Source organism: Chlorocebus sabaeus, chromosome 1 (assembly GCF_047675955.1).
Source record: "Chlorocebus sabaeus isolate Y175 chromosome 1, mChlSab1.0.hap1, whole genome shotgun sequence".
Taxonomy (NCBI): domain Eukaryota; kingdom Metazoa; phylum Chordata; class Mammalia; order Primates; family Cercopithecidae; genus Chlorocebus; species Chlorocebus sabaeus.
The window spans coordinates 126,329,633-126,401,721 of NC_132904.1; the positions used below are offsets into that span (position 1 = coordinate 126,329,633).

At 42.5% G+C, this 72,089-nt stretch overlaps 1 long non-coding RNA gene across 1 annotated transcript; it reads left to right on the forward strand.

Annotated features, from left to right (window-relative positions):
• The first annotated feature begins 15,941 nt into the window (after nt 1-15,941).
• On the forward strand, nt 15,942-55,624 carry LINC02873 (long intergenic non-protein coding RNA 2873). Its single transcript, XR_005242673.2, has 3 exons — nt 15,942-16,151; nt 54,489-54,594; nt 55,437-55,624. It is a non-coding gene; the product is annotated as a long intergenic non-protein coding RNA 2873 (long non-coding RNA).
• The last annotated feature ends 16,465 nt before the right edge of the window (nt 55,625-72,089 follow it).

A 72,089-nucleotide genomic window follows, 5' to 3' on the forward strand; every position in this document is an offset into this window, starting at 1 on the left:
GGGCTTTCTGGCTTAGTCCCTTGGGAATGATAGGACCTCATGAGTGGGTGAAAGGGCCCCAGGCTGTTTCCTGTTCTGATCAAGCCTGGAAGAATCACACCACAGTAACCTCAGTTTTTAATGGTTATTCTATTTATAATTTGGGAAATAATTACAGTTCTGATTATATTATGTTGTTTTTAGTCTCCTTCAAATGGGAGGAGGAAGACTCTGAAAATTTGTCTCACTTCAACAATTTGTACAAATTGCTTAATTACCATTGTTATAATTAACCCAAAGGAAAAATACAGAGTTCCGTGATGTGCACAGCTGGGGACATCAGACATGATCTGGCAAGAAAGGGAGAAAGTTCCTTAACGGGTTGAGATATAAAAAGTAACTAAGCATCTTCCACTTCCAGTCAAGATGGGGTAAGGGGGATTGGATTTACCCTCACACTTGGCACAACTACAGCACTGGAAAAAAGGTATGAAACAATGACACTCAGGACATTGACCATCAAATGACAAAGGAAAAGTAGGAGGGGAGCCCTGTGATTACTACAGCTTGCAACCTGGAAAAAATTTTCAGGTCACAGTGTAGGTAAGAATCAGATGTTTCCTTGAGTTGAGAAGACAAAATGAGGAGTCCAGGGAAGCCAAAGCAGCTAGAATTCCACAGAATAATCACCGTAAATGAGAGATCCATGCAGAGAGAATTCCAGAGACATTCGGGAGATTCCTGTCAAGTACTCAGTTGAGTGTGAATCAGGCCATGCATGTGAGGAATTATCCAAGGCTGGGGAAAGAATCACCTTGAGAGGATTAGAGGAAATAGTATTTGAATGTCATAGACAGCCTGTTTCCAAAAGCCACAGTTGAAAACCTGATTTAAGGGACATCAGTTACAATTCTAAGAAGTGTCTTACCTCAATAGTGGGAAAAATTATCCTTAGACTAAATGCAACTCTGGTCCCAACTAACAAAGTTTAAAGCAAGTCCTGAAAAGACCAACTGTTTTTGAGCAACCTAGCCACATTCTAGAATCAAACTTAAAAATTGCTCAGTTTTTCCCCAAATCTGATTAAAACCGTAAAGCCACAGACCTAAGAAGTTCCACAAACCCTAACCACAAGTAACACAAAGACAACCACATAAAAATGTTTAAATGTTGAAGTGTTTAAATTGTTTAAAACCAATTATGAAGAGAAAAATCTTAAAAGTAACCAGTGGAGAAAGACATATTACATACAGAGGAACAGGGTAAGGAGGACAGATTTCTCTCTGGAAACAATGCAAGTCAGAAGACAGTTGAACAGCATCTTTAAAGTACTGAAAGGAAAAAAAAAAGCCCACCTAGAATTCTTTACTCAGCAAAAATAACTTTTAGCAGTTATGGAAAAATACAAACTTTTCAAATATGTAAAAGCTGAAGTAAATCATTGCCAACAGAACAGAATTATAAGAAATGTTAAAGGAAGGCCTTCAAGCAGAGGAAAAGTGTAACTAGATTAAAAACCTCAATCTTCACAAAAGAATGAGGAAATGGTAAATATATAGTAAATATAAAGACTATGTAAAAAAGTTTAGTTATATTCAAACACAGTAAACCATTTAAGTGAAAAACAAGAACACTGTACTTTGAGGTTAATAACATGTAGGACATATATAATATGTAGAAAATGTGTAACAACCATAGCACAAACATGAGGGGGGAGAAACAGAAGAATAATGTTGTGAAGTTTTCACACTACACTTGAAGTTGTCTAATATACTTGAAGGTAGACTATGATAAGATAAAATGTGTATTATAAACTCCAAACAATTTTCAACTCAGATGACATGGATAAATCCCTTGAAAAACAGAAATGACCAAAACCCACTCAAGAAAAATAACTCCAATAGCCCTGTATCTATTTTAAAAAAGGAATTACTAGCTAAAAGTCTCACGAAGAACACTGCAGAAGCCAGGTGTGTTGGCTCACACCTGTAATCCTAGCCCTTTGGGATGCTAAGGTGGGAAGATCTCTTGAGGCCAGGAGTTTGAGACCAGCCTGGTCAACATAGTGAGACCCTGTCTCTACAAAAGTGAAAAATAAATTAGCTGGGGTTGGTGGTAGTACGTGGCTGCAGGCCCAGCTACTCATAAGTCTGAGGCAGGAGGATTACTTAAGCAGAGGGGTTCAAGGCTACGGTGAGTTATGATCTCACCACTGGACTCTAGATCGGGTGACAGAGCAAGACCTTGTCTCCCTTAAAAAACAAACAAACAAACAAACAAAACACTACAGGTCCAGATGACTTCTCAGGTGAATTCCACTAAACATTTAAAGAAGAACTAATACCAATCTACATAAACTTCTTTAGCAAATTGAAGGGAGGGAACCTTTACAGTTATCTTCACAAGGTCAGCATTAGTCTGATATCAAAACTAATCAAAGACAGAGGAAAATATTAAGGACCAATATCCTCATAAAAATAGAGGCAAAAATGCTTAACACAATTTTTAGCAAAGTCATTCTAACAACATATAAAGGAAGAATACCTTGTGACCAAGTGGTTAATCCTAGGAATAAAGGTGATTTAATATTTAAAAATCCATTCTATGAACAGATTAAAAAAGAAAATGATACGAGTTTTTCCAAAGGTGCAGAAAAAAATTACAAAATTTACCATTTATCTATGATAAAAATTCTCAGCAAATTGGGAATAGAAGGAAACCTTCCTCTATCTGATAAAGGGAATCTACAAACGAACGAACAAACAAACAAAAACCCAAAACAACAATGAAAAAAAACCCCCAAAAACCAACAATGGTTAATATTATACTTAATGATGAAACAGGGAGTGCTTTCCTTGAAGATCAGCATCAAGGCAAGGATGTCCATTCTCACCACTTTTGCTCAACATTGTTCTATAGGTTCTAGCCAGTACAATTAGGCAAGAAAAAAAAGGAGTCGTCATGATTGGAAAGAAATGAGTAAACTGCCATTATTTGCAGAAGACATGATTGTCTATGTAGGAAATTCATGAAACTTACAAAAACGCTGGTAGTAAGAATAAAGCTATTCTTATTATTTATTAGCCTTATATCCTGTAAAGCATAAAATAGCTTTGAAAATAAACTATATTTTTATGTATTACAATAGACAAAATTAAGATAAAAACACCATTTACAGTAAAATCAAAATACAAAATATTTTGGGATAAATACGGCAAACGATGTGCAAGACATGTACTCTGAAAACACAAGGCAATGCTGAGAGAAAATTAAAGAATACTCAAATGAGCAATGTGTCTTGTTTATAGGTTGGGAGAGTCAGCATTGTTAAGATGTTAATTCTCCCCATATTGGTCTATAAATTCAATGCAACCCAATCAAAATTCCAGCAGGCTTTTGTATAGAAAATTTCAAACTGATTTAAAAATTCATCTGGGAATATAAAGGACGTAGAATAGTCAAAAAACTTTGAAGAAGAACAACTTTGAAATAAGCCTTGAAGACACATTAAAGATTATTATAAAGTTAAAATGTAGCATTGAACTCAAGGTGGAGAAATAGGCTAAAGGAATGTAATAGAGTCTAGAAATATATCCACACATATATAGCATATGCAGTCAGTTGATTTCTAAATTTTATTTTATTATTATCATTTTTTGAGATTGAGTCTCACTCTGTTGCCCAGGCTGGAGTAAAATGGTGTGATCCTGGCTCACTGCAACCTTCGCCTCCTAGGTTCAAGTGATTCTCCTGCCTCGGCCTCCCGAGTAGCTGGGATTACAGGTGCATGCCACCTCACCCATCTAATTTTTGTGTTTTTAGTAGAGATAGGGTTTCACCACGTTGGCCAGGCTGGTCTCAAATTCCTGACCGCAGGTGATCTGCCAGCCTCAGCCTCTCAAAGTGCTGGGATTACAGGCGTGAGCCACCGCACCCAGCCTAGATTTTATTCATTAATATATCTTTTTTTTAAAGGGAATTTTTAGGCTTACAGAAACATTGAGCAGTTAGTGCAGAGTTCCCATAAACCTCTGCACTACTTGTCACTCACCACCCTACCAGTTTCCCCTGGTATTAACATCTTGCATCAGTGTGGTTCATTTGCTATCCTTGGTGAACCTACATTGATACATTATTATTAACTGAAGCCCATAGTTTATACTAGGTTTCACTCTTGGTGTTGTATGTTTTATGGATTTTGACAAATACATAATATTATGTATCCACAATTACAATATAATACAGAATACTTTCACTAACCTAAACATCTCTTTTTGTCCCACCTATTCATCTCACTCTCCCTCCCCCTGACAACCTCCCCTCCCCTGGCAATTACTGATATATATATATATATATATTTTTTTTTAACTGCCTTTACAGTTTTGCTTTTCCCAGAATGTTATATAATTGGAGTCATACAACAGATAGCCCTCTCAGAATGTTGCTTTCCCTTAGAAATATACATTTAAGGTTTCATCCATGTCTTTTCCTAGCTTGACAGTTCATTTCTTTTTAGCACGAATAGATGTGCCATGATTTGTTTATCCACCCACCTACTGAAGGGCATGTTCCTGTTTTTGGCAATTAGAAATGAAGCTGTGATAAACATTGGTGTGCAGGAGTGCTATTGATATGGTGGTAATATGTTGGGGGGAAGGGAAACTTTCTGTTATCCCGTGACTAGATGTCAGTCATTTAGAGTCTATGCTGCTTGGGTGTGACATTCACAGGTGCTTCTCAACTTTCCCTTTCCTGTTTGGAGAAACAAGAAGGCTAGAGGAGGCTGGAGCTACTTCCCTTACCCCACATGGACAGCCACAGGGAGCTGGTATTGGGGATATCCCTTCCCACAGACCCGTCAGGATCTGATAAAACTCCTAGTTATGCCCCAGTAGAACAGTTTCCTTTGGGGGCAGGCCTTTGTTAAGGGGAAGAGATCACCCTGGACATACTTCAAAATGATTACTCCTCTCCCACTGCTGGTAGCAAGAGGAGATTTTCTCTAATTTTCACTCTGAGAGCCAGGTGGGGCTCCTGGATGTAAAACTTATGAAAGTGAAGGGGCTCCCCTAAGACTGGGCTGCTAGGACTTTTTATTTCTCAAGCTAGTCCATAGCTTAGTCTCCAGCAACGAGTCAATTATTGTTTAGTTGCTCCTACCACAGCTGGGGCTTCTGCTCCTGTGAACTCTGATTCTCTGCATCTACCTTTCTCTCAGTTTTCGGGGTAGTACTATGGCCTGTGACCTCAATTCTCTGATTGATCAGAGTTGTTGATTTTCAGTTTGTTCAGTATTTTCCTGGTTGTGAGACTGGAAGTGATGGCAAGCTCTTTACAAGTGGAAGTTGGAAGTTGTCAACCGCTTTTGAACGATGATGCAAAGCCAGTCCATCCGGTGAAGAACGAATGGTCTTTTAACAAATGGTGCTGGAACAATGGGACACACATATTAAAAAAAATGAAGAACTTTGATCCATACCTTGTACCACATGCAAAATTAACTCAAAATGGATCAAATGGATCCTAGAACCAAGCATAAAGCCCAATGCCATAAAACATCTAGGAAAAAAGTTAGAAGACAGATCTTTACAAACTTAGGTTAGGCACAGATTTCTTAGATACAACACCAAAAACATGATCCAGGAAATAAAAATCATTAAGTTGGACTTCATCAAAATTAAGAACGTCTGATCTTTAAAAGACACCTGTTAGAGAATGAAAAGACAGGCCACCATCAGGGAAAAAATACTTGCAAATTACACAAAAGATTTGTATTCTAAATATGAAATCTCTATAATAAGGAAACAGATAACTCAATTGAAAAATGGACAAAAGATTTGAACAGATGTTTTACCAAAGAGATACACAGATGGCAAATAAACATATGAAAAGATGTTTGACATCATTTTTATTAGAGAAATGAAAATACAAACTAAAACCATAACGAGATACAACTATACCCCTATTAGAATGTCTGACATTAAAAACTCTGACCCCTATCCAGCGTATCTAAGGATGTGAAGGAACTATCTCCCACACAGTATTGGTGAAAATGTAAAATATGCAGCCCCTTTGGAAACAGTTTGGCAGTTTCTTAAAAAGTGGAACATGGCTGGGCGCTGTGGCTCATGCCTGTAATCCCAGCACTTTGGGAGGCCAAGGCAGGAGGATCACCTGAGATCGGTAGTTTGAGACCTGCCTGGCCAACATGGTGAAACCCTGTTTCTACTAAAAATAGAAAAATTAGCCGGGCATGGTGTCACACACCTATAATCCCAGCTACTTGGGAGGCTGAGGTAGGAGAATCACTTGAACCCAGGAGGCGGAGGTTGCAGTGAGCCAAGATCGCGCCATTGCACTCCAGCCTGGGCAACAAGTGAAATTCTGTCTTAAAAAAAAAAAAAGAAAGAAAGAAAGAAAGGAAAAAAAAGAAAAAAGAAAAAAGTGAATCATACAGGTATCATATGATGCAGTCATAGCTATTTAATGATATCTCATTATAGCTTTAATTTATAGTCGTTTGTGAAGTGAAAAAAAATTCAACTACTGGAAGAAAAAAATAAAAGAAAGGAGTAACAGATATTCAATCACACACCGGAGCCTGTTGGGGGTTGGGGAGCTGGGGGGTGGATAACAGGAGAAATGCCTAATGTAAATGACAAGTTAATGGGTACAGCACACCAACATGGCACATGTATACATATGTAACAAACCTGCACGTTGTGCCCATGTACCTTAGAACTTAAAGTATAATAAAAATAAATTTAAAAAAATCATTTGGCCATCCTCTTCCCCTAAGTTGAGTATGGATCTTGTAAAAGTCCTCCAAGGATAAGTTGAAAGGATGTTCTATGGGATAGAGCCGAAAGAATATTTGCCTGCTAGGTTGTGTTTTAACAACACAATTGCAATGTACACAGAAGTCTAAAAAGTAAACTCTGCTTTTAAAGATCACAGATATGTATATAAATTAGAAATTTTATGCATCATAATCATTTTGTAAAATAAATGGGGACTTGAATTTTTCTACCTTGCAATCTCAGTTCCAAGATGTGGTTAGAACAGCATTGTCCAAAGTGCATTCTCCACAATTCTTCTGCTGATAGGTGTTATAAAAAAAGATGAAATCTAGTAAAACTGGCTTGATGAGAAGTTTGAATGTAAATAATCATGAGAAAACCTAGGGGAAGCATGTATTATGCAAGAAAATATAAATATTCTAACGATGGGCTCTCTCTGTTTTTAGAGGCATTTTCTCAGACTAGTGTTCCATGAAATAATCTTTAGTGATGCCAACCTACATGCAATTTGTATTCTGCAAATGCAATTTAAAACGGAGACCATTAATCAATCAGCTGTCAGGGAATGGTTAAGCAGGGTTCTCTACTCGGGATAATGATGATAAAAATGCTTACCTTTTCATGTTATTTCTTAACTTTATTAATCAGCTTGAAGAGCAGGGGTCTTGGCTGTTTTGTCAGCAGTCAGGGTCAGGATGGAAACATCTCCATGTGATCTGAGAGGGGGTGTCTTGGAGGAAAGCCAAGTGCGAAAGCCAGGCAGGCTGCCCATGAGAAAGCCTCAGGCAGAGAGGAAGGAGCTGAATGTGTGTGCCTGTGGGAGGAAACTGCATTTCTCAACGACATTTTTCAAAGCTGCTATTACCTTTCTACTATTTGATTTAGAAATTGCAATTGTTCTACATCAGTAGGGGCAAAGGTGAGAGGAAAAACTTAGAGGAGCTCCCTCGGTCAACGAGTGCAGAGGTTTGCAGCTCTTTATGGAGATGAGAGCAGAGGCAACTATGAAAGGTGGCCCTATGTGAACATGCCTTTTCCTTCATTTTGGACCCCTTTTCCTGACTGGAGGAGACTGTGCTCTCCCCTGAACTTACCCAGAAGAAGGCCTTGCTTGGCTCTGAGACACTTCTCAAGTAGAAAGCAGAGTCTGTTTTGTTTCTGGCCACTGTTCTCTCAATAAACCACATGCTATGGTTTGATGGGATTTTGTAGGGGTCCAGCATTTCTTTCCCTGTAGATTTTTTTTTTTTTTTGAGACAGAGTCTCACTCTGTCACCCAGGCTGGAGTGCAGTGGCGTGATCTCAGCTCACTGCAACCTCTGTCTCCCGGGTTCAAGCCATTCTTCTGCCTCAGTCTCCCAAGTAGCTGGGATTATAGGTAGGTGCCAAAAGGCACGTGGCAACATACCCAGCTAATTTTTGTGTTTTGAGTAGAGATGGGGTTTTGCCATGTTGGCCAGGCTGGTCTCTAACTCCTGACTCAAGTGATCTGTCCACCTCGGCCTCCCAAAGTGCTGGGATTACAGATGTGAGCCACCTCGCCCAGCCCTTTGCCTGTAGATTCTAATAGCCTATCCTCCAATGCTTAGGCTATCAAATCGACAAGACAAGATGCAAGAACTCTACCTCATGGCTTAAGTAGGAATATTTTTGACTTTGTCCACAGCACATGCTGTGTTTGCTGGTTAAGTCCTTCTCAAAACAGTGTTTTGTTTTTTTTTTCCACCTATGGCATCAGGTAGGGATATCATCCAATTAGATCCCAAGCCCTCAGAATAGGGACTCTTCAAAGCTTCCATTCAGTAAGTTCTGGAAGATAGTTGAGATGTCACACGGGCCAAATGGCTTTCTTGTGCATTCAAAATGAGTTGAGCACATTTAGAAGCCCGTCCTCCACTCATCATTTTTCTAGAGACAAAGTTGTAGGTGCCTCTGTGCATGAATTTCGTAAAGGCTCATCCCACACAGAGCTGGTTCAAGAGATTGTAGGAAGAGGTGGTGGTAAAGAATGATGACTATCTTGAGATCTGAATATGCCTGGAAGAGGCAACTTCTTCTGTCCCTCCAGCTCAAAAAAAATTACGAAGCTCGCTGGGGCTTATACAGTGAGGAGGAGGGTCTGTAGAGGCCCCCGCTCCGGTGTAATTTTAATATATTGCTGTAGGTGCAGAGCCTGTGGAATGCGTCGATCTCACAGCCACACTCCTCATGTGAGGATATATAGTTCCTCCTCCTCTTCCTCTCCCTCCTCGTCTTCCTTTTCCTCCCCCTCCTCCTCCTCTTCCTTTTCCTATTCTTCTTTCTCTTTCTCCTCTTCCTCCTCCTTATTCATCTGAAACTATTTTTATAGGCAATCTGATGGTAAACATCTCATGGGAAACAGTGGACAGAGTTATTAAGGAGACGGATGGGTCATAACCATCTGTGTGATTAGGGATACCATGGCTGGTGAATAATGGCTAATGGAAGCTTCTCCAGCCCTCACCTTGTGACTTGAAGCAGATTCTTCCTCAACAGTGGGTATAAATGCCTAGTTTATTTTCTGGTGCCCCCTTGGACTGGGTGGGTGGGGATCCAGTCAAGCTAGATCAGGACTGGAACTATGACTTCTTTAAATTTTACTACATTGATATAGAGTCAGAAACCAATGATCCTGACCCTCTCTAGGATGCAGAAAACCCTTCCTGTGGCCAAAAAATGGGGTACAATGCAGGCAGGAGCAGCTTCCCTGGCAACTGGATTGTATCTCATTGGATATGGCATCTTTGGATGGAGCACCCTATTATTCTGTGGGACAGGCACAACTGGGCATCTGTGGGTAATGAGGGAGGGTGTCAGCCATAGGAGATCCCTTGTCTCCCTGGTCTGGAGGTCTGCAGGACTATAGAGGGCATGAGCTCAGGAGCTCAGGCCAGCTCATGGTGCAGGGCCTCTGGAAGCCTTCTCAAAATGATATCTGATTTTATTCAAGACTCTGGCTGGGAATGCAGAGCGCCAGGGCTTGGTGGGCCACACATCCTCTCTCGCAGCCTGTGTGTGGCTTTTCAGGCCACCTCCAGGCTGTCAGGGAGTGCTGGTAGACTTTTAGCCGCAGCCTGCCATCTGGAGGAAAGGAATTGCCCACTTTTCTGCATTCCCTGCCATAAATGGGAAAAAGGATGACAGAATTTTGAGGTTTGATTTTCTGCCCTCATGGGGTAGAATATTTTAATTTTGAATATTTGCACCCTGCCTCATTCCATAAAGAATCTGAAGTGGCTTATACAAATGTACACAATACAAATGAGTGGAAATAAATAATTGAATGAGTCAGAGTGATGGGAAAATGCAGTGAAGGAAAGGAAGCCATGGGTAATTTTATCACCCCAAAATGCGTACTCCATCGTCCTCGATGTGTCCTGTGGTTGGGCCGTATATTTGCACCTATGGTGGAGGAAGTTAAAGTCCTAAAACACATTTTGGTGAAAGCAATTTTAACAAGACAGTAAACCCATGCAGTCCTTAAATCCAGAAGTCTGTCTTAAGTAGGATAAAAAATTTGTAACTCTAAGCGATTTTTTCATTTTTTGTATTAATTTTAGTATGCTATTTGATTCATACAAAAGACTATTTATGATACGTATAGGTTTCAAAATATAGTAGTATGAGGAACATTTCTGAACCCAGCAGTCAAGCAAAGGACAAGTCCATTCCCAGTAACTCATATCCACACTCACTTCTGCTCCTAACTTTCTTCTGCGTCCTGCTTTTCTTTTCCCCACAGAGAGAACAACTATCCTGAATTTTAAAATTATTCTTTTGATTTTTTGTTTTGTTTTATCCCAAATGCGTGCATATGTAAATAATATTTTGCCCAGTTTTGCTTATTTTTAGGTTTATTAAAATAATATCTATTAGGTTGGTGCAAACATACTAAGGTTTTTGCAATTACGTTTGCACCAACTGAATAAATCAAAGTCTTCTGGGTTCTTTCCTTTTCCATTCAACATCATGTTTCTAAGATTCCTTAATGTTGTCACATATGTGTGCAATTCATTTTTTTTCTACTGCTTTATTATGATACTTTTCATGGATACGCCGCCCTTTATCCATTCTCTGCTGTTCACTCTTTAAGTTGCTTTTAGTATTGTACTACTATGAACAATGATCCTGAAGTCACTTTTGAATATGTCTCCTGGTGCACATATTCAAGAGTTTCTCTAGGCTGGATACCTAGGAGTAGAATTATGTGGTATGCGTCACAAGATAATGCTGAAACGTTTTCCAAAGCAATTGTACAATCTCACCAGTAAAGTACAAACCTTCTCAAATCCTTATTTGACATTTTCAGATATTAATTTTTGTCGATCTAGTGACATAAAACCCATCTCATTGTGGAAACCCAGTTACATATCCTGGACTAGTAGGGCAGTGAAGAATCTTTTCATGTTTTTTTTAATAGTTTTCTTTTTCTGTGAAGCATTTTAAAAATGTATTTTGTACATTTTATTGGGTTTATTGTCATTTTCTTATTGATTCATGACAATATTTGATATATCTTCTCTTAGGCCAACGTTTCATTCTGTTTCTCAGGCAGGCCATTTTATTTATTCTTATGGCTTGAATTTCTTTCTATGTATTGATTACTCACAAATCTAAGTATTCAGTCCAAGATGTTCTTCTGAGCATCACACCCACGAATCCAACCAGACACTTACTCAACACCTTTACGTGGATGTCTCACAAGATTATGAGACTCAGTATGTCCAAAACTGAGTTCAGCATCTTCCCACCCAGGCTGAGTTCCTCTGTTTTGTCTTCTATCTTAGAGGTATCACAACCAAAAACTCAGGTATCCAAGCTACAAACTTAAGTGTGGTTTTCGACTCTAGCCTCTCCTTTATGTGTGATGTCCAATCAATAACCAGGTTCTATGGATACTGATTTCTAAACGTCCCTTGAGTCTATTCCTGTCTCTGAATCCCCAATGCTATTCCTTTATTCAACAATCACAGGCACCCCAAATTGCTTCAGGGTCCTCCTAGTTGGACTTCTGGTCTGCAGTCAGCATACTGGAGCTGTGGGGATAGCTTTTTAAAACAGGCTACGTGGTCAAGCCACTGCCTTGTTTAAAAAGTTTTAATGGTTCTCCGGGAAGTGGAGATTGCAGTGACTTGAGATCGCACCACTGCACTCCAGCCTGGGCAACAGAGCAAGACTCCATCTCAAAAAAAAAAAAAAAAAAAAAGTTTTAGTGGTTCCCATTACTTACCAAGGCCCAGACACATCATGGCTTAAAAGACCCTTCATAGTCTGACTCTAGGTCGTCTCTCATTCCTCATCCACTGTCACGTCCTCCGCATGCTTTGTGCACCAGTCGGACCCAGATATGGCAGAAGCTGTCCTACCTGAGAAGATTAATAAAGAAATGTCGAGTAAAAAAACCACATACCACCTGTTCTCACTTATAAGACAGCGCTAAACATTAGGTACAGTGGAAATCAAGATGGGAACAATAGACACCAGGGGAGTCCAAAAGAAGGGAGGAAGAGGGGCAGGAGTTGGAAAACGACCTGCTGTGCACTGTGCTCCCAAACCTCAGCCTCACACAATCTATCCACATAACACACCTGGAAAGTGCACCCCCAAAACTAAAATTAAAAAAGAAATTTGGTTGGGTGCGATGCTCACAACTATAATCTCAGCACTTTGGGGGGCCAAGGTGGGTGGATCATCTGAGGTCAGGAGCTCGAGACCAGCCTGACCAACACGGAGAAATCCCGCCTCTACTAAAAATGCCAAAATTAGCCAGGCGTGATGGTGCATGTCTGTAATCTTAGCTACTCAGGAGACTGAGGCAGGAGAATTACTTGAACCGAGGAGGCTGAGGTTGAAGTGAACCGAGATTGCACCACTGCATTCCAGCCTGGGTGACAGAGCCAGACTCTGTCTCAAGAAATAAATAAAATAAAATAAAATAAAATAAAATAAAATAAAATAAAGAATTGTTAAAATGGTAAAAGTCATGTTGTGTATACTTTGCCACAATAAAATAAAAATGGATAAAAAAAAAAAACTTGGGTAAAACAGGGAATCATACAAAAATGACATATACATATGATATGTATTTTATTTCAACTCAAAGCACAGAAATGTGTATTTATTCAGCAATGTCTTGAAATAGGGCCAAGACCTTTTCTTAGAGTGTAACTCGATTGGTGTTTGGAATCATCTTTTTTGCACAAACCACACCAATAATTGATTATTTATGATTTCTAATTACAAATGGATCAAGACTTAAGAACACTTATGAAGCGATGTAAGTGCGTAATTATTCTACATTTGAAAAACTTTTCTCCCCAAAACTATTACAGTTGTTTTTCCCATATCTAGTTTGATAGCATTTTCTTTTTAGGACTTAGACTCATGAAGTCTCTTCAAAACATTCTACCTAGGATAAAAATAGTAACTTTCTTTTGTAATCATGTTTCATGAGTTTATATAATACCTATTTAAGTCCTATAATTAAAATAACATTAAGCCTGGCATAAACAGTTTTGGGAACAAATACAGCTGACCCTTGCTAAGCATATAACTCATCCGGTGGAGTGGAAGTACGCAGGCTCCCCGGCCTCGCACGCTCCTGTGCTGTGTGTGCGCACTCGTCAGTATTTTTTTTTTTTTTTTTTTTTTAAGACAGAGTCTTGTTCTGTTGCCCAGGCTGGAGTGCAATGGAGAGATCTCGGCTCACTGCAACCTCTGCCTCCCAGGTACAAGCGATTCTCCTGCCTCAGCCGCCAGAGTAGCTGGGATTACAGGCGCCCACCACCATGCCCAGCTACTTTTTTGTAATTTTAGTAGCGATGGGGTTCACCATGTTAGCCAGGCTGGTCTCAAACTGCTGACCTCAAGTAATCCACCCGCCTCAGCCTCCCAAGTGCTGGGATTACATGTGTGAGCCACTGCACCTGACCTTTTTTGGAAATGAGTTAACATAAGGGAAGGGTGGTTAAGAGAATGTCTGCTCTATTTGCAGTTCTTTAAATGTTCATCTCCAGGTTTGGCTTATGTAGGTCCTTCCGCTTGAGAACCTCTTTCCTAATTATGTTTCCTACTCATTCTTCTTCATGTCTCAGTGCACTCATCACTCCATCTGCTAAGCCTTCCCTGAGGCCCCGGCACTTAGATGCCTCACTTTGTGCTGCTGTGTGTTTGTGTTGCTCTCTAGGTTTTCCCAACATTTTGGGGCAGATGATGCCTTTTGGTTGGGTCTGTTCTGTGCCTTATAAGTTGTTTAGCAGCTGATCTCCCCAAGATGCCACTAGCATCCTTCCCCCAGTTGCAACACTCAAACATGTCTTCAGATATTATCAACATCTCCTTAGGGAACAAGATTGCTCTGGTTGAGAATGATTGCTATAGATTACAGATGTTCATTGAATGACTGAATGACCTTAGTTCTTGGATTGCTGCAGAACTGATCAGCAATAAAGCAGCATATAAATTCAGGAAAGTGCTCACGTTCTTTTTAGAACAGTATCTCCATCCTGTAAAATACATTTCAGTGCATTTTTAATTTGGCTCAGTGCTGCTAACCTAGGAAGCTGTTTTTACTACCTCCAGAAGAAGAGTGTTAGTGGTGTTTTATATAACTTACTCTGTCTCCCCTTCACCCCAATTTGCCACCTGCCAAAATCTTTGGCCCTCAGAGTGGGAAAAATACACCCTACCAGCCAACTGAAATCTACCAAGTGGATCATGGCCAAGTAAATGTTGAACTCTCTGCTCCTGAAGTTTTTGTGAGAATCAGTTTATGTAAGGGGGTGGGGCTGTGGAGTGAGGAGGCATGGGTTTGAAGTACAGTTAGCTTAACATCCCATCCTATTTAACAGTCTTTCTACATCCCTTGAAAGTAAACTCACCAAACTTCTAGGTGGGAACCCCTTTCCATGTCTCTGCTATCTATGGGACCTTTACTTATTTGTTTAATAAATATTTTTGGGCACCTAATATGTGGCAGACACTGGTTTAAATGCTGGTCATTATGCCTATGTTCATGTGATTTGCCAAAAAATCAGTTTCATTTATAGGGTTCTTGGCCCCACCTTGGGCTCTATGCTGGGCTGAATCCTCCCTGTCATCTGGTTTGTGGCTCCCACAATTTGAGAAAAGGTTGGGAAGTGATTCAGAGACAAATGAGTGTTTAAGAGGCTGGCTGTGTCTGTTGAAGAATTGCTAAGAACACCCACTGCGGCTGTCTCCTGAGGGAGAATCAGCATGAGGTGCAGGTCTATCTAGAAAAGGGGTCTCATACAGATTTTCAGAGCTTTGTTCTCCAAGTCCATGTGGCATAGAGAAGTGTCAGGCATGAGGGAAACAGGTGAGACGTGGCAAAGCACTTCCTGACATACCTGCTCTCTCCCACCAAGTGATGGGTGGTTCCCCGGACCCACCCTGCGACCGGGCACTGGCTGCCTTGCCATGCCTGTGTGCTGGCACCTTGGACTTCAGAGCCTGGGGAATTCTCATGGCAAATCCCTACCTGATAAAACTCTGCTGGGGGAAAACAGGTTTTGATGCACATTCCCAGGAGTCACTGTTGAGGGTTGTGTTTTTTTTCCTGTGAGCCGTTGGCAGAAGCAGGCTCTAAGACTAACCTCAGAAGGGCAAGGGAGCTTTCTGTTAACTGATCGCCTGCAGAGGATCAGGGAGGAATTTCTGCTGGACTGCCTGCTCTGGTCCACCCTGGCCTCGTTTTCCGTCTCTGGATCCTTCCAGCCATGCAAACATACACAGCGTTGCCATGGCGACTCTGAGACAGACACATGCATGGGAGAAAAGCGTGAGGCAAAATCTCTCCTCTGATGATGTGCTGGGAGGGAAGGAGGCCTTGAACAGGTTTCAAAAGCACCTTGTTTCACCCCCTGATTTTCACACGAGAGCAGCTACCCCAGCCATAAACGCAGTGGCCTCTTTTCTTCTGCTTTGTTTGCTGAGGTGATTGTAGCTCTGGGAGACCGGAAGAGGCTCCAGGATGAAAGAGCCTCACACCCTTAAACCCACCCTTAGAATGTGTTGCCAGTCATCAGCTGGGGACACCACTGGATGATCAGGGCTGTCCCTGGTGATTAAACTCATTACGCTCCCACCAGGACCCCTCACTTGTCCTTGTGAGTTTCTGACATGGTCCTCCTCTGTCTCTTCCTCACCAGCTTGGCTGCCACCCCTCAGGCTGGGGTCACTGGGGCATGGCCCACCAGCGGCCTCTCCATTCTGGCCCAGCTCCAGCCGTCCTGTGAGCTCAAGTGGACTCAGCTTTCCAGGTCGTCCTGGAGAGATCTGGTCATGACCACATCACTCTGGATTCTGGTGCATTTCCAGCATTTTTCCCAGGTGAAATCAGGCTTAAATGAATATTACGCAGTGACAGGAAAAACAGCTGCTGCCTAAAGAAAGAACACACACAGCAGAAGAGAAATGATGGTGGCGATGGAGGTGGGGTAGATGTTCAGTGGGGGGCCCTGGAGGCGGGGGTGGGGTTGGGGGAACAGCGGCAGGGTTTATTTGTCAGCCCCCACCATGCTGGGTGTGTCGCGAATGCCCGTTCTGATTCCTTGGTAATGTTTTTTGGGTGCTGTGCTGAGAAAGTGTGCGAGGCTGCACGAGGTTCTGCAGTAGAGAGCCCTGGTGCTCCATGACCAGTACCTGTGACTGGTGCAGCAAGAGGGACGTTCCTCCCCTGAAATGAGTGACTGCATCTTCCCTGAAGGTGGGTGTGGAGAAAGTCCATCACCAGGGTCCTGTTTGGAGGAGAAGCAGCAGATCTGAATGAACCAACTTTCATCAAGTTACACCATGGCTCTAGGAGAGCCAGCCCACTTTGTCATCAAGCCCCAAATTCCCTGGCTGGCTGACTTTCAGCCTCCAAGTTGACCTGGCTCAGAGCAATTTCAACTCCTGTTCTCAGCACACCCCTCCTGCTGTGGTCGGGCATGTGGCCTTCTTAGTCCTTGAAGGTAGCCCCCAACACCTGTTTCCATGCTCTAGTCCAAGGCCCGCTCTCCTTCCTCTGGCTTCCTAAAATCCCTCATGTTGAAGGCCAAGTTCAGGACCTTGTCCTCCACATACCTTGTAGACAGCTCCACCCATGGTGGTCTCTCCTCTTCTGCCCTTTTCTCTGTAGTCTGTGCATTCCAGATCGGCACATGAGCTTTTGTGTGTGTGTGTGCACACAGTGACTCCTGGGAATGTCCAAGGTGCCAGCACGCAGGCATGGCAAGGCAGCCAGTGCCCGGTCTCTCTCCTGGCTTCCTTTGTGTTAGGCACAGATGGGAATCCAAGGCAGAGATGATATTCTGCCTTTACTACATTGCTGGAGATAGGATCAGACTTGTGGGACCTGCTTGGTTACCACCTGCTGAGATTCTATTTTCTTTTATAATTTTACATGGTAGATGTAGCACACTCTTGGTTGCTTACCCAGTGTGCATTCCCCTTCTCTGCCTTGGTCACAGAACCCAATTTTATTTCAGTTAGTGCGATGCCCAGTTAAAAGGCATCCTTTCCATTTTATTATAAAGCTAAGAGTTAACATTGAAATGTGAGCAAACGTGGACAGAGATGGATGTGTCACAGATATTTTCTCCCAATGTGTGGCTTGTCTTATTTTCTTAACAATGTTTTCCAAAGACTAAAAGTCTTTCATTTTGATGACTTCCAGTTTATCGCTTTTCTCTCTTCTAGGTCATGTTCTCTGTGTCATATCTAAGAAGACTCTTCCTGACCCATAGTAACGAAGATTTTCTTCTAGGGTTTTTGTAGTTTTAGCACTTAGTCATAGGCCTGTGATCCATTTTGAGTTCATGTTTAGATATGGTGTATGGTAAGCATCAAGGTTCAATTTTTTTCTTAATGTATTGTTGTTGTTATTATTTTTGAGACAGAGTATCGCTTTGTTGCCCAGGCTGGAGGGCAGTGGTGCAATCACAGCTCACTGCAGACTCAACCTCCCATTTTATTTTTGTTTTTGCAGTGATTCCAGCACCATGTATTAAAATCACCCAGAGTTTAACCTAGCATTAGAGACCTCTGTGGATTTGCTTAGGGAGTTTCAGAACACTTCAAGTTGCTTGGAACTTTTTGTGTGTATGTGCTCGTGTGATTTGGGGATGGAAGGGTGGTGGAAGTGGAGATGACTAACAGCTTTCACCAGATTCTGGAAGATGCCTATCTCCCAGAAGCTTAAACATCTCCACTGTAATGTAACAAGCAAGGCCTTTTTCTTCACCTCACTGAACAAAGGGAGCTACAGAAGAGAGAAAGGGATGTCAAAGACTGCGTGTGAGCTGCTTTCGAGTTCCTGGGAAGAAAATAATATGAACTTTGGGGAGTAAGCCTGTAAAAACATACACAAATTATTCTTAATAATAGCATTAAAGCCAAGGCAGTAAAACTTGGTTAAATCTGATACTAGGCATCTTTAACATAGCACATAATTCAAAGCAACTGCATGGTTGTTTTAAGTTCATTCTTCTGGGCCGCTGTGTTTTAAATAGATGAACCTTACTGAGCAAGAGAGTTTAAAATCTAAGTTGAAAATGAAATTTTAATTAAGGGGATTTTGTGAATATGGCTAGAATGAGTATTCTGCATTCAGGATCTTATGGTCCCCAAATGTCAACTAGGTCTAATCACCAGAGATCATTGGCCCCCTCAGTCTACTGGATTGGCCACAAGGCTCTGAAAACATGAGCTGCCTAACTCCCGGAGCTGCGAAATGTCCGTTTCCCTGGGCTAGAGCAGCAGCAGCCACTTCCCCATGAGGGTGAGGAAATTCAATATCTTCCTGATGGGAGGCAGAGCCAGACTCCCACCGGCTGTTCTTTCACTCTAGCAGCTGCTTGCCCTACATTTTCCACGTTTCTGGTCAGGCCGCCCATCAGCCGACCCTTCCAAGTCACCGCTTCCTGAGAGCCCTCCAGTGTGACTCAGACTAATCCCATGGGGCTCCCTTGAGCCATGGAAGGCGCAGAACCAGAGAGCTGGACGGAATCTTGGACATGAGCTGCTCTGAGCCCTTTCATTTTCAAAGAAGAAAATTGAAGCCCAGAGAAATAAGGCCGGTTGCCCAAGGTCACACAGTTAGAGGTAGAACTGAAACTAGATGCTGGGTTATCCTGACGTGAGGCCAACATTCTTTCTATGATAGATGGAGTAGAAAAATGGAAAAAAGCACAAACTTAGGGCTCAGACAGATCTAGGTTTGGATTCTGACTTTTTGTTCACAATCTGTGTTACTTTGCGAAAGGCACTTTAGCTTTCTAAGCTTTAGTGTCCTCATTGGAAAACAGAGATAAATATGTGGCAGGCATTAAGTTCCTTTTCTGGACTGGCACATGCTATTTTTGGTTCTGAGTACATAGCTGGAAATGAAAAGAACCAAGTCCCTTGGCCCAAGGCATAGAACTTACATCCCAGTGTGTGAAGGATAATACCAGTGCTTCTGAGGTTATTGTAAGGATTCAAAGAGACAAAAAATGTGAATGTAAGCCCAGTTCCTGGCAGAGTAGGTGTCTAGTAAATGATAACAGCAATTATAATTATTACTTTATGTTCCAAATGTCAGTCTCCACAAAGAAGGCCAACTCCTGGGATATAAGGGTTCTGTCTCAGTTTCCTCACCAGCACCCCAGTATATAGGACCCCCAGGAAGCCCTGGCAATCTTTGGTGCTCAGAATCCTGCCCTAACCTACCATCAAACCCTTAGCTCTTGCTTCTGAATTCATCTGACATCCTATTGACTGACCTGTATGCTACCTTTGCTTCTCAGCTGGGACTCCTTTGGAGAGCCTGAAAGGTGGTCTTGCTGGGACTGGAGACCACCTGTCAGCCCACTGTGTCCTGCAGCTTGGATCATCCCAATGGCCTGCTTAGCTCCCTTGTGCTTCCCTGGCCTCTGAGCCACAGCCATTAGATCCTGGCTCTGGCCTGCCATTTGGCTCCTGACCCCTCATGTGGGGTTGGCTTTCTCTCTCCTGTCCAGCCCCAGCCCTGCCTGGCACCTCTTGAGCTGCCAATGATGCAATTCCTATTGGTAGTCCAGCAAAAGGCCTTAGAGCTGGAAGCAGTTATACCCTGCCTTGGTCTCAACCATGTCGAAGTCCATGGTCCATTCTGAAGTAACAAGACTCACATGTAGGGAGAGAAGCCCTTGACTTCAAGGAACCACCCACTCTGTACTCTTTCCACCCTCCCCTCATATATGAAGCAGGGTGAGCCATGACTTGGGTTGATGGGTGTTGTGGCAACTTTCAGAAAGGAGAGGAAATGGAAATTTGAATGACCCATGTACACATAGCGGAGTGCTGCAATCACATGCCTTTCCTCTCACTGCCAAATCTCAACAGTGTTCTTATGAATTTTTCCTAATATATTGGAGTCTCCAATCCCCATTCAATCCCCAGGCTCTCCAAAGCAGAAGATATTGGGACTGGAAAATGAGCAATACATATTTAAGGGAGTATGTTTCTAGACAAGAAGCCAATTTCTGAATAGTTCATCCCTCCTCGCTTTCTCTTTAGTAAAGATAACTGAGACTCAGGTAATGATGGCCAACAATTATGAAGCACTCAGAGATCCTGTTCTAAGTAGTTTACATATATTAATCTATGTAAGCCTCAAAACAACCTTGTGAGGTAGGCACTATCAAAATTCACTTTATTTCGGATGAAGAAACCAAAGCACCAAGAGTTTAAGTAATTGGTCCTAGGACACAGAGCAAGGATAACAATGCTGGCAACCTGGCTCCTGAGCCATCATGCAATACCACCTATGATCCACTTTCTGTTCAGTAGCCCACACAAGAGAAATGTCTTTTATCTTATCTCAGGCAAAAGCAGTAATTTAATACGAGTGTGCATTCCAGCCACGTTTTGTTGTCAGAAACCGTTACCAGGGGCAGCAATGGAATGTGAGGCATGATGGTATGTGCCAGGCTGTGGTTTCTTTCCCTGTTGCATCAGGGCACCTCCTTTCTCTCTTCACTTGGAAAGTTAGGCTGCAGCCTGCTGTCTCTCCTCAGTGGCAGCACTGAGGAGGACAGAGTGGGGAGGCCCTCTCTTTGCTCAGATTGTCTCTTTTCAAAAGAACTTGGTTCCCAGAAGATTTGTAAATTGAGGTGTGCTTGAAGGGGAAGTGATAATTCTGATTGGTAAATCGGGGATTCGAAACTGGGCAAGTGCAGCTCAGACCCTCCCCTCTCCTTATGCTCCTTGTATCTACCCAAGGCACTAACGGTCTCCTCTGCTTCTGCAGCAGAGATTTTAGAGCGTAGGTTCTGCTTTTGCTGATGGGATAGAACTGCTATGGCTGAGAGGTTAAGTACGTTGGATTTCAGAGTTCAGTGTTAGGAAGCCTGTTATTGCTGCAAATTTAGGTTGTATTTTCCAAATTTAGGTTGTACTGTAATTAAGTTGATACTTGGATCTTCCAGCCTCAGTTGGTTCTAAATACAGACAAAGAAAAGAGCAGATAATTATTGTTCACCCCTCATTCCTAACCATTTCCTTTCCTATCACTGGAGTTGGCTGAATTGGTCATGAGATATAGTTCAAAAATACATAGGTACATTTGCACAAATATATGTAGAGAGCTAAAAACCAATAATCGCAAGCATTTCAAGGAAGGTTGTATGTGGTGGTTTCATTACTTCTAACAGTTGAGTCTACTGTGTTTGCAAGCTAAAATCTGAGAAGACTGAGTGTTCCAAAGTAAATTATCTATTGTCTGTGGGTCTAAGTTGTCTTTTAAAGCTGTCTTTTCAAGTAGGCAGAATAGATTGCAGAAATAGGAAAAGAGCAGTGGTAGTGCCAAAACAATGCTGGGCTTGGGTCAAAAACAAATACGAGCTTTGGTTAGCCTAGATTTGGTCACCCCATACCTTGGCACACAGGAAATCATTAATTAGAAAGATAAATAGGTATGTGTCATTTAAAAGAATGTGTTCACTGCCACAATTTATATAAAATAAATACCATGTTCCTGGGTTTCTATTTGTAGCAGACATTTTCACATTCACCACCTCAGTTATTATCATGACCAACATTTTGAGGAAGCTGAGAAACAGAGATTGAGGTTAAGTGACTTGTATAGAATCATATAGCAAGAGATGAGATTTGAACTCATGTTTATTCATAGCAGGGTATATCATCTTTCCACTATATGATGTTATGGACACAGAATTGCATTAAGTGTGGACATAGTCACTATTTTTAGGAAACTTAACACTTGAACTGAAAGGATAAAAATACACCCATGATAAGAAATTAACAACCAAATATGCTCAAAGAGCTAAAGGAAAGCATAAACAGAAAACTAAAGAAAATCTGGAAAACAATGCAAAACTGAAGTGAGAAGAGGGAAATTATATAAAGGAACAAAACAGAAACTCTGGAGGTAAAAATATTGTAACTGAAGTAAAAATTTTAATAGAGGGATTTAACAGCAGATTTGAGCAGGCAGAAGGAAGAATAAGTGGATGTGAAGATAGGACAATTGGAATGATCAAATCTAAGGAACAGAAAGAAAAAGAATTTTAAAAAGTAAAAAGAGCCTAAGGGTCCTGTGCACACCATCAGGTGGAGCAACATATGCACTGCATGAGTCCCAGAAGGAGAAAAGAGAGAAATTAATAGAAAGGTTATTTGATGGCACAATGGCTGAAAATTTCCCCACTTTGATGAAAGATATGAGTCTACAAATCCAAGAATCTCAACAACTTCAAGTACAATAAACTCAAAGAAAATCACACTGGCATGTTATCATCAAGCTCTAGATTCTTGAAATAAGCAAGAGATTGTGATTCATCATTGTATTAGTCCATTTCATTGCTGCTGATAAAGACATAGCTGAGACTGGGTAATTTACAAAAGAAAGGTTTATTGGACTTACATGTCCACATGGCTGGGGAGGCCTCACAATCATGGCAGAAGGCAAGGAGGAGCAAGTCACATCTTACATGGATGGCCACAGGCAAAAAGAGAGCTTGTGTAGAGAAGCTCCTGTTTTGAAACCATCAGATCTCATAAGACCCATTCACTGTCACGAAAACAGCACAGGAAAGACCCGCCCCCCAAGATTCAATCATCTCCCACTGGGTCCCTCCCACAACACATGGAAATTATTGTAGCTACAAGATGAGATTTGGGTGGGTATACAGAACCAAACCTTATCAGTTATGCACATCGAGTCCTCAATAGAATTATTAGCTAATTTTTTATTAGATAATTTGGAGGCCAGATGGCAGTGACCTTAAAATGCTGAAGGAAAAATCCTGAAAACCAAAAATCGTGTACTGGCAAAACTGTCCTTTAAAAATAAAAGGGAAATTAAGCATTCTAGTAAACAAAAGATGAAGGAGCTCATTTAAACTAGCACTGCTCAACAAGAAATGCTAATAGGAGTTCTTCAGAATGAAATGAAGGAATGCTAAATAGTAACTCAAAGCTGTATGAAGAAATAAAGTCCAGTAAAGTTGAAAATATGGGCAAATATAAAAGCTGATATTATTATCATTTTGACTGATATGTTTACTTTTTATTTTCTATAGAATTTAAAAGACAAAGGAATAAAATAATTTCAAATTTCTTAATTAGACAATGCATAAGATGTAATATGTGACATCAGTAACATAAAAGAAGAGGGCAGAGCTACATAAGATTAGTTATGGTATGTGATTAAGGTTACGCTGGTATTAATTCAAAATAAATAGCTGCAAATTTAGGATATTATATATGACCCCCATGGTAACCACAAAAAAAGTATCTGTAGACTATACAAAGAAGGAAATCAGAAAGGAGTCAAAATGTGTCACTACAAAATATCGACTAAACCCATACAAGGCAGTAATGGAAAAAATAAAAGACAGAAAACAAATGCAAAATGGCAAGAGTAAGTTCTTTCTTATCAGTAATTACTTTAAATGTAAATAGATTAAATTTTCCAATAAAAAGGCATAGATTGGCAGAATGGACTACAAAAAAAGATTCAACTATATGCTATGTGCAAGAGATTCACTTTAGATCTGAGGCGACAAATAGATTGGAAGTGAAAGAATGGAAAAAGATATTCTATACCAATAGTCACCAAAAGAGAGCTGGGTGGTTGTATTAATTCCAGGCAAAACAGACATTAAATCAAAAATTGTTCCAAGAGACAAAGAAGTATGTTGTATATTGAGAAAAGAGTCAATTGTCAGAAAAACGTAACAATTGTAAATATACACACATCAAGCATCAGTGTTCCAAAGTACATGAAGCAAACACTGGCAAAATTGAAGGGAGAGTTCAATATTCTACTTTTAATAATGGGTAGAACAATCAGATAATCAGTAAGGACATAAAAGACTTGAACAACACTGTAAACCAGGTAGATTTAACAGACTTACATACAAACAATACCACCCAACAACAGCAAAATACACATTTTTCTCAAGTATACCTGGAACGTTCTCCAGGATAGATCATATGTTAGGCCCCAAAATAAGTCTTAATATATTGAGAAAGATTCAAATCATACAAAGCATCTTTTCTGATCACAATGGAAACTAGAAAGAGAAGGAAAACTGGAAAACAGAAGGAAATAGATGTGGAAATTAAACAACACACCTTTTTTTTTCTAACCCAAGAGTTCATCACAGCTTTATTCACAGTAGCCAAAAACAGGTAAAAATCCAAATAAATTTTCATCAACAGGTGAATTGCAGTCCATCCATACGATGGACTTGTTTGGACAATAAAAAGGAACAAATACAGACAGAAAACAACGTTGATGAATATGAAGAAAATGGCATGCTGAGTGAAAAAAGCCGGACACACAAGGCTACCTCCTGGGTAAATCTACTTACACAATGCTCAAGGACAGGTCAAACTAATCTATGGTGGAGAAAAACCAGAACAGTGGGTGCCAGTGGCAGTGAAGGTGGATATAAATGAGATGGAGCATGAAGGATCCTCCCAGGTCAATGATGGACACACTTGTTAGATGTCCATGAGAGGTACAATTATGATTGAAGGATGTTACTGAATGCAAATCATTAAATAGCCATTAATGACTATTCATCAATACTGGCAAACACTAAATACAAGCAAATACCAAATACTAGTAAACTAAGTTCAGGAGCATTTTTTAAACTTTTATTTTAAACATGTACACCAAACCCCCCAGTGACATGCAATTTATGTGTATAACAAACTTGCACATGTACCACTGTACCATGCAGGTTCACTATATAGGTAAATTGCGTGTCACAGGGGTTTGGTGTACAGATTGTTTTGTCATCCAGGTAATAAATGTAGTACCCAATAGAAGTTTTTCAATCCTCACCCTTCTACCACCCTCTACTCTAAAGTAGGACCTGGTATCTGTTGTTTCCTTCTTTGTGCCCATGTGTACTCAATGTTTAGTTTCTACTTACATGTGAGAACGTGCAGTATTTGGTTTTCTGTTTCTATGTTAGTTCACTTAGCATCATGGCCTCCAGCTTCATCCATGCTGCTGCAAAGGGCATAATCTTGTTCTTTTTTATGGCTACATAGTATTCTGTGATATATACGTACCACATTTTCTTTATCCAGTCTACTACTGAGCACTTAGGTCGATTCCATGTCTTTGCTATTGTCAATAGTGCTACAATAAACATACACATGCACGTGTTTTTATGGTAGAGTGATTTATATTTCTTTGGACATATATCCAATAATGGGATTGCTGGATTGAATGATAGTTCTAAGTTCTTTGAGAAATTGCCAAATTGCTTTCCACAGTGGCTGGAGTAATTTACACTCTCACCAGTAGTGTATAAGCCTTCCCTTTTCTTCACAACCTCGCCAGCATCTGTTATTTTTTGGCTTTTTATTAATAACCATTCTGACTGGTGTGAGATGGTATCTCATTGTGGTTTTGATTTGCATTTCCCTAATGATCAGTGATGAGTGTTTTTTCACATGCTGGTTGGTTGCATGTATGTCTTTTTTTGCAAAGTGTCTGTTCATGTCTTTTGTCTACTTTTTAATGAGGTTGTTTGTCTTTTGCTTGTGTTATAAATTTTGTTTAAGTTCCTTATAGATTCTGGATATTAGACCTCTGATGGATATATAATTTGTAAATGTTTTCTCTCATTCTGTAGGTTGTCTGTTTCTTCTGTTGATAGTTACTTTTGCTGTGCAGATGCTCTTTAGTTTAAGTCCCATTTGTCAATTTTTGTTTTTGTTGCAATTGCTTTTGTCATCTTCATCATAAAATCTTTGCCAGGGCCTTTGCCCAGAGTGTTACTTCGTAGGTTTTCTTCTAGGATTTTTATAGTTTTAGGTTTTATGTGTAAGTCTTTAATCCATCTTGAGTTGATTTTGTATATGATGTAAGGAAGGTGTCCAGTTTCAATCTTAGCCAGTTATCCCAGCACCATTTATTGAATAGGGAGTTCTTTCTCCATTGCTTGTTTTTGTCAACTTTGTTGAAGATCAGATGGTTGTAGACGTGTGGCTTTATTTCTGGTTCTCTATTGTGTTCCATTGGTCTATGTGTCTATTTTGGTATCAATACTGTGATGCTTTGGTTACTATGGCCTTGTAATATAGTTTGAAGCCAGGTAATATGATGCCTTCAGTTTGTTCTTTTTGTTTAGAATTGCTATTCAGGCTCTTTTTTGGTTCCGTATGAATTTTAAAATAATAGTTTTTAAAATAATTCTGTGAAGAATGTCATTGGTAGTTTGATAGGAATAGCATTGAATCTGTAAATTGCTTTGGGCAGCATGGCAATTATAACAATATTGATTCTTACAATCTATGAGCATAGAATGTTTTTCCATTTGTTTGTGTCATCTCTGATTTCTTTGAGCAATGGTTTGTAATTCTCATTACACAGATTTTTTTTTTTTTTTACCTTCCTCGTTAGCCATATTCCTAGATATTTTAATCTTTTATGGCTACTATGAATGGGATTGTGTTCTTGATTTTGGCTCTCAGCTTGGATATTGTTTGTGCATGGAAATGTTGCTGCTTTTTATACATTGATTTTGTATCCTGAAATTGCTGGAGTTGTTTATAAGATCTAGGAGGTATGGACAGAGACCACTGGGTTTTTTAGTTACAGAATCATATCCGCAAACAGAGGTAGTTTGACTTCCTGTCTTCCTATTTGGATGCCTTTTAATTCATTCTCTTGCCTGATTGCTCTGGTTACAATTTCCAGTACTATGTTGATTAGGAGTGATAGTGATGAGAGTGGGCATCCTTATCTTGTTCCAATTCTCAAGGCTAATGCTTTCAGCTTTTGCCCATTCAGTATAATGTTGACTATGGTTTTGTCATAGATGGCTCTTATTATTTTGAGATACGTTCCTTCAGTGCTTAGTTTTTTGAGGGTTTTAACATGAAGGGATGTTGCATTTTATCTGCATCTATTGAAATGATCATGTGGTTTTTTGTTTTTAGTTCTGTTTGTGTGATAAATCACATTTATTGATTTGCATATGTTAAATCAACCTTGCATTCCAGGGATAAAGCCTACTTGATCATAGTGGATTAGCTTTTTGATGTGTTGCTGGATTCAGTTTGCTGGTAATTTGCTCAGGATTTTTGCATCTATGTTCATTAAGGATGTTGGCCTGAATTTTTCCTTTTTTGTTTTGTCTCTGCCTAGTTTTGGTATCAAAATGATGCTAGCCTCTTAGAATGAGTTAGGGAGGAGCCCTTCATCCTCAATTTTTTGGAAATAGTTTCAGCAGGAATGGTATCAGCTATTCTTTGTATATCTGGTATAATTAAGTTGTGAATCTATCTGGCCCAGGGCTTTTTGTGGTTGATAAGCATTTTATTACTATTCAATTTTGGAACTCATGATTGGTCTGTTCAGGGTTTCAATTTCTTCCTGGATTAATCTTGGGAGGTTGTATGTTTCCAGGAATTTATCCATTGCTTGTAGATTTTCTGGTTTGCGTGCATAGAGGTGTTCATAATAGTCTCTGAGGGATTTTGTGTGTTTCTGTAGGTTCAGTGGTAATGCTCCTTTGTCATTTCTGATTGCACTTATTTGGATTTTCTCTTTTTCTCTTTATTAGTCTAGCTAGTGGTCCATCAATCTTAATTATTCTTTCAAAGGACAAACCCCTGAATTTGTTGATCTTTTGTATGGTTTATTGCATCTCAAGAGCATAGTAAAAGGATTATACTCCTTGATCAAGTGGGTTTTATTCCTACAATGGAAGGATGTTTCAACATCTGAACATCAATAAATGTAATATACCACATAATAGAATGAAAAAAATACACATAATCATCTTATTGTAGAAGAATAATTTGACAAAATTCAGCACCCTCTCATGATAAGAAAAGACTCAAAGACTAGGAATAGAAGGAAACTATTAGTAAAGGCCATATATGAAAAACCCATAAGTAATGTCATACTCAATTGTGAAAGACTGTAAGCTTTTACTTTAAGGTTGTAGGAAGAAGATATGGATGCCTGCTTTTGTTATTTCTATTGAACTTAGTATCAGAAGTTCTAGATAAGCAATTAGGCAAGAAGAAATAAAATGCATTCGAATTGGAAATAAAGAAGTAATATTCTCTCTGTTTGCAGCTGATATAATCTTATATGTAGAAAACCCTAAAAATTCCAAACACAAAACAGAGCTAATAAATGAATTCATTAAATGTGCATGATACAAAACCAATGCATAAAAATCAATTGCATTTTTATTTACTGGCAATGAATAATCCAAAACAAAACTAAGAAAACAATTTCATTTCTAATAGTATCAAAAAGAGTGAAATATTTAGGGATACATTTAAACAAGGAGGCAAAAGACTTGTATGATGAAAACTAGAAAACATTGCTGAAAGAAATTAAAGAAGACGTAAACAAGTGGAAAGACATTTCATATCCATGAATTGGAAGACTTACTATTGTTAAGATGACAATACTACCCAAAGAAATCTGCAGACATAATATAATTCTTATAAAATACCAATGGCAGGTTTCTAAAAAAATAGAAAACCCCATCCTAAAATTCATATGCAATCTCAAGAGACTCTGAATATTATTCAGCCTTAATAAAAAATGAAATTCAGCCAAGAAGAAACGGGTCATACTAACTCATCCAAATTCTTTTTTTCTTTTCTTTTCTTTTCTTTCTTTCTTTCTTTCTTTCTTTCTTTCTTTCTTTCTTTCTTTCTTTCTTTCTTTCTTTCTTTCTCTCTCTCTCTCTCTCTCTCTCTCTCTCTCTCTCTCTCTTTCTTTCTTTCTTTCTTTCTTTCTTTCTTTTTGAGACAGAGTCTTACTCTGTCACCCAGGCTGGAGTGTAGTGGCATGATCTTGGCTCACTGCAAACTCTGCCTCCCAGGTTTAAGCGATTCTTGTGCCTCAGCCTCCTGAGTAGCTGGGATTACAGGCATGTGCTACCACTCCTGGCTAATTGTTATTATTATTTTTTTTAGAGACTGGGTTTTGGCGTGTTGCCCAGGCTGGTCTCAAACTCCTGACCTCAAGTGATCTGCCTGTCTTAGCTTCCCAAAGTATTGGGATTACGGGCATGAGCCACCACTCCCAGCCTCATCCAAAGTCTTTTTTCTCATTCTCCTCTGTGGTCAATAGCATCCAGAGTCTTGGCAAGATGGCCAGCTGAGCTTTGTGGTCCATATGTGAAATCACATGTGGATTCATATGCATAAACCTTAGAAAGGACAAATACTGTATGATTCCACTTATATGAGTATCTAGAAAAGGCAAATTCATAGAGACAAAGTAGAATTGAGGTTACTAGGGGCTGGGGGTAAGGGTTAAAAAAAATCTTGGGAGTTGTTGTTTAATGAATATAGAGTTTCCGTTTGAAATGATAAAAAATTTCTGGAAATGGATAGTGGTGATGATTTCACATCATTTTGGGATGTGCTTAATGCCATTAAATTGTAAAATTGTACACTTAAAGGTAGTTAAAATGGTAAATGTTATGTTTATTTTATTGTAGTTAAAAATCTCAGAAAGATTAATTATCACTTAAAAGACAGCTATAATGTTACGAGTAATATTTTAATTTGTATTTTCTGAAGAACGATGGATCATACTAAATCATCCAGATTCTTTCACCTGTTCTCCTTATGATCAGTAGCATCCGCGGCCTTTGCAAGATGGCCAGCTGAGCGTTGTGGGATAGTCGGTCCCATATGTGGGGCAGTTCTGTCATTCCTTCAACTCCCCACCTGTCATATATACGAGTCTAACATACTGATATTTGCTTTAAAACATACATATATATATTTAGGTTTTGCAAATTGGGATGTGGACAAACAGTACATATATATAATGCAGCATCAATTTTTAAAATTATTCCCTCTGAAAAACTAGTTAAATTGAAGATTCATCTTATAATTAGTGATATATGTAAATTAAAAAGATATAGTTGTGACCCCAAAATATGAATGATATGGGAAGGTCATAAAGGACTAACAGAAAGGAAGACTTCTTGGTGCTAACTTCTGGGGCTGCCTAGAAAGTGGCACAAATTAGAAGAAAGGAGTGTTTACCTTTTAAATAAAGAGAGTAGATTAAGTAGAGAGTATTTCTATACGTGTGTCAGGAAATAATGTCAATCAGCATTAAGATCTTTATAGATGCTTATCCATAACCCTCCTAACAAGAGTATAAGGTGGATATTATTATTAACCCCACTTTACAGATGAAGAAATTCAGACACAGAATGAATAATCCCTACAAGGTTTCACAGCTGGTAAGTGGCAGAGCTGTGATTTGAACCCAGGTAGTCTGTCTAGAGTTCACCCTCTGGCTACTACTAGCTCTACCTGCTTTTGGTAGGAGTCATTAAAATAAAAATGGAAAAAGAAAAAGAAAGGAAATATGTAGTTACTGGATGCTTAAAACTACCAGCAAATGATCATTGAAATTATGTACAAGACACTGACTATTCATTGACCAAGTCCAGCACGTTGGCTTCAAAGGGACTGCTGCTTGGGGATCTTGAGACAAGTGAACACTAATATAGGAAGTCAGTGTCAATCTGGAAATATGTTAGAGGTATTACACGTAGAATTTAGCAAGGAGTTAGTCTGAGTATGCCTTATTGTATCTTTGGCAATAAGATAAAAAGTTTAGAGTGTAATGAATTTATAACGGTCAAACACCACAGACAAGAAGAAAAAAATCCTATTACTGTGAGTAGGCTAATTCTTATGGGTATATTTTGATCACTGAACAGTGGAAGCACTCTTGGACTTCAGGCCAGTAGTAGGTGAAGGTGCCTCCCTGTGTGTGTGTGTGTGGGGGGATCTCCCCAGATGGAATGAATCTCAGTGTGTTTTGGGTGTGGGGATATGAGAACATCTTGGATATGCAGGAGTTATTATATAGTCATAGGTGAATTATTAGTGCTTACTTTCATGATTTTCACTTTCAAATAAGAAAATTGAGCCTTAGAAAAATGAAGTAACTCTCTCACAACTGCCACCCCAGTACAGGTCTGTCTGACTTGACCCCAGTGCACTGAACTGAAGAGTTAAAGCAGTCTGAGTCCTTAGCCAGACATATTTCTGGAGCTTTTCTCCAAAAAGCTTGGCAAGTTTTGTGTTGTGCTTTAATAAGGGAGGTATTCTCTTGTTTTTTTATGTGCTGATTAATGCTTTAGAGTCATTCCAAAGGGAGGCCTCCAGGGATATAGGACTTCCTGTGTTACCCACAAGCTTGATATGTTTATCTTTTATGTCTTCCTATGTATATCTTTTATGTCTTCATATAATTAACTGATAAAAACGTTTAATAAGGGATGGCTAGAACTGAGTGGTATTTCAATATAACCTCAAAAGACTGGAATTAAGGGCCAAAACCAATAAGATGAAATTCAACTGGTAAAATGTCAAGTCCTGACTTGGTGTAAAGAAAAAATCAGTTTACATAAGTATCAGGTGGTAAAGACCTGGTTTGAAATTTGGTTGACTGCACACTTAAGATAAGCCCACATTGTGAAACAATGAATAAAATAGAGCTTGAATTCTTAGGTTGCATTGCAAGCAGTAGTGACCAGAGCAGGCAAAATGGCAGACCCATTGTACATGGTGCTAGTACCCCATCTAAAGATCATATTTGAGTCTATATAAAGGAGGCATTGACAACCGGATTCTGGTCAAAGGGAGAGGGATGGTGACTGTTGAGAAAATCATGTCAAATAAGGAATAATTCGGGAAACCTGAAGTAGTTATAGCAGGGCCTGAATAAGAGAAGCCTTGAGGATAGATAAATTACATATTTTCTCCTGGAGCTCACCAGAAATTCTGAATATCTCCCTAGCCAGCAGGCATAGGTGTGGAGAATCATGAGGAAAAGAGAAAGGAAACAGTAGAGGAAAAGGAAAGGGGGCTATCTCAGTCCATCTGCTCCTTTCTAAACCCACACATCATGCTGCCGTTTAACTATGTATGTCTTGGGGTAGCGAGGCCTTCACATCCTAGAGTCCCAGTTGGAAATGGGGCTCAGTGTCCTTTTTGCTTTCAGCTTCCCACTCTGTCCATCCAGGGCCTGTATTCTTTTGCCATGTGCCTGCCCCACCCTGAGGCCAAGACTTGGATAGGCATGGTCTCCTGATGGAAGAAACCCATGGAGCAAACTGTCCAGATGCCTGTGTGGTCTGCACATTAAGGTGTTTTGTAATCCTCTATGATCCGAGCTGACCACATTTGGTTTCTGATACTTACAGGGAGTGTTCAGAATTTAGAGAGAATCTTTCTTCTTTCAACAAAGTCTATTGTCCAGCTGAGAACCCAAGAAAGTCATCTTTGATACTCATTGCATCTTTGCTCTAGTAGATAGACACTTGCCTGTCTTCAAAAGCAGTTGATTCTATAGGTGGGAAGCTTAAGAGCACAATCATTTAAGGAAAATAAAAATGCATTGGTTTAAATATTATTCCTAAATAATAAAGGTGGTAGGTAATGTGCAGTGGACAAAGAGAATGGTCTTGGAACTGAGGAACACTAGACCAAAGTGAAGTGATGCAACTGAGCTCACATCTTAGCATTTTAAATAAAGAGTTGATAAATTGATGAATAAGGGACAAGATTTTCTAGAATCAATACATTTGTTCCAAAGATCAGAAATTTTTTATGTGGACCCCCCAGTTAAAGTCAAACGCTGGAAAACAGGAAGTACCTGATAAATGTCTATTGCAGACAGAATATATGTAAGAACAGAACTATTTAAAATAATTTCAACTTTTGTTTTAGATTCAGAGGGTACCTGTGCAGGTTTATTGCAAGGGGATATTGTGTGGCACTGAGGTCTGGGGTACGAATGATCCCATCACCCAGGTAGTGAGCACAGGACCCAAAAGTCAGTTTCTTAGCCCTTGTGCTCTCTCTCTCCACCTCTAGTAGTCCCCAGTGTCTATTGTTTCCATCTTTATGTCCACGTGTATCCAATATTTAGCTCTCGCTTATAAGTGAGAAGATGCGGTATTTGGTTTTCTGTTCCTGCGTTAATTGCTTGGAATAATGGCCTCCAGTTGCATCCATTCTGCTGCACAGTACATAATTTCATTCTTTTTAATGGCTGTGTAGTACACTATGGTGTATATGTACCACATTTTCTTTTTCCAATCTGCTGTTAATGGGCACCTAGGTTGATTCCATGTCTTTGCTATTGTGAATAGCGCTGCCATGAATGTCTGTAGAGCTGAACTATTTTGTGTAGAAGATATGCACACTGGAAATTAAAAGAACGCAAGGAACTGTGCTGCAGTTGGGGGAGTCTCACTGCACTTGGGTAAGGCATTATGGTGAACGTTCCTGAATTAACTGTTAAGCAGTCCATGTCCTTTATCATCACCAAACTCACCTTTATTTTTGTGGGATTTACATGGAAAAATTAGATTAGTCAAGAGGTTGAATTAGCCCTCACCATTAGAGATTAGACATGGTCCTCCATTACCTATAAACTCATCTGTATCCATTCCTGTCTTCATTAACTTTCTCCCAGCCTTAGAGAGCAAGGAGTGCTTTCTCAACGTTTTTGTGCTCTCCACACACCATTAAGTTAAAAGACTCGAACGTGTCTATAACACCAGCAAATAAGTATAGGGGAATGACTTTATTAGAAAAGCAATGCCTCAGTGTGTATAAAAAGAAATCTCTAATGATCACCTATCCACTGTCTTCCATTAGCATGGTGTTACTGTTTGAGTATTCACTGCCCTAACTCCATTCTTTGACATACTCTTGCAAAGCTCTAGCATGTTTAAGGAAATACATGATTCTTCTTTTGTGCTAGATTGACACTATGCTTGGTCTATCACTTCTTATTTACAGGACATTGTACAGAGTTGCTGATGTATAAACCGCAGCCTTCCAAACCTTTTCATTCAGCATTGTGCTAAGCAGATGTTGGCAACTGTAATATGCATAATTGTATCTCATACACTGACCACAGTCTGGTGGCACACTGGTCTGCAAGGCAGAGACGAAGCCTCCCTCCTTCAGTGCAGGCTAACCCATAGGTTGTGTCCTTGCCCAGTTCCCTCCTGATTTCTTTGGGACTTCATTTTATATTGCTTTTCTCTCCCTTTGTTTTCAACCCATACATCTCTCGCGTTGGCTTGAGACTCTTGCCTTCACCCTGTCCTCCCCCAATCCCAGATATCTGCGAATCTCTTTTCCTTTTACTAATGAAGAAAAGCCACAGATCTCACTCTGCATAACACATTCATTCTTCAAACCACTGCAGCTTGGCTTCTAGGTACATCTATGGAAATTTCTGTCAATGCTCACCTTCTAACTTCCAACTCTTTCCAGGACTCTTTTCAGTGCTATTTTTTACTGAAATCCTGCTGCATTTGCTTATCCTCATCACTCTTCCTTTGCAAAATTTCTATTCCCTTGTCTTTTGTTCCATACCTCTGACATGTCTTCTCTTTCCCTCATACAGTTCCTTGCCTTTGCCTGCCCCTTGAATGTTGATATGTCATACGTTCTCATCCATGACCAACTTCTTTTCTTATCCTTATCCCCTCTGGGGTGATTTAATCCACCTGCAAGGTTTTAACCATCACTTATATGTGGATGATGTTCAAGTCTAAATTTCTAGCCCACATGTTTCTTCTGAGATTCAAATTCAACCTGCCTGAAGTGGATCTCCTCATCCTCTAAAATACACCTGAAATTCTCTATCTCATTTGATGGCACAACCGTCCATATAGTCACCCAAGATAGAAATCGTACGTAGTTGTTGACTCTTTCTACTGTTTCTCTTTTCTCAGAAGCTCTTGAACAGTCTTTTCTTGTCTATCCCTACAGCCAAAGTTTTATATCAGATCCTCATATTTTTTCTACCGAGATAATAGAAACAGCCTCAAAACGGCCCTGCTGTGTCCAGATCCATTCCCCTGCAGTTCACTTTCTGCAGGGCAGTAAGAGTGACCTCTTTAAACTTAAACAAAGGATGTCACCACCCCCAGTGATTTCTCCTTTGACTACAGGCTCCATACTGGCCCACATGTCTCTCCATCACCTTCCTCCCCAGTGTCACCTCCCATCACTTCTAGGCAGACCCCTTTCACTCCAGCAATGAGCAATGGCAGTACAGATGTTCCCCTACTCATTCTGCCCCGCACGCTGGAGCCCCAGCCCCTGTCTTCTCTGTCTCTCCCAACTCTGACAAAAGCTTCCACGTTCCTCCTTCAGGATTCCATACATACTAGATCCTACCAGATAGAATTCCCACCCTCTGCCCAGCCCTGCTTGCATGTGTTCAGGGGACCAGGTATTCCTAAATGCTCAAGGAAGATCCTCTGAAGACATACACCACTCATTATACTGATTTAGCAAACTTATTTTTCCTATAACATGTATTATTTTTAAAGTGATTGAAGTGCTATAGCATACTCAGTTCAGAAGACCTGGAAGAAAAAACATCACTCACCATCCTACTAGTCCTAGGAACTTCATTATTAAAATATCAACAGTGGAAATATTATTTCCATCACTTTTGTGTGTGTACACATACATATAGATTTTTAAGTAATGTGGTGTCATTCAAAATATATTGAGCATTTATCATGTGCCAGGAACAGGCCCTACCCTCATTCAACTATAGTCTAGTTGGAGAGTCAGACATTAATCAAAGAGTCACACAAATAAATGCAAGTTACAACTTTATTTACATAGTTGAGAAATGCTAAGAAGGTGAGGCCATGGAGCTCTGAGGACATAACTTAAAGAGAACTGACCTTGTAGGAGATGAGGATGAACAAATTAAGATTTAAAAGAAACTAGGAGTTAACTAACTCAGGAGGGTGGTGTATTGTTGAATTTCTGCACTGAAAGCTTCTTTTCTTCCTTTAAGATTTGCACTTAGCAATAAATTGCAAACATTTTCCTGGTAAAAATTCTTTTGTGACACACAAGTATTTTAGGTATAATATTCAATCATATGGATATATTGAAGTTTAATAAATCCCCTAACATCAGATATTTAAAAGTTTCCTACTTTTTATTATGAATTATGCTGCAATGAATATTTTTGCACATATGTATGTCTTTATGTATGTCTCCAATAATTTCCTAAGGATATATTTCTACAAGTGGGAGTGCTATGTCAAAGGGTGTGCATATTAAGGATTTTGCAATAGGCTGCCAAATTGCTCTCTGGAAAGGCTCCACTGGTCTGCTTTTCCTTCCATCAGCCACAGCCGGGAAAGCCTGCTTCTCGCGGTGGTCACCGGCACTGCATCCTTGCTTCCTTTGGAATCTTTACAGATCTTAATTACCCCCAAAGTTGTGTCTTACTGAAGTTTTAGTTTTCATGTCTTTGCTTCCCATCGAGGCTGAACTTTTAAATACATTTTTGGCAGTGCAAATTTCTTTTGCTAGCTGCCTATTTTATCACCGTGTTATTTTCAAATTGTCATTTCAGATCATCATTTTAAAATTGCCCAAGTGTTTGTTTCTTAATAGATCACTGAGGGCAGAGGCTCTTTTTTTTTGCCCAGTGTATTACTTTAAGCCTAATAAGTACTAATAAGGGTATTTTTGAAGGTGGTTTGGTTTCTCGAGCACCACCAGTTCCCTGACCAGAATGAGTGTGCAGAATCAGGATCGCTTCAGTCTTGTTATCCTAGACAATTGCCAAGATTAGAGAATTAATATTTTCTTTCCAGATCACATGATTCAATCGTATGTACTATTTTTGCTTCTAACACTATATAGCTCCAGGTACCTAATCTTAAAGACCTTTTAAGTATCAGAAAGAACCGAACTTAGTGGTCTACAATCTCTCTTCAATATTGTCTTCTCCTTTAAACCTCTGGCTCCCTAAAGATGGTAACAAACCCTGCAGTTCAGGACACCTTGGCTCTTCCCAGAGAAGGACAATGGGAATATATTAGATAGCTGATGGCTCTCAGCTGTGGACCTGACATCTCTAGGGGCTAGGAATTATCAGTCTTCAATGCCCAGAAGAAAATAAGAATGACTGAAAGGATATAAAAGCAGATGATGAAATGAATGACTTAAAGTTCTGTGGGCGTTTAGCTGATAGAACAAATGATTTCAGGAGTGAGAAAATACAAAACCTGCCCTTAAATTCATTTTAATTATAATACACATTTTCTTACCTAAATTGGATATAGCAATACGGATTAATAAAGGACATGATTTACTTTGCCCCCTTTACTGTTGCTTGTAAGTTGGTTCATTCATTCATTCAACAACTCTCTAGTAAGTTCCTAACAGCAGCCAGATACTGTGGGAGGTGTTACAGACTCGAAGGGGAACAAGACAGCCATTACCCCCACTCTCACAGAGCTTACAGCGGATCAGGAACAGAAACTGGCTGTGCTCTGGGAGGACATAAAGTGTCGTGTGTAACACACTGACTTTGTCTGAGTGGCTTCATTTATGATAACAGTGGAAGAGAAGGGTCTAGAAGAATTAGTGAAAACACTGTGTTAATGACAGTGCTGGTGCCGATAGGAGCCACAGGGAAAGATCTTTTGATAAATGGTAAATGTGAACAGATGCTGGATTTACTCAGTGATGTTTAAATTTAAAAACAGTCCACTTCAAACTGTATATCTTTATTGTCAAAATGTCTTCATGAAACAAACAAAAAACCCGTTTTGTTATCTTGAGTCTAAAGTTCTCCATCTTTAATTTTTCCTTTCCTTTTGAACACATTATTTGTGGATGCAAGTGTTCCTGGCTTGCTGCTAATGAATGATAGGACAGACTGCTTTGAGCTCTATCTCTTGTTCTGCATGCCAGGTGTCAGTAAAGACCAATGACTGACTGCCAGCTGCAGGGAAGTGGTTTTTGGTTCAACATTAAGGTGAAGAATTTTGCAATGAAGGAAAAACAGAAAGGAGTTGTGTTTTTTTTTTTTTTTTGAGAATAGTAGTGAGCTGTCTCTCTAATAATAATAACGATGCTGCAATAGCAGTGACCATTTTACTATACACTTACTACCTCCCCTGGGTGTGCTCAAAGGTTTGCATGCATTATTTCATTTGATCTTCTCAAAAATAGCTAAGAGGTATTACAATCCATTTATATAGACGACGAAACCAAGGATGAGTGAGGCTGAAATATTGGCCCAAAGTCATGAAGTTACAAAGTGTCGGCACCAGGGTCTGGGCATGGAAGCATCTCCTCCCAAACCCCTGTTCTCAATTACTGAGCTATTCTGTCAGGTTTTCATCACTGGAGGAGTTCAAGCATAAATTGGATTATTGCATGAATGAAACTATACAGAGAGAATTCAAGCTTCAGATGAGGATGGAGGTCACAGGGCTAGTTAACAGCAAAGTCAGTAGCTCTAAACATTTTTAATAATGGGTTTTGTTGGGAATTTGACAACAATCTGTGGGCTTTCTCAAAAATACATGTGTGCACACAGGTGCAACCTATTACGATGTAAAAGTTTGAAGATGCTCATGAACCTTTTGATACCATCTTGGGGTTCTAGATTGAAAGCCCTTGCTTGAAAGACACTTTTGCTCTGAGATTGTAGATGCAGCTACTTGCTTTTAGAGGTGAATTTCCCTCCAAGTTATGACTACAGGTGTTGAGATGGTGCTATCACCTTGTGGCACTATGAGAAAAACAAAACACTGAGTCATCTCCCTTCCAGAAGAAAGAGAAGCCTTCATTCCACATTTCTCAAAGTAGGCTTTGTGTGCCACTGAAAATCTCTCCCTTGGCTGCTACAACTTCAGGTGCATTCAGAATGACTCAGAAATAGAGACCCAAACCATATGTACAGTCTCCATTCATATTATTATTTATGGGGCATGGGAGCCTGTCTCTCCCCAGCAAGCCCCATTGCCAATAAAGAAGTGAAGGGAGACTGGGGAGGAGGGGCGAGATCACGGAGTGAAAGTGTCTGTGCAAGGCAATATTTTTATATGTTGTTGATTTCTGGTTCCTGCCTGGCCTGACAGCGCATGTGTTTCCAATTGGGAATGAACACGTGAGCTCAGTATCTACAGAGAGGCTTATTGGGTGAAGGACCCTCCTCTCCTACCCTGCATTCCACACCCACCTGCACTCAAGCGTATGGGAACTCTGGTACTGGGAGTTTGGAAAACATCCCACAGCTGGCCTGGGCTCCCTCAGTCTGGCACCATCTCAGAAACATGTATGTGTGTGTCTGTGAGTACATGTGCATTGTATGGGGGTTCACTGAAACCTTCTCCTTTGGACATTTGGGTTGCAGCCATTTCTGGGAGATTATGGATGCAGGTTAGAGCCTTCTGGGTCTGCTGGGGAAGGCTATGGTGTTTATCCTCTCCTCCAGCCTGCCTTCCATTTTAATGCATTGTTACATGCTTAATTGCTTTGGCGCTGGTCCTTAGAGCAGCTCTCAGCACAGGTTCCTAATGATTCCTGCAGAGAGACTCTGTGGGGAGGTGGGTTTGCCAAACAGGAGACAGAAGGCCAAGGGGTGTGCCGAAAACAGGTTTTGCTTCTGGCCCTGCTTCTGCTCTGCTTTGAGCCCTCTTATCTCTCATCTAGCCTGTGGGAATAGCCCTTTCTCTGCCTCCACTCTTGCTCCCATTCAATTCGTACTCCACCCTGCTGCCAGAGTCACCTTTGTCAAAGGCAAAAGGGTCATTATATGGCTTAAAAGCCTCCAGTGGCTTCCTGGTATCTTGTTAGAAACAATAATCACGATATCTGCTACCAGTTTTGGAGCCCTCCTTCTGTGCCAGGCACTCAGCAAAGGCACTTGCCATGCACTCCCTCTGATAATCTTTCCAACATCCCTGCCAGGCACAGTTTATTGTTCTCCGCACTTTACGGATGAGGAAGCTGAGATTGCGAGTATGTAACTAACCTGACCAAGGTCACAAAACTGGGAAGCAAAGACAGTGCATAAGGTTGCACCGCTCACACCCTGCCCAAGGGCACCCAGCAGCCGGAGACCTGAGGACTTAACTCCAGCCAGGCCTCTGCTGGCCAAGCCATATGCCTCGGAGAGAAGCCCCTTGTCTAAATTGTCCTGTTTTCACGGAGCAGCATGAATTCTTTAGCTCTTGACTTTCCGCCACCTGCTGTTACTGCTCTCCAGGCTATTCCTTTTGGTGCTGGTGTGACGTGAGCTGCTAGGGATACAGAGGTAATCAAATATAGCTGCTAATCTTTGAAACGTATAGTTCTGTATGGGGGGCAGATGGTCACAGATAGCTCTGTTTCCGTGGGTTAAGCATAACCATGAACTGTGAGCAATGCATGGGAGCACAGAGGCAAGTCATCTTATCCACCTTGGACCGGGGGTAGAAGAAGGGTGAGAGGTCCAGGAAGGCCTCCTGGAGGAAGGCGATGCTTGGGCAGTCTTAATACTGAGTCCTGGTTAGTCAGATGAGAGTGGAGGTAGGCATGAAGAAGGCATTTGAGACAGTAGGAAAAAGAGCAAAGCAGGAAGGTGTAAGCAATACGGAGTACTCAAGGCTCTGTTTTGAAAAACAAAAACAAAAACATTGGTAAGTAAATTTGCAGTGGAAAAATGTTACATCTTAAGGCAAAACTTGGTTGGAGACTTAGATCACAGTAAACGTATGAAAACCCTTTGTACAAAATTTCAGTCTGGGCACGGTGGCTCACACCGGTAATCCCAGCACTTTGGGGGTCTGAGGCAGGAGGAGTGCTTGAGTCCAGAAGTTCAGGACCAGCCTGGGCAACTAGTAAGACTCCATCTCTACAAAAAGTTTTTAAAAAGTAGCCAGGCATGGTGGCAAGCACCTGTGGTCCCCGCTGCTCAGGAGGTTGAGGTGGGAAGATCGCTTGGGCCTAGGAGATTGAGGCTGCAGTGAGCTAGGATCACACCACTGCACTACAGCCTGGGCGACAAAGTGAGACCCTGTTTCAAAAATAAAAGATTACTGAAATAAGCACAGTCTGCTAAAGGCCAATGACATTTGCTATGACTTGGGCTATTCTGAATAGCAGTCACCGTGCTGTCAGACTTGAGGGTCTACCTTCGTTGTGGATCTGATGGGATGTGGTGAGGTCATGAGGCTTGTATGAAGGTGACGCACCATCCACAGGCCTTGGCTGCATTTCTTCCTCCTTTCTGATGTCTTGTGCCTTTCAGATTTCACTTCGCCTGCCTTCCTCTTGCCAGATCCCAGTGATGCAGAGACTTGGGTGGAAAAAGCATGAGTCAGTCGTCCACGTTAAGCTGCACATGATTTCCGGGCAGGTATTTCTTAGACTGGGGCTTTATAGCCTTCATTTTGCTCACTCTGTGCTTGGTGCAAAAGCTCATCCTGCCTGCCTGACTATCCCACCTGTCCCTGCTCCATTCCTGCTCCAAGCTAACATCCCTTCACTTCTTTATCCCCAGGGTATCACTATATGAAGATTCACTCTCATTATGCCTTTTCTTTTCCCTTCTGTTCTCGCCCCACTTAAAAAAATTAACCAAAGTAATGCATAAAGTGTCAAACAGTGTTACAAGACTTACGATAAAAAAACCATTCCATGTTCCACCTTTTCTCTTCCCTAAGTCCTACCCTTGTGAGGGTGTCATTCCAACTCTCGGCATTTTTGCTGGGTGTTTACCTCTGTATTTCCTTACTCTTCTTGCTGTGAACCGCACCACTGGCTCCCCACGCCTGCCACACCTGCTACACTATTATCCTAGGGATAACCTTTCCCATATTCTGATTCCAGCCCCTTAATCCTGAACACTTACTATATAGACTGAACGTTTGTGTCTCCCCAAAATTAATATGTTGAAACATATCCTTATAGTGACAATATCAGGAGCTGAGGCCTCTGGGAGTTGATGAGGTCATGCAGGTGGGGCCCTCATGAATGGGATTAGTGCCCTTCTAAAAGGAACCCCAAAGAGCTCCTTCACTCTTTCTGGCATGTGAGAAAGCACGTCTAGAAACCAAGAAGTGGGCTCTCACCAGACACTGAATCTGCCAGTACCTTGATTTTGGTCCTCCAGTCCCCAGAAGTGTGGGAAATACATTACTGTTGTTTATAAGCCACTCAGTAGGTTATTTTGTCATAGCAGCCTGAATGACTAAGACAAGAGTACCTTTCTTTCTCTCATTTTATTCTTTCCCTCCCTGACTCTTTTTTGGTGAAGAAGTAGCTTCTTGAGAAAGGGTAGATGGGAGGTAAATTTTCAAAGAGGTCGTTATTGTATTCTCACACTCGAGTGAAAGTTAGGCTGGCTTTAGAATTTTAGGTTGGAAAAAAATTCTGCACTTAATTTTGAAGGCATTGCTCCATTGTGTTTTAGCTTCTATTGTTACTCTTGGGAGGTTCGATGCAATTCTGTTTCCTAAGTCATTCTATGTTAATTTTTAAAATCTTTCTCTGGAAGCTTTCGGACCATCTTTTTATCCTGCCCATTGTGAAATTTGATAGCTCCATGTCTTAATGTGGATCTTTTTCATCCTTCGAGGCCTCTTGCATTCTAGAAATTCACTTTACTTTTAGGGAAAATTCTTGTATTCTTTCTTTAATTATTTATTTCCTTCAATTTTCTATGTTACCTCTTACTGTAAATTAGACATAACATTGTCTAGATTTGCCTTCTAATTTCTTACCTTTACTGTTTTTTATTCTTTAACTTTTGGCCCCGGATAATTTTCTTCACTTTACCTTCCAATCCCTTAATGGCTTTTTGATTTTGTATTTTTAACTTTCTTTAGCACTTTCAGTCCCCAGGATCTAGCCCTTGTTCTCCGAATCTGCCCTTCTAATCACATCCCGTTCTTGGGTCTTCTCACCAGTATGAGGCTGTTCAGAAAGTTTACTTGTAAAGTTTTTTTCTGCTCCTTCTGACCCTGTTTTGTGTGTGTGTGTGTGTGTGTGTGTGTGTTTAATTTTTCTGTTTATTTTAGTTTCTGTCCTCATGCTAGAGACTTTCATAAAATATTTAGTGACCTCAACTGGCCACTATTATTTTAGAGAGAGGCACTGAAAAACTCACTGGCAGCTCTGGTGTGGCGTCTCAGTTTGGTGACTGGGGAGTTTCACGGTGAAATTCTTCTGGTGGGGGAGCAGGAGGCATCTGCAACTGATGGTAGGTCTTTTCTTTCAGACCAGTCCATTTATCCAGGGAGGAGCTCCTGACTAGGGTGCAAGCCGACTTCTCCTGGCCTGAGTGTTTTGGTGGGGTGTGTGAGCTGGGCGGCTCACTCTCAGCCCGTAGACTTTCTCTTCATCCCGCACTTTCACAGAGCATGGTCCCCGCTGCCCTCTGTCATGCATGGTATCTCCAAGCCCACAACCTCCCTGTTCCCCTGTTTCCTGCCAGTGTTGGGAAGAAACAGATCTGCAGGTTAGGGAAAAGGCTGGGGGAGGCCTCTCACTCCTCCTAATACAGATTTTCAACACATTCTCGAACTTTATTCTCCACCTTCAGTTCACCAGGTGCCACCCGTTTCTGAGCCCTTTTGAGGTTCTGTGACCCAGATTGCTTTGCTTCTTGTCTCCTGTGCTGCAGTTTCACCCCTCTGGTAAGTCAGTTCCCATTCATTCATCCATTTTCTATCTTCCAAAGTTTGGTTGTGTCTCCAGTCTGTTGCCATCTTCTCTCATTCTCTTTGTCTTCTCATGAGTTCAAAATTCCTACTTCCATTTTAATAGCGTTTCAGAAGAGAATGTAGATTGATGATGTTCAAGCTGCCGTATTGAACTGAAAGTTATTTTATCTCCTTTTCTTCTTCTGACTTTTAATTCTTCTCCTAAAAATTACTTACAACAGTAACTCCCTTTTGAATACGTTGGTACGGAGAAGCTTGCATGCATTGAATAGGCAGAATATAGAAAGTTCATATTCTAGAATTGAGAATGAAGAAAACTGGCCAAGGCTTTGGTGTCTGAAATAAATCCAAGGCAACACAAGTTCTCAACTCCCAAAGGAGGCAGGGTGGTCTCTTGGAGCATGACACTAGGCCGGTGGTCAAGACACTTGCGTTCCTATTCCAATTCCAATCTTCCTACTAGTTAGCTCTGTAACCATGCGCAGGTTAGTTCTCCTCTGGGACTCCATTTCCTCCAGAGGACAATTCCTCTCAGTTCTTGACTTTCATGCCTGTGTTTTTAAGTTCTTGAGATTTAGCACTCACCTGAGGAATATCAGTTGCTGGGATGAAATCATGTGTGAAGGCAAACAGCTATAAAAAGGGTCCTTGTTCCAGTGTAGTCTGTAAGTTTTATTAATTTTCCTCTACGTAGCCTCAAATAATATTCCTTTAATTCAAAGAAAAATACCTTTTCCTATTGTCTCTGAGTAATTCCTGGCTTTGTTTTGAAATCATTGTGATCTTTGCTAAAAATACCGTATTGCTGGGTAGTAGGTGCTTACACAGGCAGTTCTGGCCACCCATTTGGATTTGAGTCCTTTAGAGACTCCTTCCCCAGCACATGCCTCAGAGCCCTCTCATGTGCTGATCCCCTTCTCTGGAACACTCTTCCCTACCCTTTGCTTTGAGTAATTCCTACTTACCCTTTAGTCCTCAGCTTCATATCCACTTCTTTGGACAGGCCTTCCCTGACTCTACAGACTCCTTTGGCATATGTTCTCCTACTTCCTTATAGCTCTCTCTCTTTTGTTAATAGTTCATTTTACCTTTTAAATAAATAGTGCTGCTGGATGTAGCTGTTGCCTCAATTCCGTGGTAGGCACTCTCTCTCTTTTGCCTCTTATCTGCTAGTTACAAAGTTTGGCTTCTTTACAAGTTTCCATAAGAAATCAACCACACTGTGGATGTTAGTAGAATTTACTCAAGATTTGGAGGACGTGTCAGTGTGTTAAACCCTGGAGGATGGGCCTGCCTGCCCTTCCTCAGCCTCCCTGTCTTTCTTCCTTCCTCTTTTCTCTCATGGATGCCCTCGGGAGCTCCACATTCTCTTCTCCTGAGCAGTGGCTCCCCTTTCTTTGCAGCTTTGATGCCAGCTGACTTCTGGGCAGAAGAGTCTTGGCTTCCACACACATTAAGAAGACAACCCTTGAAGACAGTAGGGAGCATGGCTGACTGAGGGGCCCTGTCTGACTGTAGTGGAGGGACACAAGGCCACACTGTGTGCAGGGGCCTGTCAGATGCTTCTGCAAGGAGGCACCTTTCAAAGGCAGCTGTGGCGAGGAGAGGAAGCTGCCTGAGAGCACAGCTGGGTGCCTCCGTGGCTCCGTGTTCACTCATTCCCAAGGCCAGAGGCCTGGAGCCCACAGAAGCTGCTGGTCTTGGAAACTTTGGTGAGCAGTGTCCTTGGATTCCCAAGCTCCTCAAATCCCAGGGAATGAAGATTAGAAAAAGCCACAAAGACATAGGCAGTGTCTATCATGTGATACCAAGTTGCTAGGGGACCACAGAGGAGCCCCTAGGGTGGAGACAGGCCCGAGCAATTCAGCTCAGCTGTCTAGTCCCCTACTCCAATCTGCTAGGACATGCATGAAGATAATGTAAACATAAAAATGGATGCTTAGGATGATGAAAATAATATGGTGCACAGAATGTGTTTTGTCACAGAAATATTTTTCAAGTACTACAGAAAATGTCTGATTTTAGCCATTTTGTAGGCTCAGACGTGGGTTAGATATTATCTCTCTCCCCAAGAAACTTGAGTCTACCTTGTGAGAGAAGACGCACATGGAAAACTAGTCCTTCAGGTCAGCATAGGGGAGAGGCAGCATGAAGCAGTAAACCTAGCATGGCATGCTTGGTTTCAACCTTTTTACTTGCCCTATGATCTTAGCTTTGTCTTTAAAGCAGGAATGCTACCATTACCTTGTAGTATATTAAATATGAAATGAGGGGTCATGTGGGGTGGCTCACATCTGTCATCCCAGCACTTTGGAAGGCCTAGACAGTATGATTGCTTGAGCCCAAGAGTTCAAGACCAGCCTGGGCAACAGGGCAAGACCGTCTCTACGAAAAAATACAAAAATTAGCCAGACATAGTGGTGCATGCCTGTAGTCCCAACTACTTAGGAGGCTGAGGTGGGAGGATCCCCTGACCCTGGGAGGTCGAGGTTGCAGTGAGCCATGATTGCGCCACTGCACTCCAGCCTGGGCAATGGAGTGAGACCTTGTCTCAAAAACAAAAGAAAAAAAGTTAAATGAGGAAAAAACCATGTAAAGCACCTACGTCTGTATGAGGCATGTATTGAGACCTTAATGGCCATTAAATCTAATTTTAATACATAACTAATAAGTGGTTAGATTTGTTTCCCAGGGCTGCCATTACAAGCACCATGAACCAGGTGGCTCAAGCTATAGAACTTGTTGCTTCACAGCTCTGGAGGCTGAAAGTCCAAGTCTCAGTGCCAGCAGGGTTCGCTTCCACCAAGGGCTGTGTGGGGAGCCTGCTCCAGGCCTTTCTCCTAGCTTCTGGTGGTTTGCTGGCAATCGTAGGCTCTCTGCCTTGGCTTCTACTGCATCACCCTGATCTCCACCTGCATCTTTGCATGGTGTTGTCCTGTGTGTGTGACTCTTTGTCCAAATTTCCTACTTTTATAAGAACAGTAGTAGTGGATTAGGGACCCACCTTACTGTAGTGTGACCTCATTTTGACTTCATTAATTACACCTGCAATGACCCTATTTTCAAATAAGGTCACATTTAGAGGTACTGGGGTTATGATTTCGACATATACATTTTGGAAGACACAAGTCAACCCATAACAGTAGTGAAAGAATAAAAATCTAGAAAAGGTGGGAGAGATGGCAACAGATCCTTAGTACCCAGGGCGGTCAGTGGAACCTTCTTAGATCACCTGGAGCTGAATCCAGGACTGGGCAGTTGGCAGGAACTTGTAGTGGTGGGCATGGGGGCACAGCAAGGAGAATGTGACATGCAAGGACACAAAAGCAGAAATGTGTAGGCATGTTTGAAGGGCAGTGAGGAAGCCAGCCAGACTGGACTGGAGAGTGTGGGCCAGGGAACACTTTGGAAGCCTTTGACTCGTGAAGGAAGGAGTTTGCACTTCAGACTCTTGGCACAAGGAAGACAGTGAAGGATTAGGATGCGTACCACTGAGACAAATAAGCACTTAAGACCCGAAGATGTAAATATTTTCTCTGGTTATTGAAAATGACACGAGAGAGACGTATTACTAGTGCATTCACTATGAGTTACTTTACAATAGTGAGATTGGATTGAGTGGACTCATTCCCTATCTACCCTGGTTCTCTCAGCATATATTTGCCCTCTTGGCTGGTTGAACATAGAGGTACAGTCTCTGATCAGATGAGAGCTTATCTGTGATCCAAGTGACCTAATTTACATGGAGATCAGTCCAAATTAAGAGCACACAGTGTTCTCAGGGCTGGAGGGAGGATAACAACAGAGGTCTGGCTGTCTGTGTTCTTCAGGAAGTGCTGGCAAGGAATAGGGAGCTCTAAGAGAGGAAGAGGTGGTCTGCTGAATGAAGAGATGGTAGAAAACACACGTAGCAGTCTCCAGAAGCTCAGGTTTATAGATGACTGCAGCTCACTGCATTTATCCTTGCTCCATTAGGATCTCAACACCTAGGTTATACAAGAACAAATGTCTCATGGAAAAGTAAAAATCTATCCAACCAATCAATTGTTTGGTCTATGTGATGCCAACTAATTCAAGGGAAACTACTGTGTAACCTCAGTCTCCGGTTGCGGTGGCAGTAGGTCGGCACTGTCCTGATGTCTGGCACATCTGACACATCACTCAGCGTTGCAGCAACATCTGGCTCCATGCAATTCTTGTGGGCAATTTTGCAGTCACCACAGACAGTGTAGACTCATAATTAACTTGTCAACACTCCCCACCAGGAATTTCCACTGGTCCTGGAGGGCCTAGCTCAGGGTGTGAGCCGCAGCGCAGGAAGAGTTTCTGGTCCTGACTCCTGGAACCAAGCCTGGGAGTTGTGGTGGGTGAGTGTGCTGGGACCAAGTCCGGTCCACTGCTTCTCTGTGTACTTTCGACTCTGCAGACTTCTCCTTAGAAGGGATCTATTGTTGGTTTTTTAAAGGCTGCTACTATAGACGTATGACAGAGAGAACCCATACTCAAAGCCAATGCAAGCTGACAACACTGGTCTATGTGTAAGTACTTTGATTTGGTATGTAACTAGCATGCTTCATTGCATGTTGAAATACATGGGTGCTCCCCACCTGGGCTTCTTTCTCAAAGGTCTTCCACTCACTTGAGAATGGGATGCCACACCTGTCTCCTTTTTACAATTACCTTTGGCTCTGACTGTTCCCCAGCATTGAGAAGATGCATGGAAAGCCCACTTATTACTCAGCCCTTGATATCTAGCAAGCTCCAAATAAACGGTAGATAAATACAACAGTTACAACCAACCCCACAGTGTGCCAATTGTTGTATCAGCGAAGGCTCCCCCAGTCTAGGTATTACCTTCTGTTTGGGTTTCTTACGAACAGTCAGGTCCAAACTGCAGCACTGATTGGAATTATCAGGGAAGGAAGAGGTGTTGGCTTCCTTGGTGTGGCCAGCAGTCATGGAATCAGCTGTACGTAGTGCTCCAGGAAGGGAGTCGGTGCCTTCCAGATATGACAGGGATTGGTGATCTCTCTTATTTTCTTTATCAGTTCTAAGTCATTCACTAGAAAGCTTGAAGAAATCTAAAGCTAGAAGATTTTATGGGTAGTAGCTGATAGTTCCTAGTTTTTCCCATTTGAAAAAATTTAGTTAGAGGAATAATCATTCCTTATTTTGTTTATGACTTAGTGCCTTTAGTGTTGTGCAGTGAGAGACAGGAAAGACAGAAGACACAGTTCCTATGATCAGAAGTTTACCATCTAGTTGGATAAAGAGGGCATTCATACATAAACACAATAGCTACAGGAAAAGGTTTTCAAAACTTCCCAGGCTCTACCCCAAAGGATTCACAGATTTAGTGCAATTCCTATCAAAATACCAATGATGTTTTCTGCACAAATGGAAAAATCTACCCTAAAATTCATAAAGAATCTCAAGGGACCCCAAATAGCCAAAACAATCTTGAAAAATAAGAATAAAGTTGGAGGACTTGCACTTCTGATTTTAAAACTTTCTATAAAGCTATAGGAATCAAAACAGATTGAAAGTGGCAGAAAGACAGACATATATACCAATGAAATAGAATAGAGAGCTCAGAAATAAATTCTTGCATATATGATCAGCGACATTAAACAAGAGTACCAAAACCATTCAATGGGGAAAGAAAAGTCTTCTCAACAAATAATATCGGGAACACTGGATACATGCAAAATAATGAAGTTAGATCCTTACCTAACACCATACACACAAATTAATTCAAAATAGATCAAAGACCTAAATTTAAGAGCTAAAAATAAAAAACTCTTAGAAGAGAACATAGGGGAAAAGATTCATGACATTGGATGTGGCAATGATTTTTAAAGGTATGAAACTACAAGCATAGTCAACAAAAGAAAAAAACAGGTAAGTTGGATTTATTAAAATTAATAAATTTTACACATCAAAGAACATGATCAACAGAGTGAAGAGGCACTCTTCCCCCATGGAATAGAGGAAAATAGGCAAATCATATATCTGATAGGGGATTAACATCCAGAAAATATTTTTAAAAAAACTCTTACAACTCAATGACAAAAACAACCCAATTAAAAAACAGACAAAGGATTTGAGTAGACGTTTCTCCAAAGATTATACAGATGGCTAATAAGCACATCAACAGATGTTCAGCATCACTCATCATTAGGGAAATGCAAGTCAAAACCACAATTACACAAAGTCATTAGAAGAGCTATTATCAAAAATAAAAACAAAACAAACAAGCGTTGGCAAGGACATGGAGACATCAGAACCCTTGTGCATTGCTGTTCAGAATGTAAAATGGTGCAGTGCTATGGAAAACCGTATGGCAGGCCCTCAAAAAATTAAACAGAATGATCACATGATCCAGTAAATCTACTTCTGAAAGAATTGAAAGCAGGAACTCCAGCAGGTATTCATACATCAATGTTCATAGCAGTGTTTTATTCACAATAGCCAAAAGGCAGAAACAGCCCAAATGCCCATTGACGGATGAATGGGTAAACGAGTGTGGCGGCCACATACATGGGGTATTACTCAGCCTCAAACGGCAGTGAGATTCTGATACATGCTACCTGCTGGATGAACCTAAAGATGTTACGCCAAGTGAAATAAGCCAGACACAAATGAACAAGCATTACATGATTCCGTTATATGTGGGGCTGGAGGAAAGGAGGTGTGGAAAACTGTTGTTTAATAAGTGCGGAGTTCAGTGTGGGAGGATGAAATGTTTCTGCAGGTGGATAGTGGTGACGTCTGCACAACCATGTACATGTATTTAATGCCACTGATCTGTACACTTAAAATGGTTAAAAATGTCAAATTTTATGTTACATTTCTTTTACCACAATTAAAAAAAAATCTCCTGAGCAAACCAAATGACAAAAGTGATCAGCCTGAGGAAAATGGAAATGGATGGCTTCCTGGGGGAGCAGAGTCTTCAGGGAAGTCGTGACCGCAGAGGGAAGACCTAGGGGTGCTTGTCAAAGGCTCACAGTCAACTCTGCATCCGCTGTGTGTGGACAGCACAGGGAGGTTTTGTCTGGCAAGGGAAGCAGGTGTTGGGGCTCTGGGCGAATGAAGCTGGGTGAACATGGGGCGGTGGTGTACAGTCTGCAGGAGGAGGACTGGCTGGTGGGGCTGGGACAGAGCCCAGACAGGCCGGTGGGAAGGGCTGGGTGCTGGAAGAAGGACCAGTGCTACTGTGTTATCAGAACAGTCTGGGAGAGAGACAGCAAGGGAGGAAGGCTGGGGGAATAGCTAGCACCTGTGGCAGCAGCCCAAGCCCGAGGTATCAGGGCAGGGGGTGGTAGCAGTGGGGATGGGAGGCCCTGGCAAGCCTTGGCAGACAGGCATGATTCCCATCTTTTCTTCCTGGTCACCAGTGGATGCCCAGATCTTGTGCCTTGGGAAGGGCTGTGTTGAAATACCACTACCCTCTTCTTTTTGCAACTTTTCTGTTCTTCTGGTGGGCTCCTTTTGAGTTAGGTGTGTACGAGGACTAGACTGAAGGGTTTATCTGGGGAGTTTCTCCAAGTGGTTCTCTCATATAGTAAATGAGAAAGTTGAGTTAGATGACAGCTACAGCTCTTTCCTTCTTTTAAACACTGTGATTCATCTAGTTGATTGATAATTCCTCAGTTCTTTCTATGTGCCAGGCACTGCATGAGCTCATAGCTCATACAACAGTGACCAAGAGGACAAGCATCTGCTCTTGTGCGGCTGCCTCTCCTGCCTTTGTGCCATCCCTGTTAGATGAACTCGTGTGTGCCATGGTGCCTAGCTCATACCTGGAAAGAGTAGATGCTACCCATGGTGCTCACTGCTTCTCCTGGCTCTAGGTCCCACATCGACTCATCCTTCATCACATTGTCACTTCTCACGTGTGCTGTTTGCCCACACACCTTTCCTTTCTCTTTACATTTGTTATAATGCTAAACCCAGATCACCAGCAGACACCGCCCCAGCATAGCTGTGAGCTCACCAGGCTTGAAGCAGGCCTGGCATTGCTTAGCAACCGTGAAAATAGCTCGAGCAGGCCCCATGGGACGCTCGAGAACCTCATCCCTGGGGCGTGTGGGAACGGAGGAGCTTCAGTTGAAATAAAGATGCAAACAAACTGAATTGGTTCCCAGACATCATGCTTCATGTTGCCTGACACTCAGCAGAATGAGATACTTGTGTCCCACTCTCTCAAGCACCAACCTGTACCCAGAAGGGTAGATCAGAGGAAGTAAACAGTCAAGGCTGGAGAATCTACAAGCTGTCTCTTAGGGATACACACACAGCTTCACACACAGACACACAACGATGTGCAAATCCAGCTGCACATGCATACCCAGTTCGGGCTGACTTCCTGTTCCATCAGTCTGCATGGAGTCTGGTTGCTGTTTGCATGTCAGAGCCCATGGGTCATCGTGAGTGTTTGATCAATGAATGAGGACAAAAGTGGCTTCTGTCAGAGATGTTATGCAATTACATGTGATGGATGCTTGCTCCCCTCCCTTGTTCTTCCCCACTGCACAAACTTTGTAGTAGGTGGGAAGATTCGAAACCCTTAAAGGCCAAATGCCACACCAAGTGGGAAAGTAGGGTGGGTGTTAAGGAACTGCTTTCTCTCTCTGCACCAACTGGTGCTTCTGGTTTGCTTCTGGAGATGCTTTAGGTGCTCAGTTCCTGTCAAAGGTATGATCTTAAGGTGATGGAAAGATATTTCAGCAGAAGAGCTATGCTGAGGAATTTTCTGCTGTATCAGGAGTAGAAACAGGGCTGAGTGAGTGATTTGGTGACCTCATGAGGGTTGCCTCCCCCCGAGACCCCAGCTGTGGAAGATGATCTGATTAGGAGAATGGCACATTGCTCTGACTTCCGGGTCTATAGAGGTCCAGTCTCCACCTCTGATTAATGATTCGTCACAGCAGGAAGGAGTGAGGTTGGCCGGGCTCACATCTTGCAGAACAGCATTGCAGGCCCTGGGTCAAGTGGCCTGGGACAGAATTTTGGTTCTACCACTTACTGTCTGTGTGTCCAAGGCAAGTCTTCATATGTAAAATGAGACTAATGATAGCTCACAGGGGAGGCGAGAGATATTTGGGGCTGTATGCATGTGGTTAAAAGCCCAGACTCGAGCCAGCAGTGACTTCTGTCACTATAACTTATACCTAACATGGTGTAAGTTTCTCATGACCCTGTTCACCTTGAGTGCTTCTGCCTGGCCAGGTGTCACTGGCTGTCCTGTTGCTCAGTCGTGATGGCTTTACTTCTGCTTAATCACAGCCTGTCTTTGGGCAGGTTCTTTAATTCCCCCTCCTTGCTCCCCTTGGCTTCCTTCACACCTCCTTGCCCCAGTTCTGTTGGCATCAAGTTACCTCTATTTTTCTGAGCTTGTAGTTGACTCCTAACTTATTAGAAAATTACCTACATAGAACTTTATGAGATAACTTAATATCGCAAGGTTTAAAAAAATATTGACCCAATTCATATGAGCTTAGACTTAGTGCTTTTACTTCTCCAATCATTTCTCTTAGTCTTGGGGTTGCACTAGAGCCAGGATGCTTTGCTTCCAATCTGACATTTTCTTCCCATGGAACTGAGGTGAGAATTAGGGTGACCCTGGATGTGTTGTGAGCCAGAGCTAACCCAGGATAAGTCTGGAATGAAACAGGGTCTGTAGAAATGGCTGTCTCCACATTCTTACCTTTAATTCACTCTGTATTTCACTCCAATTTGGCTTCCACTGTCACCATTTTACTGAAATAGTTTTTGCTACAGGCAATAATTATGTTGCCTTCCCCTATGAATATTATTTGTCTTTTTTCTGTTCTATTTTTAATATCAACTTATATCTATTCAAAGTAGAAGGTATATCTAATTATTCAAAATCTTTGTGGCTGATACAAGCACTAGAAAAAGAATGCATAGTTAATAACAGTGAGTATGGGCAGTTTCACAGATTATTTTACTTTCTGGAAATCTAGAATCACTTTATAACTTTAATGTTATATTAAATTAACTCATTTTATTTTGGTAAGAACACTTAACATGAGATCTTTCCACTTGAAAAGATTTATGTGCACAATACAGTGTTGTTAACTAAGGACAATATTGTACAACAAATCTGTAGAACTTATGCGTCTTGCATAATGAAACTTTATACCCATTGAACAGCAATTTCCATTTTGGCTAAATATAACCACATTAAAATACTTGACATTGTCTTTGGTCATGAAGCATAAATGTATAATGGTAGATATATTTTAATCCTTATTCAGGAATGATATTTAAACAAAACTCTCATTCAGTAAGATACACATGACTACATGTTAGGAAAATCACATTCTAAATTTTATAGAACACTCTCAGGTGATGTTAATAGATTTAAAAATAAGGACAGCCAATGCCGTCGTATACATCTTTAAGCTGGGAAATTTCTCAAGTAGTAGAGTCATATTCAGGAAGTAATATTTAAAATATAAACTCTTAATTGCGATTGCTTCTCTGTTAAGTCCATCTCTTTCAGATTCTTCAGTTGACAACAATACTCTAAAAATCTTCAACTGTAAAATCTTAGCTTGCAATGTTTTGATTTTTTCCTGAATTTTGAAATTTTTAAAGTGCCATTACATGTCTTATTAATTAAACTTATTCTCAGGAGACTACAACTCAGGAGCAGCCGGATGAGATGGAAGAGATCCCCAGAGAGAGCCGGCGGGGAGGCAGGACTTCCACGCCCTCTCCTGTCCCACCGCCTCCCCAAGGTGCGCTCACCAACCCGGAAGCCCACGCCGCTCATCTTTCATCTCTCTTGTCCACGATGGGGTTTTAAGCTCCACTGACCATTCCTTCTTTCTTGGAAGGCTCTACTGCCTTCTGGGACTCCACACTCCTGGTTTGCCTCCCACATCTCTGGCCATTCATTCCCTCAGTGTCCTTTGAGGGATCTTTTTCTTCTGCCCAATCTTTAATGTTAGAGTTCCTTAGGTTTTGATCCTAGACCACCTTTTCTTCCTACTCTACTTCCCTCTGGAAGACTTCAACCACTTTCATGCCTTCAAATACTCTCTGAAGATGACGACTCCCAGTGGTGCATCTCTAGATAAGCCTGGTCATCTGAGTTCCACACTCTCGCATGCAGCTCCTGTTGGCTCTGTGAGCTCCCTCAGTTCCATCCACCTCTCTCCCTCCTCAGCCCTACTCCTTTGTCCCTCACCTGGATAACTGTGATGACCTCTAAGACGCCTCCCTGCCTCTACTCTGATGTCTTCTGCACTCAAATGCTGAAGCGATTGTTTATCAGTGCAAATCAGATTCTGTCATTCACCTGTATAGAACTCTACAGTTGTGCACCATTCTTAAGGCCAAGTCTAATGTTATTAACACAGTCTTATGGGCCCTGAATGATCTGACTCCTACTCATTGCTTGGGTGCTTTGGCTTTCTTTCAGTTTCTTGCATTTACCAAGTTTCTATCCATCTCACATTCCATTTCCTCACCAAGTGTGCCCTTTAATACAGTCCTAAGTGCCATGAACTTTTTCTTTGTGGCACTTGTCACAATTGCCACTAGATAATTATTTGTTCTTTATTTTATTTTTTTTCAGAGACAGAGTCCTGCTCTGTTGTCCAGGCTGGAGAGCAATGGTGCCGTCATAGCTCTCTGCAGCCTTGACCTCCTGGGCTCAAGCGATCCTTCCACCTTAGCCTCCTGAGTAGCTGGGACTACAGGTGTGCACAACCACACCCGGCCAATTATTTATTTATTGTCCATCTCTCCAATGAAATGGTCCTGAAAAGTAGGTATCATGTTTTGTTCAACTCTTTATCCTTATCCTTAATGCTGGGCACCATTTTATTTGACTCAGTAAGACTTCTTGAATGACTGAATAAACCAGTGAGGGGAGAGCGGGTGGCAGGATGGGGAAATCCTGACATTGAGCTTTTGCCTGAACCTTGAAAGTGTTTTGTGCGGATTGGTGCCTCGGAATAGAAGCGATGCCCAACTTTCTGCCAGATGCAGATCTTAAAGTCCCACAGAGGGGACCGTCGGTGTCAAGGTGTCTGGGTGGTCCAGAGGACAGCATTGTGTATTAAAAAGCCCAATGACAACAACTCTGTGAGCCTCTGGGCTTTCCTGTTGGGATCAACAGAGGGGAAATTGTGACCTTTTTTCGTTTTGACACGTAATCAGGTCATAGTATAATGCTGTGAAAAGAGATTAGTTTAGGCTCAAGCAACAAATAAACCTCATTTGCATCCTGACTCAACAAGCGAATAGCTTGTAAAATCAGGCTAATTATTTAACCTCCCTGAGCCTATTTTATAGGCTGCTGTGAGGATTAAAAATAGTCCATGTTAAACGCTCAGCTCAGTGTTTGGTACCTAGAAAGAGCTGCCTAATTGTTGCTGCTGTTGTCGCTGTTAATATTACTAGTGGTCCCAGCTCTCCAAGAACAAAGGATTTGACTAGGCTGCTTCCTTTAGCTGTAAGATTACCATCTTTTGGGGGACAAGATGACCTCTGCAGTGTCTCTAGCTCTAGGATTCAATGACCAGGGGACTTTTAGATCTCCCCCATGCTGGAAGTGTTTGAAGCATTTCCATGGGAAAGGAAAGAATCACTTCTCTTTGCAACCATGCTCAAATGGATTGTCCTGGAAGATAAGCAAAGATGACACATGTACAAGAGGAAAGTCCGGTTCAGTCTGGCTCAGACCCTCCTGGCATCTGGTACTTTTGGGTGGGACAGGAGACAGATGTTCCATGACAGCCAACATCGTGTACTTCAGACTTTCTGGGAATGATGGCAGGAGAGAAACCAGAGGAGCAGGGTGACTTGAATTTATTTTCTTGGAAAGACTATTTTGTTGGCAAGACTCATCCCTGGCCTCATAAATGGACTGGAGACTGATGGACTAGGAAGAGCTGCTCTTGGGCCACTCTCTCCCTGCTGGTCAGGCCCAAGAACGTTGCCTCCGAGAGTATGGACCCTGGCCCCAACCCACACTTGCCTTCCCCTGAGGTCGCAGGCTGTCTTTCTGCCCCTTTGGTGATCTGCCATTAATCTGATACATGTGTAATTTGAATCCATTTGGATGAAATTGTAGAGGAGGAAAAGAAGAGAATGTAGAAAGGAACAATGACGTTAAGTAGTATGGGCAAAGAACAGAGGTGTCTTGTGCAATAGATAGGCCTCTATCCAACTGAGTGACAGAAAATCCTAAATTATAGTAGTTTAATCAAAGTTAAGATTTATTGGTATCTTACATTAAGTTGTAGGGAGGCAGACGAGACTTGTAATTGTGACTCTGCTGTCATCAGTGACCGCCCTTGTTCTATACCACTCCTCTGCCATCTTCAATATTTCTATTTTGTGGTCCAAGACAGTGGCTCTAATTTTTGTCATTACATCTGCATTCTAGCCAGCTGGAAAAAGAAAGAAAAGGGGAGGGGAAGGGCACATGCCTTCTCTTTAAGGACACTTCCCAGATATTGAACACATTGCTTTAACTTATATCCCACTGGCCAATACTTAGTCACATGGCTACATCTAGCTGTAGAGACACTGGAAAATATGTCTTTATTCCAAGTGGCTGTGTAGTCGGCTAATTTTTATAGGGTTCTATTATTTTTTAAAAAGGTAAGAACCAGTATCAGAAGACAAGTAGCAGTCTCTGCCACCCTTGGAAACAAGAGTGGTCATTACAGATTGATGTCATAAGAATAGCCACAGTCAGCCTTGGGTGTAATCTCTAGAGCCAGGTGGCAAGAGCCGATTGGAATCTTATTCTGACCAGATGCTAGCTAGGCAATGCTGGGCACATTGGTTAATCACCCTGAACCTCAGTTTTCTCTTCTGTAAATAATAGCAATAACAATGACTTCCAAGAATTGTAAACAGAATGAAATGAGTGATGTGTGTAGAGTACTTTGTGCCCTTTTTGTATGGGGTCATGGGCCGGCAGTAAATATTGAGGATAACTCTATTTGTTTTGGATACATAGCCTCCCTGAGGATGCTCTTTTCCTCGCGATTTCTAGTATCATCATTCTTGTGACTATTACCCACACCCTTCAGAAAAGTCATCATTTTCTCCTAGATTAATCTCTTTCTTGAATTTTGAATTCCCCTAAAAGCCAAAACCTCCATTCTGTCAGGGCAGAACAGAGCCCTCATGTTTCTAAAGAAATAACTTACAACCAGAAAGTATCAGTAAATTCCCTTTTCCATGATGCTTCATTCTGTCAAGCATGCATGTCATTTAGCCTTAATAAGTGGTTATTGTCCACTTACTAATAACTGCTTATGAAAACCATGCCTGGGGCCTGCAGTACAGGCATAGCCCCAAGAACAGCTCCAACCTCCCCTTCACCTTCTCCTACACCGGCTACCTAACAGCCAAAGTCCGTGCTTCTCCAAGAGGACTGTAGGAACTGTTATCATTGCAGGAAAGGAGCCTGTCTAGACTGCTTCTTCCAACTCCATCCCAGTAATGAACTTGACCCTAAGATGCAAGGTGTATAATCGCTTGAACCCCCTTGAACCCGCTTGAACATATCTGCTGGACCCATGTCTTCTGCAGGCTGTGGATCCTGCCCATGGGCTGCATGTGCTGCCAGACGGAGGCAGGGCCATGCCCTGAGTGTTTTTTTCACATGGCACCAGGAGTGTTGTGTGTGATTTCTGATAAAATTGAAGAATAGCTAATGATATTTGACATTTGTTCAGAGTTTTGCGGTTCACAAAACATTTTCATATGCCAGTAAAAATAGCAAGAATAATACTAACCATGTATTGAATATATATACTAAGTATTTTTTGTACATAATCTCAAAATTTTACATCAAGTATTACTGAGACTATCATATACCAGTTTTACAGATGGGTAAATTGAGGTTCAGACCTCTCCAAGGATACAAGCTTATAGGAGGCAACTTTTAAAAGAGGCAAACTTGGGACGCTATGCATATTCCTGATTCTGGTATAATATTTTTGCTTCTGAAGGAAGCTAACTAAGGAGAAGCAAGAAGAGGACAGATCTGGGCCATATGAATGTTAGGAAACACTTTAGAACCACAGCTGAATGGTTGCTGTAGGAAGGTTCTGCAGGCTCTGAGCAGCTCAGGAGCTGCTCATTCTCTTGCGTTCTCCAGGCTTCTTTCTGAGCTGGGGTTTGAAGTTTGCTGGCTAGAAGGGGTTGGAGAGAGAGATGCCCCCTGCAACAGGACAGTCCCTAGCCCAATATGATTGGTCACTTGAGTTAAGAGCTTTGCAAACACTGTTTCACTGATTTCTCACAGCATTCTTGAAAGGCAGATATTACTCTCTATTTTACAAATGAGGAAACTGAGGCTCTCAGAGGTTAATGCTCAAGGATGCATAGCTGATTCATGGTAGTCCCAGGATTTGTGTCCTGGCAAATTAGTCAGATTCCGCCCATGCATTTAATTACTACACTAAATGCAAATAAAATTCTTACCACAGTGAATCGCCAGATGAAAAACTAGGGGACTGAAATATAGCAAGCACTCAATAACTTGTAATTATTATCTTATCAACAGAATTTCAGCTCACTGCGGGCAGGGACTGACCATTGGGTATACATCTTTCCATGTCTCTAAGTGGACAGTGCAGGACAGAGCTGTCAATGCTTCATACTCACTGGCCACGATGACTTCAGAAGTGATAGCATCCGTGGAGAAGGGTTGACAGTACTAGCACAGCACAGCTCACAGCATGCGACGTGAACATGTTTGGTGATGACTGGCAGCTCAGCAGTCCCATGGGAACCCAGCTGGCCAGGCTGAGAGTCTAAGGCTCTCCAGGGAATGGAAGAGCCTGGGAAAACCTGCGACGAGGAGCAGAAGGGTCATTTCCAGCTGTAAAAATTCTAAGATTTGGTTTCCAGAGAAAAGAGAGAGGATATGGGTTCACTGAGTTTTGAGACCTCAAAGTAACCACAGGGTTTTCTTAATTCCAGCAACCAGCCATGGATTGCAGTGAGTCAAGGAGGCAGCAGGGACACAGGAGAGACGCAGAAAGCATTCGATGTCCCTTTAGGGAGGGAGTGTCCAAAAATGATTCCAGTCTAATCTCCCTCCCAATCATTGTAGAAAACAGCTATGGGGACTCAAAGGAACAAACACTGCATGTTTGGACCTGACATCCTCCAGCATCGGTGGCAGCTTCCTCCCAGGGGCACAACTGTCTCCTGTCTTTACAGGGCTCCCCTAACTTCAGTCCAGCTCCAGCTCCCGGTTTGCTCTTGGCCTGTCTTCTATTGGGTTCACTTGGGTTCACTCTTTTTTTTTTTTTTTGAGATGGAGTCTCGCTCCGTCACCCAGGCTGGAGTGCAATGGCATGATCTCGGCTCCCTGCAACCTCCACCTCAAGGGTTCAAGTGATTCTCCTGCCTCGGCCTCATTAGTAGCTGGGATTACAGGCACCCGCCACCACACCCAGCTAATTTTTATATTTTTAGTAGAGACGGGGTTTCTCCATGTTGGTCAGGCTGGTCTCAAACTCCTGACCTCAGGTGATCTGCCCACCTTGGCCTCCCAAAGTGCTGGGATTACAGGTGTGAGCCACCATGTCTGGCCTGGGTTCACTCTTTAACAAAGGGGAACTTCTAATGAGTCAACACTTTTTGCCAAATACCCTGTAGGTCAGACGCCACTTTTGTCATGAAGTCTGCAGACAACAGATCAAGTCAGAAAACCCGGGCAACTTTGAATGATCCTCCTTAGCCAGAGAGGGACAAGAGCCGGCATTCCAGGGAAGCTCAGGGCACATGAGGTCCACTGAGAAAGGATTTATTTGCTTTTGGTAATGGGCCTTCTCCGTCTTTAAATGCTAGCAGCTAGAGTGAGTCAAAGGGATTTCTGAAAGGTTTGTTTTAGGGTGGGTTTGAAAGCTCCCCTCTCTTGCTCTGTTTTTCTTTTTAGGCAGCTTTGCACAAGGGGCAAGTCTCCTGCCAAAAGCCCTCGTAATGCCCCTCTTTAGGGACTGAATTTATCCGCTCAGCTGTCCCTTGTAAATTTATTCCTGTGTGAGATTTTTCCCAAACCATTCATTCCTACGCTTAGCTCAGGCAGCTGGAATGCAGAAAAAAAATACATTTTTTCTCCCAAGAATGTGCCTTTTGTGTGCTTGGAGGGGCTGGGCTAAGGCGAAAAGAAAACAATCATGTGCAGCGATGCACACACATACATCGGACTATGATGCGCACACACACACACCAGACTATGATGCACACACACACACCAGACTGTGATGCACACACACACACCAGACTATGATGCACACACACACACACCCCAGACTGTGATGCACATACACACACACACACACCACAGTACGATGCACACACACACAGCGGACTATGATGCACACACACACTGGAATATGATGCACACACACACACCAGACTATGATGCACACACACATGAGACTATGATGCACACACTCACTGGACTATGATGCACACACACACACACACCCCGAGCTATGATGCACATGCACACACTGGGCTACTAACAGCCCCGCTGGGGCTCGGGACTGCCCTGGGTGGTGAGGGCGGCGAGGGGTTCCTGGCTACCAGTGCCCAGCGTGACTGTGGTGTGGGCTGCGGGCCCTCCGCCTGGGATGTGGCCAGAGCAACACCTCACTGGCTGTTTCCACAGCAACATCACAGTCTCACTGGAACGGAAAGCCACGGTGATTCGGAGCCAGGAGAGGCTTTCCAGCTGCATGTGTGCACAACGAGGGTCTGTGGGGAGAGGGGCGCTGGGAACTTTGACTTGATTTTTCCTTGAGCGATTACAGTCTCCCAGGCAGGTGAGGGCTGTGGCAGGAGCTGGAGGTGACATATGTGCTTAAGGAATTCAGGCTGCCTGAGGGGCAGGGAGAATTTTCCTGCAAACCATGATGACTGAGGAGACCTGGGAGACTTGGCGGGGATGTGAGCCCACTGACCTGTCCATCCTTTGCACAGTCATGATGTTTCTCTGCCTCGGTATCCCAACACATAGAGATGGTTGGAAGTTTAGCAGCGATGGCAGAAGAGTCAAGGACAGGAGTTTGCCCCATTTTCTGGAACAACAGTAACAAAAACCAACCAGGTGCCATGGTGCAAAGAGATTCTGTGGGAAGGTCTATGAGCAGGAGATGAGAAATCCGGGTGTGCGGCTGTCTGATCCTCCAGCTGCAGTCCAGGCAGGCGGGATTCACCCCAGCACCCCAGTTCCAGGTTCACAGCTATGTCCTTAGCATTTTGCAAGGGTTTCTGCCAAGAACTTCTGCCCTGCCAAGAATCCAAGTCTTCTTTTCAGAGCAGACAAACAATTTTTAGAACCAATGAGCCTACAGCAGCCATCATTTTCTGCCTATGGAGTAGATACACTTTTTGGGTACAGGTGCCACCATAGTTTTTTTTTGTTTTGTTTTGTTTTTTAGAAAAAGGTCTCACTCTGTCACCCAGGCTGGAGTGCAGGAGTGCAGTGGTGGGATCATAGTTCACTGCAGCCTTGACTTCTTGGACTCAAGCAATCCTCCTGCCTCAGCATCCCGAGTAGGCAGGACTCCAGGCATGCGCCACCACACCTGACTAATTTATTTTTTTTTTTGTTGTAGAGACAGGGTCTCACTATGTTGCCCAGGCTGGTCTTGAACTCCTGGCCTTAGGCGAGACTCCCACCTCAGCCTCTCCAGGTGCTGGGATTACAGGTGTGAGCTGCTGGCTGACAAGTGCCACTTTTATCCCTACAGCACAAGAAGATTTGGGGAACTTAAAATGTCATTGTGATTTTTCTTGTATTTCCGAGGGCCTTCCATGCACCTGCTAGCCAGAGCTAACCTGTGTGGCTGTGGGTTTAGGAACACATCACTTCTTCCAGTTTGAGCTCCTTATTTGCCACTGGGTTGATGGGACCCGATTGACTGTAGGCTACACCCAGGAAGAGGCAAAAAAGAAATGGATGATGAAGACTCTGTCTTTAGGGAGTTGGCTATCTTATGGGGAAGATGGTAGGAGCCGAAAGGCAACATCAGACTGGAGAACAAGTCAGAAAGGGGTGAGTCTCAGGCTTCCCACGCTTCCCGGACCTGTTCGGGAAATGTGGTGTGGCTGGGATTCTGCCTTTCTCATGAGCTCTGAGTAAAGTCAATACAGCTGATCCACTAGCCACTCCAAAAAGCTCGGAGCTAGAACACTCACCCAGTGGGCCGGGGGGGATTTTGCACTATGGAGAGTGGGTGATACTCTCAATACAACTTTCCTGTCATTGCTCACAGGCAAGTCGGTAGCTTCTTTTTTGTTAGCCTGTCTTTCCGGGTCTTGCCCTCCCAGAAACACTAAGCAGTTCAAATATCCATTGTCAATTTCAGCGTGCCATCCCCTGGAATGAATGGGTTTAAGGGCAACTACTGTTTGTTCCTGAAACTGCAATATCACCAATGGCTAAGAGCACTTGACGTTAGTCAGACCTGGATTTGTCCTGGCTCCCCCACTTATACGGCCATGCAAACTTGGAGAAGTTACCTGTTCTCCTATCAACTTAATTTCCTCAACTGTACAGACTAAATGGAATAATATGTGTGAAGCACTCAGTTAACATCAGCTATTATCATGACTGGTTATGAAATAATTGATGCGTATCAGAAGTCATGAGCTGCAGGTCCAGAGGCCACATCTGCCATTCCCCAGATGGGTTTAATTTGGCCTGCGCAGTGTTTTAAATAACATTGAGTTGGTTGCCAACATTTTAAAATTGGGAAATTTCACATAAAAATCTGAATTTGGGGCTTATATTGAAAAATCATTAGCTCTGACAAACCTGGCACCAAATTCTTACGTGGTAACAGTGAGTTAGCACAGGGGCTGAGCAGGGCTGGCAACTTTCCATGGCATCTGCACCTCCAGTTCACCATCGCCCAGTCCTCCCTTTGTGTTACCTTCTCCCTGTGGACGTATGTCCTTGGGTCCCACATCTATAGGGTCCCGTATGACTCCAGAATTCTAGCTATTTTGGCTCACTGGTGTGTAGTAACGGCTTCTGGAACTCAATAAGAAAATGCAAGGATTATCTTGCCAACAATGCTCCTACTGCTTAAATGAAAGAAATCTGGTAGTCCTTCTCTGAGATCCAACAGAGCCAGTGCATTTATTGCTCTCAGCGGTACCTCTGAGGACCAGAACCTGCTGGTTCTAGAAAGTGCCCCTCGCCCATTGCTGCCCATGGGAGGCATCAGCAGTGTGTCTTCTTTGTTGTCTCCCTGAAGTGTAGGATGCTCATGACCTTGGCCTTGCAGTTTGGGTAGGTGCACCTCCTGTCCTGGTGCTGACATCTGGATGATTTATAGACATCATTACCCTTTCACTGGACTCTTGCTCTTTGGAGTCTTCAGAGCTGCCTGGGCCTAGCGCCCAAGAAGTTCGCTCCTTGCGTCAATGGCAATGCTAGACATATTCTACTGGCTGTGGCCCAGAGGTACTCCTGGTGCCTGTGTGGGAAGGGCCACGATGGGAAGAACGCTCCTTGATTGCTCTCATTCTCTCAGCTTTTTATTTTTTATAGGCTGGATGTGGAACTGCAAGAGCAGAGAGGAGGAGAAGTCTCACCATGAAGACAAAAGAAGTCCTGAGCCTTGGATTTTCTTCCTCTAGGTCTGTTTTGTGGACCCACAGACTCGTAGAAGTTCTCTGAGGGCTGCCTTCTCCCCATCTGCCCCAGATGGATCCCTTAAGGTGGGTGAGCCCTGGGGAGGTACTGGGTCTGCTTGTGGAGAGGGTTCTCAGGGGTCAGGCCCGAAAGAGCCCATGCGGCTGTTCCTGCGGGTGGGTCAGTTTCTCTGGTGCATAATGAATAACGCAGCGAGGATTCTGGCGTATCCCTGTCCCCACCCTTGCGGTGGAGGTTTTCAGTATTCTTGCAGGCTCTTGGTTATGTGGACAGTGAGAAACAGTGGGGCTGCTCTTGGGACATGTGCTCTAATGACTCTTTACCTCCATGTCAAATTCTCTAACCTTGGAGACAGATGCACCATGAATTTGGTTTTGCAGGTTTGTGTATGAGGGTGGATAAGAGACTTGTTAAAAGAGCTTTGAAATTCCTGCCATAACCTCTAAACAGTGGGAGTAGAGCAACCAAATTCTCCGAAGACACGAGGAAAATACCCCTTTGGGCAGAGTCAAGCTTGCTGTTCTTTAAATTCTTTCAGCTGGCTCAGTAGGAGAGGAAGGGACGGTCAGAAGTCACACCCGTTTTCTGGAGGGTTGATAGCCTGAAGGTGTGTTCCCTGATCTAAAGATGAAGAATTTTCATGGACTAGAAGTTGGGTTTACTAATCCTGTAGCTCTGGAAACGAATGGCCTTGTCTTCTCTAACTGCCCAGCTACCTGGCGTCATGTAGATAGGCCCTTCCGGTGACTGAGGGTTCTGGAACTCGGTGGCTAGAGGCACACACGAAGAGCCTGCTCAGAACCTCCTGTGTCTCCTATAGACACAAGAGACGGGCAAGGCAAGGGCCCTGGAGCCTGTCTGACCCGTGTCTCTGCAGGGCACAGGTTCTGTCACACCGAGTATGGGTAGTTTTCCGCTACAAACTCTGCACCAGAATCACTGGAAGCTTCATGAATAGAGATTCTTAGGTGCCACCAGTGCACCGAGTCAGCACTCTGGAAGTGAGCCGGAGACTGCACTTTTAACAAGCACCCCAGGTGCCTCTGAGCTGAAGAACCGCCAGTCTCCTGTGTGGACTTTATAATCTCATGCGGAGAATGTTTCTCATTGCTCAATTTAAAACCCTTTTTAATGGTGTCTCCGCTTCGAGTAGAGACATTCCAGGAAGAGAAAACTAAGCACAGGGAAGCTCAGTACTGAGCCCTGGAGGGGTCGGGATACGGCCTCATCATCATCTCATGCTGCTTCACACTGCGCTCGGGTCAGGTGAGTGAGAGCCCCATTACCTGGGATACCCGCTGTGCAGGAGCGTCTGTAATCTCTTCTGGATGGCCCAGCGAAGCCTGAATTGTTTTTTTAAAGGCTTGACCCAAATACACCCTGATTCCAGGTGGAACACATTTTCACGTAAACCATCAAATGCTGACTCTGAAGGGAATTTAGAGATCTATTCCAGAGCCCTATTTATTTATGTGTATATATATATGGAATTATAGGTTAGAAACAGACAAAAAAGTGCCATGATGATAAATTCCTGAATGTACATTCAAGGAGCTTCGTGGAGAGAGGAACTTGGGAGGAGAACAAGCAACTGTGAACAAAATCATTTTCGCCAGATTCAGCCAATGACTGGGCAGCAATGGCCTCTAATTCCCTGAGAATCCCTTCAAGGTGGGGGCTGCACTCCAGGCAGGGACTGTGCAGCTCCACGTCCTCGCTGGGCTTCTCGCGCCTATGGCCAGCTTTCCTGGCCCCCTCTGCCTGGGCAGGAAACTTCCAGGCTCTTTCACCAAGAAATGTAGGCACCTAATTTGCATGGGGTAGGATTTATTCTGTAAATACTGAGTGCCAATTATGTGCGATTAACAGGAGAGATGGGAGCTACTCTTGCAGAGCTTACTATCTTATTCTAAACTTATTAAATTCTGTTTATGTGTTTTTAGTTGTATAGTTTCTGCCTGTAGAGAAAATGTTGGTGCTTTGGGAGCTGGGGTGGGGGTGGTGAGGAAGCCTTTTCTGAAAGGGTCACAAGTGAAGTGAGATTCGAGTGACAAAGGGAGCTGTTGAGAGAAGAGGTGCGGGGTGCAGCAACTGCAAGGCCCTGAGCAAACTTGATTCTGTTCCAGAAAGTCAGAGTGGAGCAGTGAGAGCGGAGAAGGCCCTGACCAGGTTATGGAAGGGGTTTTAAACTATGAGGGGACCTGATCTGATTGACATTTCTAAAAGTTCCTTCTGGCTGTTTTGAAGAGAATAGATAGGGTGAGGTCAGGACAGCAGCAGGAACAGTATTTAGGAGACTCTTGCACCTGCCGGCAGAGCTGGCAAGGGCTGGAGCCTGAGGGTAGGAGAGGATGTACAGAGGGCAGGTGAGAGCAGGACATGTTAAGGAGAAACAGCAGAAAGGGTTTGAGGACAAAGGTCTTCTTATGTGAAAACCCTGGCGAGAGTATGACATACATACTGGAAGACTGTGATTTTCTAGTCACTTCAGCGTAGGCTTCGGAAAGGCAGGTGCCGTGCCTACTGAATGCAGCGTTGCATACTGTTGGCAAGTCACATCTTCCTCTGAAACTGCAGTTTCCTACCCTCACCCAGGCACCCCTTCCCCAAGCTCAGGACATCTCAGAGGACTGGTGCATGGGCTGCAGCCAGCCTGACCCAGCTCTATAAAGAAGCTCACCCTTTACAGATACCCCAGAGAGGCCCCCACCCTGCCCTGCAGTCAGCTTCCTGGGCAAGTGGGATCAGGTCAGTGCAAGTGCCTGTCCTTCCCTGAGCATAAAAGGGGGGCGTGGAGGGAGATGGTATTTGAAACGTGGCAGTGGGGACCCACACAGACATCATGAACAATCCCTTTGGCTTTCCATTTGCCAAGTTGTTTCAGGGTCCAGGGTTTGTGACTCATCCTGAATGGAAACACTTGTACAGCTCCGCGTGACTGCTTTCTGCCCCTGTCTGGGCGGCAGTGACCCAACCAGCTCTGCACTTTCTTTCTTTCCTTTTAATGTATCCATAGGCACCCGGGGTCTCCCTCCTCCAGGGTTTCCTGAAACATGATGCATCCAGCCCTTGCAGAGTTGCTGGGGAAGTAGAAAGAAAACAAAGGTGGCTCTTGAAGCCCCAGGAGCTGACCTTAGATCTTGACACTCCTGGGGTGTGCAAAGGTCTGAGGGGATGGTCAGATTGAGGTAAAGCAGTAAAAATCTGTGCTTGTCAGGAAAGTAGCAAGAGTCGAGTTCTACACTAGCAATTGACTGGCCTGGGGCAGCCTGCAGCTGCACAACTGCCTTGTACAACGGCAAGCACAAGCGGTATCGGTGATGTAGCAGACTGCTGGGAACCTGGGAGGCATCCTGCTGCTGCAGGAGTCCTGTGCAGAGCAGAGGGCAGTTTGGAAAGTGCAGGGGCCCGCTCTTCTTTTGGTTGGTGGCAGGGAGCAGGTGGGACCTAACCTGGGTGGGCGGTGTCTGCCTCCCTTCTGTGCATCTTGCGTTGGCCTTAATTGGTCCTGCCGGGATAGTCACGAAGCCCGATCTTTGTTCCAGGTAAAGTGCTGCATGTTTCATGCGCACAGCTGATTTAATCTTCACAGGACCTTATGAAGTAGTTGTTACATCTATTATCATCACAGAAAAGAACACTGAGCCTCAGAGAGGTCAAACAATTGGCCCAAGATCACACAGCCTGCAAGAAACAGAGATGGGCCTCAGACCTTGGTCTATTTGGCTCCCGTGTGCCTTACTACTCTGTTATACCCACCCCTCCAGGTAAGATTGGGAACCGGCTCTGGAAAGACTTTAATAATGGCATGGATGGACTGCCAAGCTCTCCCTCTGTCAGGATTGATTTTGCAGCGAGACTGTGAGCTTAACGAGAGCAAAACTCAGGCCTTATACTCCTTCATGTGCCCTGCAGACTCCAGAAGTGCTAGGAGGTAAGAGGCAGACAAAAGAGTGATGTTACTGCTGTGAACTTTCATTAGGATGTGTAGAGTTCTGTTATATGTTTGGAAAAAATCCATCGTCTCCAGAGGCTATATAATGCTCAGAACAGCTTTAGAAATTCTCTTTGGAAATTGCTTTCTGAGCTCCAGGCACATAAATAATATTTTTATATATATCCTCAATCATGGCAAGTCTTAGTCCTTTGAGGGTAGCTTGGAATTCCATAGGAATCTGAAGGTAACTCAGAGCCAAACTTGGTGAAGGGGGTGAAGTGTCAATTTCAGATTTGCAGTTTTGTTCAAAAACATGTTGATAAAGCAGCAAGGCTGATGGTCATGAGTAGCTCATGAGCTGATTCAGAAGACATTTCTCTGCTGCAGCCAGCCCTGCTTCTGTGACTTCACTCACACTTTCCATCTGAGTGGAATAGCTCACCCTTGCCTCTTTCGCACTCAGTTCCCTCCATCCCACACTCCAGCCATTCCCCAAATTCCCGTTCATCGTTCCGCGTCCTCACCGAGGGTTAGTGAAAGGCCTCATACCTGAAAGTGCTTTGCTTGAAGCATGCCCTGATTCCCCCAGTCCTAAGGCCCTGCTCTCACCCTACGTTTTCACCCACGCTGCTCCTTGGGCTCTTCAGACGTGCTTTCTCCTGCCTTGCTGTTGTCTGTGCTCTCTACTGGACCATGAGCTTGCTGAGAAGAGTGTCTGAGTTGCTGTAGTCCCAGGATCCGCAGCCTTTGCTGAATTGACCTGGGTAAATGTACTATTTCAAGTACATTTGCAGGAAAGGGTGAGGTTTGTCCTGGAGAGGGAATAGGGCCAGAGACACACAGTGTCCCACCATTCAGGAATTCAATGCCTACAGCAGGTGTCCTGTGGCTCCCTGTCCTACACATGGCTCACCCAGAGTTTGGTAGCTTGATTTTGGAGGCATACTTAGAATGGCCGGAATTCTCAATTTCTCAGAAGGTAAGATTTGGGAAAAAAACAGAGAGTGGAACATCAGAAATGTGAGAAGAGAGAAGACTCAGGACCCCAAACCCGTGTACCTCAGCTGACAAAACCAACGGACTGTCACTAACCTAAATCCCAAACCCTCAAGAAAGAAAAGCAGCCAAGGTCTGCAGCTTTCTCATCTGCTGGGTTGGTCAATGTGGTGCTGGTGTGGATGCAGCCAAGCATTTCAGCTATGAGGCCATTCACTCACACTTCACCCTTATTTCACTCTGCTTGTTATGGTCGGAAGTGTGTCCCTCAAAATGCGTATGTTGAAGCCCCAACTCCCAATATGACCCTTGAAGAGATAATGAAGGTTTAATTAGAACCTTAAAGAGGGAATGAAGGGTCAATTAGGGCCCATGGGTGTGGCCCTAATGCAATATGACTGCCGTCCTTACTAGAAAAAGAGACACCAGTAATGCCAGTGGACAAGAAGCCCAGGCAGAGGGCAGCCATCTGCAAGCCAGAGAGGGAGGCCCCCAAGAAACCAACCCTGCTGGCAGACTTCCAGACTCCAGAACAGTGACAGAAAAATTTTTTGTTGTTTTAGCTACATGGCCAGTGATTTTGTTTTGGCAACCCCAGCAGACATCCTGCTTTCATTTTCTTCTCCATCCTTTTCTTTTTCCTATTGTTTTATTCCCACCTGCTCAATCTCTATCTTTTATTATTTATTTCTTTGTAAAAACAACAACAACAAAAGTATAAACGGATTTGGAGACAGTGGTTTAGAATTCTACTAGATAGATAAAAATCAGCAAACTGGACGCGTGGGTTTCTGTAGTTACAAATCTTCCATCTAAAATCTTGTTTCCCAGGCATGAGTTCCGTTAGGACTTTTTCTGTGCATATAAACATACGTATATGCTCACAATTGCATGACATTTTCGTCAGTCTGATGGGTGCACCCTTCCTGATACAATTCTGGGCTTTCACTCAGTTCTAATGTGACTGGAAACTAAATGATTAAGAAATGTGAATGAATTCAGCACTCCCTAACTCAAGCTGGGGGCATATTTTCCACTCTGTCTCTTGTGCCCTCCACTCAGGAATTTCAAGTCCCAAGAAATGGTCTCCGGAAGGAAATCCTTTGCCATCCTTCTAACTTTAGTATTCAGTGATTTCTGGAATAGAACTTGCCTGTTACAGAAATGGGAAAAATATGAGGACATGTACAGTAAAAATAAAAAATCTTTAGAATGAAGAAGAGACACAGCCTAAGCAGAGTTTAATTTTCATTTTGGCTCATAGGTAATTTTATCCTGGAGTGTCCTAGGGATAATGATGGCATTCTGGTTCACTAGAGTAACTGAGTGAAAACATAATAATGATGAAAATAATGACTATAATTTTTAAAAAATTCACCTTGTAGCTTTGTTATTTATAGATGATGTCATTAAAAGTTCTGAGAAATAAATATTACTAATTCAAGTTTACAGATGAGAAAAAGGAAGATCAGAGGAAATAAGGGATTTGCCCAATGCTAATCAATGAGTAGGGGAAATGACCAGCGTTGGACCTCCCACTCCGAGTGTAGTACATCTTTCTCTGCAAGAGCTTTGCCTTCTTTTTCTTTCTCATTCTCTATTCCTTGCCTTCTGGGATACCAATTGCATGTTTGTTAGACCTTCTCTCTGTGTTTTGAATATCTGTTATTATCTGCCCATTTCTTTCTTCCATATGCCTTTCAATATACATATTTTTTCCCTTGAAGTTCAGGGACTTGACTTCTGCTATGTTCTATCCACTGTTAAACTCATCTAGGGAGTTCTTATTTTCAGACATTGCAGTTCTAGAATGTCCATTTGCTTCTTTTTTTTTTTTTTTAATAAATTCCATTCCTCTGTCAAAATTACTTATCTTTCCATCTGTTTTTTTCAACCTTTTCTCTATTTAAAAAAAATATTTATAATAATTGCCTTCAAATCCTTCTCTGCTAACTCTAACCGTTGGCTACTTTGTGCATCTGCTTTCTCGTATGTCTTCCCATTTATCGTGGGTCACATTTTCCTACTTCTTGCATCTCATTACTTAGGGTTGTTTGTCAGATGTTGTTGTTGTTATGTATAAAAGGCTACTGAAGTTGATGTTCTTCTCCCCCAGAAAAAGTTTGCCCTTTCCTTAGCTGGGCAGACAGTACAGGGGGATCACTGGATGCTGTGAGGAAGTGAACTAGGTCATGGTTGGGACTGCAGCTGGGTGTCACTCACTCTGGTTTTGACCATCTCCTGGGGAACACATGGAGCACAGGTAGCATGGGCCTCTTTCTCTAGTACAGGCTGGTCCAGCTCGTGGCCCACAGGCTGCGTGAAGCATGGGACAGCTTTGAATGCAGCACAACACAAATTCATAAACTTTCTTAAAACATTATGAGTTTTTTTGCAAATTTCTTTTTTTAGCTCATCAGCTACTGTTAGTGTTAGTGTATTTTATGTGTGGCCCAAGACAATTCTTCTTCCATAGTGGCCCGGAAAAGCCAAAAGATTGGACACTCCTCCTCTCAGGGGACTTTGACTGTTAAGGAACACGATACTGAGGGGGATTTGACTCATCTCTCCCAGTCCAGCCCCCTTCCTGTATAAACCAACCTCCATCCCAAACCCTCAATAAAGCTTAGTCAAGTTCTCCTACG